The sequence below is a fragment of the Triticum urartu genome, chromosome 5A (assembly GCF_056163025.1).
Source record: "Triticum urartu cultivar PI428250 chromosome 5A, HENAU_Tu73, whole genome shotgun sequence".
NCBI classification, from domain to species: Eukaryota; Viridiplantae; Streptophyta; class Magnoliopsida; order Poales; family Poaceae; genus Triticum; species Triticum urartu.
The window spans coordinates 104,679,429-104,751,517 of record NC_141877.1 but is presented as its reverse complement, the minus strand read 5'-3'; the positions used below and the strand labels follow the sequence as shown (position 1 = coordinate 104,751,517).

At 45.1% G+C, this 72,089-nt stretch overlaps 1 pseudogene; it reads left to right on the top strand.

The window, feature by feature from the left end:
- Window positions 1-36,969: 36,969 nt before the first annotated feature.
- On the top strand, window positions 36,970-37,609 carry LOC125555735 (small polypeptide DEVIL 6 pseudogene; annotated as a pseudogene).
- The last annotated feature ends 34,480 nt before the right edge of the window (window positions 37,610-72,089 follow it).

Here is a 72,089-nt window from a genome sequence, read left to right as displayed (position 1 = left end):
TACTTAACACAACAGAATTACCCCAACCATGTATGTTAAATTAAGAGATGCATTGCAAATGTCTGAAGCAATGTTATGCGCTATATCCATCTCATTATCTCAAGGCAGGCAAACTAAGATTTCACCCGAGCTACAACAGTTGCGTCTACAACCAAACTACAACAGTAGTAGCCACATATGGAGGCAATTGGATCACCTACAGTAGCTGTCCATGAGCAAAGTTGAGGACGCACGGGGCAGGGGCAGCAGGATGCAGCTTGGGGACATGGTCAGGGAAAACAACCAGCAACAGCAACTTGGGGACTCGGTCGGGGAACACAACCAGCAGCAACAGCAGGTCTATGGAACACAACCTGAAATCACATGGGAAGTTATTTATGCTGTAATTTTACTAACAAGAGATCATACAAACCTACTTCAGTACTGATTTGTGTATATATAAGTCCCAAAGCCGGTCCAGTTTGAGAACTTAAGATTTGAATTTGAACATTCTAAATTTCACAGTTAGTTGAGGCTAACTGTTTTAGATGTAATGTAACAATTGAGACATCAATGGGGCACAACTTAGTTAGCTACTAATGTTCAGGAAATTCAAAGAGTGTATGTTCTAGCTAACAAAAATATAATACCATGCTTAGGAACTCGGAGCGAGAAAAAGTATGTGTCGCTTAAGAGCTACCACAATTGATACTGGTCAAGGATAAAAACAGGTAGATATCATATAATTCTCATCAGGATCATACATTGAATTCATTAAAGTCTATAGATTCATTTCTTAGATATTGAATTGGGAAATCATAAGAGAAGTAGATTAACCAATGTGTCCAGATAACACAAGAAGGCAAGCACTAGTAAATATTGACTCTCGTGCCACTACATGTACATAACAAGTATTTGACACATTCCTGCAAGCATGCAAATATAGGCAGTATTATTTTTCTAATGAAATACATGACATATTCTCCTCGCGTATTCTCCAATCAACCACTTGATGGTGGCCAGAGCAAAACGAACAAAGGGAGAGACAAGTCGTCACCTTGCAACAAGGGGACTCATACCCAGCCAAATTGAAACAAATTGAACCCGTGGTGGCAACTTCTATATAAAACATTTGCTCAAAATGATGCTCAAGAGGAAGACACACTTTCTCAACATTGCATTCAATCATATAGACCAAATTGCAAAAATAAGAACACTGGATAATCATAGTCTAGATCACACTGCAAAAAAACATCAAAATCATAGAACATATAGGTTGCATCATGATTCTAAGAAACAATGTGCTAGAGAAGTAGGCTTGCAATGCAAACTTTCTGCAAAGGGTTGCAAAACAAACTACCAACAGCCGCAAAAGCATGTGAACTAAATAAATCCTAATAACAAACAGAGGGCACCAAGAAAGAAATACAATAAACGTGTGAAGTAAATCCTACTAGCAACTTCATTTTAGCACCAACAATCAGAAGAATGAGCATGTTAATTAGATTGTACACGCCTACACACACAAAATTCAAAACTATAACTAAGGCGAGAGGGGAAAGATATGGGGCGGTAAGTGTCGACGAAGGACTCGTCCATCTCCCTCCGCTCCTCCTTAGTCTTCCTCATCCATGGCTTATTCTCCTGAACCTGCATGCAGCACCGCCCCATTCCTGCAGACAACCAGACAAGATATGCACAAACTGCACAAATCAGATGCAGAGATAATAACAAAACAAATAAGAAGAAGGCAAGGGGAGGATGGTTTCAGGCGCTAGGAGAGATGGAGAGAGGCGGCATCCACACAGTTCACTGAATATCTCAGACACTGCATCTTCAGGTCTAACAAGGCAGGGAGTGGGAGGGGGTTACCTGCAGCTGCAGGGTGGGAGTTGGGCGAGGTCCATGGTGACCTTCCTTGCTTCCTCCCTCCCTGCTCGGGTTTTTTCTTCTTCTCCTGCAGCAATGGAAAGGGAGGACCATGGCATCACCAACAGTACAGAACTGAGCAACAAACAAAAGCAGAAGAAAATCGAAATCAAAATGAATCAGGCACCTTAATGATGGAGCTCCATGGATGGCTTGGAGAAGGTCGGAGCAGAGGAGGCGCAGCGAGCACGGGGTCTTCGAGCGCCCCGAGGGAGGAAGGAAGGAGGCGGTAGCGGGGCAACGCAGCCGATCTCTGTCGCTTCGCGTGGGTCCTGGCCGCCGGGTCGATCTGGGACTGGGAGAGAAGGTGCACGCGACGGATGTAGGGGCTCGCCAGTGGGGAGGTCGCCGGGGTGGGGGTGCTGGGCGGCGGCGGCGCCGTGGGATGGGCATGAATCGGGAGGGGAATGGAAGAGACAGAGAGCTGCGCGGGCACGACACGGTCGAAGGGCGAGAAGAAGAAGTCGGCGAGCAGTGGGTTGCTGCTACTATCGGTGTCCGCCATGGCTTCGGGGGCAGTGTTGGATTAGGTGGAGGGGCGGGGGTGGCGGAAGGGGGGTGGTCGGGGCTGGGGGAGGAAGGGGCGGCGACGGCGGGGGTGACGGAAGCGGCGTGTCGATCTGGATCGGAGGAGGCAACCAGTCCGGCGGTGGCGACCAGTCCACGACGGCCAGTGGAGGGGTGGGCGGAGGCGAGGGGAGGGATCTGAGGTGGGGAGGGGAGAGGTGGGTGGCGGCAGCGAGGATCTGTGGTGGGGAGGGGAGGGGTGGGTGGCGGCGAGGGGAGGGATCTGGATCGGGAGCGCTAGGGTTCGCTGCGTGGGGAGAGAGAGGAGTGAGAGGGTGAGGTGCGGGCCGTTGGATCCAGGAGCTGCCCACTTACTAATGGCGCACCAACCCTAAATGCGCCATTAGTAATCCAGGTTACTAATGGCGCACCTTCTGGTGGTGCGCCATTAGTAGTTTTGCAAAAAAACATACTAATGGCGCACTGTTCAATAGTGCGCCATTACTAGTTTAAACTAGTAATGGCGCACGGTGGAACAGTGCGCCATTAGTAGTTTTTCAAAAAAAGGAATAAAAATATAATAAAAAAAACATTAGTGGCGCACTTTCCGACAGGTGCGCCATTACTAGTTACAACTAGTAATGGTGCACTGTGTCTGGATGCGCCATTAGTATGTTTGGACAGGCGCACTAGTTCAAAAAAAATGATGCTAATGGCGCACCCTGGGCCAGGTGCGCCATTAGTAGTTTCAACTCTAATGGCGTATCATAAGGTGGTGCGCCATTAGTGTCTGGTGCGCCATTAGTGTCAATCCCATCTATAGCCCTTTTTCTAGTAGTGAGGCGATCGAGTCTTGTGGGGAAAAGTGCGCAAACCTCTGCAGAGTGTAATAAACTAATCATGGTTAGCCGTGTCCCCGGTTATGGACATCTTGAGTATCTAGTACTTGTATTTTCATGTAATCTCAACATGTTACTCTAAATTAATTTTGTTGGGTTATGTTTAATGATAATTTTTAATTGGGATTGAGAATGCTGTCAACCATTCTCAATGTTTAACAACCACCATGATAGTTAAATAAATCTATTCCTTTGAATTAGGGAAAAATTGGCTTTATGCAAAACTGTAACCATAGAGCTTTCCACCAGCCAAATATGCATGTAGTATAGCTGTTTCATTCCATTACTCTCTATGTGTTACCTTGCCAGTATATTCCATGTGCTGACCCGTTTCGGGCTGCAACGTTAATGTTGCAGACTTTTCAGACGACGATTAAGGAGTTTTTAGGTCATGGTTCTATACTCAGTGATGTCGTTGGAGTTGATGGACTCACTTATTTTCCAAGCCTTCCGTTGTTATCGTTATTAGATGGCCTTAAGCCATATTTATTGTAATAAGTTCTCTTATGAGACACTCGATGTAATAAGTGTGTGATTGCTACTCTGCTATAAATCCTCCGAGTACTGTGTGGTGTCGGCATTACTGATCCAGGGATGACACCGGAGCACAGAGATCAGACTGTTTGAGGTCTGGTCGCTACATTTTATGATTATGAAATATGGCAAATGGACGTCAAAACTGCATTCCTTAATGGATTTCTTAAAGAAGAGTTGTATATGATGCAACCAGAAGGTTTTGCCGATCCTAAAGGTGCTAACAAAGTGTCCAAGCTCCAGCAATTCAATTATGGACTGGTGCAAGCATCTCAGAGTTGGAATATACACTTTGATGAGGTGATCAAAGCATATGGTTTTATACAGACTTTTGGAGAAGCCTGTATTTACAAGAAAGTGAGTGGGAGCTCTATAAAATTTCTAATATTATATGTGGATGACATATTGTTGATTGGAAATGATGTAGAATTTCTGGATATCATAAAAGGATACTTGAATAAGAGTTTTTTCAATGAAAGACCTCGGTGAAGCTGCTTATATATTAGGCATCATGATCTATAGAGATAGATCAAGACGCTTAATTGGACTTTCACAAAGCACATACCTTGATAAAGTTTTGAAGAAGTTCAAAATGGATCAGTCAAAGAAAGGTTTCTTTCCTGTGTTACAAGGTGTGAAGTTGAGTAAGACTCAAAACCCGACCACAACAGAAGATAGAGAGAGAGTGAAAGTCATTCCCTATGCCTCAGCCATAGGTTCTATAAAGCATGCCACGCTGTATACCAGACCTATTGTGTACCTTGCCATAAGTTTGGCAAAGGGGTACAATAGTGATACAGGAGTAGATCACTGGACAGCGGTCAAAATTAAACTTAGAAGACTAAGGAGATATTTCTCAGTTATGAAGGTGATAAAGAGTTCGTCGTAAAGAGTTACGTCGATGCAAGCTTTGACACCGATCTGGATGACTCTGAGTCTCAATCTAGATACATATTGAAAGTGGGAGCAATTTTCTTGTGTAGGTCCATGCAGAGCATTGTAGACATAGATTCGCAAAATACTTACGGATCTGTATGTGACAGACCCGTTGACTAATATTATCTCACAAGCAAAACATGATCACACCTTAGTACTCTTTGGGTGTTAATCACATAGCGATGTGAACTAGATTATTGACTCTAGTAAACCCTTGGGGTGTTGGTCAGATGGTGATGTGAACTATGGGTGTTAATCACATAAAGATGTGGACTATTGGTGTTAAATCACGTGACGATGTGAACTAGATTATTCACTCTAGTGCAAGTGGGAGACTGAAAGAAATATGCCCTAGAGGCAATAATAAAGTTGTTATTTATATTTCCTTATATCATGATAAATGTTTATTATTCATGCTAGAATTGTATTAACCAGAAACTTGATACATGTGTGGATACATAGACAAAACACCGTGTCCCTAGTAAGCCTCTACTAGACTAGCTCGTTGATCAAAGATGGTTAAGTTTCCTAACCATAGACATGTGTTGTCATTTGATTAATGGGATCACATCATTAGGAGAATGATGTGATGGACAAGACCCATCCGTTAGCTTAGCATAATGATCGTTAAGTATTATTGCTATTGCTTTCTTCATGACTTATACATATTCCTCTAACTATGAGATTATGCAACTCCCGAATACCGGAGGAATACCTTGTGTTCTATCAAATGTCACAACGTAACTGGGTGATTATAAAGATGCTCTACAGGTGTCTCCGAAGGTGTTTGTTGGGTTGGCATAGATCAAGATTAGGATTTGTCACTCCGAGTATCGGAGAGGTATCTCTGGGCCCTCTCGGTAATGCACATCACTATAAGCCTTGCAAGCAATGTGACTAATGACTTAGTTGCGGGATGATGTATTATGGAACGAGTAAAGAGACTTTCCGGTAACGAGATTGAACTAGGTATGATGATACCGACAATCGAATCTCGGGCAAGTAACATACCAATGACAAAGGGAATAACGTATGTTGTTATTGCGGTTTGACCGATAAACATCTTCGTAGAATATGTAGGAACCAATATGAGCATCAAGGTTCTGCTATTGGTTATTGACCGGAGATGTGTCTCGATCATGTCTACATAGTTCTCGAACCCGTAGGGTCCGCACGCTTAACGTTTGATGGCGATTTGTATTATGAGTTATGTGTTTTTGGTGATTGAAGTTTGTTCGGAGTCTCGGATGAGATCACAGACATGAAGAGGATTCTCGAAATGGTCGAGAGGTAAAGATTGATATATTGGAAGGTAGTATTCGGACACCGGAAGGGTCCCGAAGTGTATCGGGTACATACCGGAGTACCGGAGGGGTTACCGGAACCCCCCGGTGGAAGATATGGGCCATGTGCCATAGGAGGGAGGCTAACCAGCCCATGAAGGAAATATGCCCTAGAGGCAACAATAAAGTTATTATTTATATCCTTATTTGATGATAAATGTTTATTATTCATGCTAGAATTGTATTAACCGGAAACATGATACATGTGTGAATACATAGACAAACAAAGTGTCACTAGTATGCCTCTACTTGACTAGCTCGTTAATCAAAGATGGTTATGTTTCCTAACCATAGACATGAGTTGTCATTTGATAAACGGGATCATATCATTAGGAGAATGATGTGATTGACTTGACCCATTCCGTTAGCTTAGCACTTGATCGTTTGGTATGTTGCTATTGCTATCTTCATGACTTATACATCTTCCTATGACTATGAGATTATGCAACTCCCATTTACCGGAGGAACACTTTGTGTGCTACCAAATGTCACAACGTAACTGGGTGATTATAAAGGTGTTCTACAGGTGTCTCCGAAGGTACTTGTTGAGTTGGCATATTTCGAGATTAGGATTTGTTACTTCGATTGTCGAAGAGGTATCTCTGGGCCCACTCGGTAATGCACATCACTATAAGCCTTGCAAGCATTGTAACTAATGAGTTAGTTGCGGGATGATGTATTATGGAATGAGTTAAGAGACTTGATGGTAACGAGATTGAACTAGGTATTGAGATACCGACGATCGAATCTTGGGCAAGTAACATACCGATGACAAAGGGAACAACGTATGTTGTTATGTGGTTCGACCGATAAAGATCTTCGTAGAATATGTAGGAGCCAATATGGGCATCCAGGTTCCACTATTGGTTATTGACCAGAGAAGTGTCTCGGTCATGTCTACATAGTTCTCTAACCCGTAGGGTCCGCACGCTTAACGTTCGTTGACGATATAGTATTTATGAGTTATGTATGTTGGTAACCAAATGTTGTTCGGAGTTCCGGATAAGATCACGGACATGACGAGGAACTCCGCAATGGTCCAGAGATAAAGTTTGATATATGGGATAATAGTGTTTGGTCTCCGGAAGGGTTTTGGAATTCATCGGAAGGGGTTCCAGATGTCTCCCGAAATGTTTGGGTATGAGAACACTTTATTTTGTCCAAAGGGGAAAGCCCACAAGGTTTTTGGAAAGCACAAAAGGAAGTTTTGCGGAGTCCAGGGGCCAGACGCCGGGTACCCTGGCGTCTAGCCCTGGAGTCTGAGAAGGACTCTTGCCTTTCGGGTGAAACGGACTTTGCGGAGGCGTTTACTCCAAGTTTCGACCCCAAGGCTCAACATATAAATAGAGGGGTAGGGCTAGCACCCAAGACACATCAAGAAACACCAAGCCGTGTGCCGGCAACCCCGTCCCCTCTAGTTTATCCTCCGTCATAGTTTTCGTAGTGCTTAGGCGAAGCCCTGCGAAGGTTGTTCTTCACCAACACCGTCACCATGCCGTCGGGCTGCCTGAACTCATCTACTACTTCGCCCCTCTTCCTGGATCAAGAAGGCGAGGACGTCATCGAGCTGAACGTGTGCAGAACTCGGAGGTGCCGTGCGTTCGGTACTTGGATCGGTCGGATCATGAAGACGTACGACTACATCAACTGTGTTGAGTTAACGCTTCCGCATTTGGTCTACGAGGGTACGTAGACACACTCTCCCCTCTCTTAGCTATACATCACCATGATCTTGGAAATTTTTGAAATTACTACGTTCCCCAACAGTGGCATCCGAGCCTGGTTTTATGCGTAGATGTTGTATGCACGAGTAGAACACAAGTGAGTTGTGAGCGATACAAGTCATACTGCTTACCAGCATGTCATACTTTGGTTCGGCGGTATTGTTGGATGAAGCGGCCCGGACCGACATTACGTGTACGCTTACGCAAGACTGGTTCTACCGACGTGCTTTGCACACATGTGGTTGGCGGGTGTCAGTTTCTCCAACTTTAGTTGAACCGAGTATGGCTACGCCCGGTCCTTGTGAAGGTTAAAACAACACTAACTTGACGAACTATCGTTGTGGTTTTGATGCGTAGGTAAGAATGGTTCTTGCTCAGCCCGTAGCAGCCACGTAAAACTTGCAACAACAAAGTAGAGGACGTCTAACTTGTTTTTGCAGGGCATGTTGTGATGTGATATGGTCAAGACATGATGAGATATAAATTGTTGTATGAGATGGTCATGTTTTGTTAAAGTTATCGGCAACTGGTAGAAGCCTTATGGTTGTCTCTTTATTGCATAAGATGCAAGCGCCAAACAATTGCTTTACTTTATCGCTATGAGATAGCAATAGTTGCAAGAGCAATAGTTGGCGAGACGACCATGTGACGACACATTGATAGAGATCAAGATGATGGAGATCATGGTGTCATGTCGGTGACGATACAGATCATGACGGTACTTTGGAGATAGAGATCAAAGGCGCAAGATGATCATGGCCATATCATGTCACATATTTCGATTGCATGTGATGTTTATCCTTTATGCATCTTATTCTGCTTTGTTTGATGGTAGCATTATAAGATGATCTCTCACTTAATTTCAAGGTAAAAGTGTTCTCCCTGAGTATGCACCGTTGCCAAAGTTCGTCGTGCCGAGACACCACGTGATGATCGGGTGTGATAAGCTCTACATTCATCTACAACGGGTGCAAGCCAGTTTTGCACACGCAGAATACTCGGGTTAAACTTGACAAGCCTAGCATATGCAGATATGGCCTCGGAACACTGGAGACCGAAAGGTCGAGCATGAATCATATAGCAGATATGATCAACATAGTGATGTTCACCATTGAAAACTACTCCATCTCACGTGATGATCGAACATGGTTTAGTTGATTTGGATCACGTGATCACTTAGCTGATTAGAGGGATGTCTATCTAAGTGGGAGTTCTTAAGTAATATGATTAATTGAACTTTAATTTATCATGAACTTAGTCCTGATAGTATTTTGCAAATAATGTTGTAGATAAATAGCTCGCGTTATTGCTTCCCTATGTTTTATATGTGTTCCTAGAGAAAACTAAGTTGAAAGATGATAGTAGCAATGATGCGGACTGGGTCCGTGATATGAGGTTTATCCTCATTGCTTCACAGAAGAATTATGTCCTTGATGCACCGCTATGTGACAGACCTATTGCAGGACTAGATGTAGACGTTATGAACGTTTGGATAGCTCAATATGATGACTACTTGATAGTTTAGTGCACCATGCTTAACGGCTTAGAATTGGGACTTCAAAGACGTTTTGAACGTCATGGGCCATATGAGATGTTCCAGGAGTTGAAGTTAATATTTCAAGAAAATACCCGAGTTGAGGGATATGAAGTCTCCAACAAGTTCTATAGCTAAAAGATGGAGGAGAATAGCTCAAGCAGTGAGCATGTGCTCAGATTGTCTGGGTACTACAATCACTTGAATCAAGTGGGAGTTAATCTTCCAGATAAGATAGTGATTGACAGAATTCTCTAGTCACCATCACCAAGGTAGTAGAACTTTGTGATGAACTATAGTATGCAAGGAATGACGAAAATGATTCCCGAGCTTTTCATGATGATGAAATCGATGAAGGTAGAAATCAAGAAAGAGCATCAAGTGTTGATGATTAACAAGACCACTAGTTTCAAGGAAAAGGGCAAAGGGAAAGAAAGGGAACTTCATGTAGAATGGCAAGCAAGTTGTCACTTCCATGAAAAAGCCCAAAGCTAGACTAAAGCCTGAAATTGAGTGCTTCTACTGCAAAGGAAATGGTCATTGGAAGCGGAAATGCCCTGAATATTTGGTGGATAAGAAGGATGGCAAAGTGAACAAGGGTATATTTGATATACAGGCTATTGATGTGTACCTTACTAGTGTTTATAGTAGCCCCTGGGTATTTGATACTTGTTCGGTTGCTAAAAATTAGTAACTCGAAATAGGAGTTACAGAATAAACATAGACTAGTTGAGGGTGAAGTGACAATGTGTGTTGGAAGTGGTTCCAAGATTGATATGATCATCATCGCACACTCCCTATACTTTCGGGATTAGTGTTAAACATAAATAAATGTTATTTGACGTTTGCGTTTAGCATGAATATGATTTGATCATGTTTATTGCAATACGGTTATTCATTTAAAATCAGAGAATAATTGTTGTTCTGTTTACATGAATAAAACCTTCGATGGTCATACACCCAATGAAAATAGTTTGTTGGATCTCGATCGTAGTGATACACATATTCATAATATTGATGCCAAAAGATGCAAAGTTGATAATGATAGTGCAACTTATTTGTGGCACTGTCGTTTAGGTCATATCGGTGTAAAGCGCATGAAGAAAATCCTTGCTGATGGGCTTTTGGAATCACTTGATTATGAATCAGTTGATGCTTGCGAACCATGCCTCATGGGCAAGATGACTAAGACTCTGTTCTCCGGAACAATGGAGCGAGCAACAGACTTGTTAGAAATAATACATACTGATGTATGCAGTCCGATGAGTGTTGAGGCTCGCGGTGGGTATCGTTATTTTCTGACCTTCACAGATGATTTGAGCAGATATGGGTATATCTACTTGAAGAAACATAAGTCTGAAACATTTGAAAAGTTCAAAGAATTTCAGAGTGAAGTGGAAAATCATCGTAACAAGAAAATAAAGTTTCTACGAACTGATCGCAGAGGCGAATATTTGAGTTACGAGTTTGGTCTTCAATTAAAACAATGTGGAATAGTTTCACAAACTCATGCCACCTGGAACACCACAGCGTAATGGTGTGTCCGAACGTCATAACCGTACTTTATTTGATATAGTGCAATCTATGATGTCTCTTACCGATTTACCACTATCATTTTGGGGTTATGCTTTAGAGATGGCTGCATTCACGTTAAATAGGGCACCATCAAAATCCGTTGAGACGACACCTTATGAACTACGGTTTGGCAAGAAACCAAAGTTGTCGTTTCTCAAAGTTTGGGGCTGCGATGTTTATGTGAAATAGCTTCAACCTGATAAGCTCAAACCCAAATCGGAGAAATGTGTCTTCATAGGATACCCAAAGGAAACTGTTGGGTACTCCTTATATCACAGACCCGAAGGCAAGATATTTGTTGCTGAGAATGGATCCTTTCTAGGGAAGGAGTTTCTCTCGAAAGAAGTGAGTGGGAGGAAAGTAGAACTTGATGAGGTAACTGTACCTGCTCCCTTATTGGAAAGTAGTTCATCACAGAAATCTGTTTCTGTGACTCCTACACCAATTAGTGAGGAAGCTAATGATGATGATCATGTAACTTCAGATCAAGTTACTACCGAACCTCGTAGGTCAACCAGAGTGAGATCCGCACCAGAGTGGTACGGTAATCCTGTTCTGGAGGTCATGTTAATTGACCATGACGAACCTACGAATTATGAGGAAGCGATGATGAGCCCAGATTCCGTGAAATGGCTTGAGGCCATGAAATCTGAGATGGGATCCATGTATGAGAACAAAGTGTGGACTTTGGTTGACTTGCCCGATGATCGGCAAGCCATAGAAAATAAATGGATCTTCAAGATGAAGATGGACGCTAATAGTAGTGTTACTATCTACAAAGCTAGACTTATCGAAAAAGGTTTTGACAAAGTTCAAGGTGTTGACTACGATGAAATTTTATCACTCGTAGCGATGCTTAAGTCTGTCCGAATCATGTTAGCAAATTGGCACATTTTATGAAATTTGGCAAATGGATGTCAATACTACATTCCTTAATGGATTTCTTAATGAAGAGTTGTATATGATGCAACCAGAAGGTTTTGTCGATCCTAAAGGTGCTAACAAAATGTGCAAGCTCCAGCGATCCATCTATGGACTGGTCCAAGCATCTTAGAGTTGGAATATACGCTTTGATGAGTTGATCAAAGCATATAGTTTTATACAGACTTGTGGTGAATCCTGTATTTACAAGAAAGTGAGTGGCAGCACTACAACATTTCTGATAAATATATGTGAATCAGAAATAATGTAGAATTTTCTGGAAAGCATAAAGGAGTTTTTGAAAGGAGTTTTTCAAATAAATACCTCGGTGAAGCTACTTACATATTGAGCATCAAGATCTATAGAGATAGATCAAGACGCTTGATAAGTTTTTTCAATGAATACATACCTTGACGAGATTTTGAAGTAGTTTAAAATGGAATAGTCAAAGAAAGAGTTCTTACCTGTGTTACAAGGTGTGAAATTGAGTAAGACTCAAAGCCCGACCATGGCAGAAGATAGAAAGAGAATGAAAGTCATTCCCTATGCCTCAGCTATAGTTTCTATAAAGTATGCCATGCTGTGTACCATATCTATTGTATACCCTACACTAAGTTTAACAAGGGAGTACAATAGTGATCTAGGAGTAGATCAGTGGACAGCGGTCAAAATTATCCTTAGTAGAATAAGGAAATGTTTCTCGATTATGGAGGTGACAAAAGGTTCATCATAAAGGGTTACGTCGATGCAAATTTTGACACTGATCCAGATGACTCTAAGTCTCAATCTGGATACATTTTGAAAGTGGGAGCAATTAGCTAGAGTAGCTCCCCGCAGAGCATTGTTGACATAGAAATTTCCAAAATGCATACGGATCTGAATGTGGCAGACCCGTAGACTAAACTTCTCTCACAAGCGAAACATGATCACACCTTAGTACTCTTTGGGTGTTAATCACATAGCGACGTGAACTAGATTGTTGACTCTAGTAAACCCTTTGGGTGTTGGTCACAGACGATGTGAACTATGAGTGTTAATCACATGGTGATGTGAACTATTGGTGTTAAATCACATGGCGATGTGAACTAGATTATTGACTCTAGTGCAAGTGGGAGACTGAAGGAAATATGCCCTAGAGGCAATAATAAAGTTTTTATTTATTTCCTTGTTTCATGATAAATGTTTATTATTCATGCTAGAATTGTATTAACCGGAAACATGATACATGTGTGAATACATAGACAAACAATGTGTCACTAGTATGCCTCTACTTGACTAGCTCGTTAATCAAAGATGGTTATGTTTCCTAACTGTTGGGGATATAACTACCAGGTATCACCCGCCCAGGAGGGGCCGGGTGAATCTTAATGGTGGGTTACTCAAAGAAGCCTGACGAGTATACAAGGTGATAGTTCATTATAAGACTTGTAGCAAGCCCTAGCCCAGAGGCGGCTTAAGGCCCATAATTGTAAACAGCCATGTATGAGTAAGACTTGTAAAGTAAGGCATGTAAAAGAAGTTACCGAGCTAGACACAATGTATAAACCAGCCGGGACTCTGTAGGCCGCCAAGCATCAACCCGTGTATATAAGGGGACGACCTGATGGTGGCTTAGGGCAAGAAACAACAGATCGGGAGCCAAGCTAGCGTATTTCGCTCCTTGGTCATCGAAACCTAGCAATACCACCACAACTAGACTAGGCTTTACCTTCACCGCAAGGGGCCAAACCAGTATAAACCTCTCGTGTCCTTTATCCCGATTAACCCCTTTAAGCTTCCTAGTTGCGATGGCTCCATGACTAAGTCCTTTCACTAGGACATCTGCCATGACAATTCCACGACACTAACCATAGACATGAGTTGTCATTTGATAAACGGGATCACATCATTAGGAGAATGATGTGATTGACTTGACCCATTCCGTTAGCTTAGCACTTGATCGTTTGGTATGTTGCTATTGCTTTCTTCATGACTTATACATGTTCCTATGACTATGAGATTACGCAACTCCCGTTTATCGGAGGAACACTTTGTGTGCTACCAAACTTCACAACGTAACTGGGTGGTTATAAAGGTGCTCTATAGGTGTCTCCGAAGGTACTTGCTGAGTTGGCGTATTTCGAGATTAGGATTTGTCACTCCGATTGTCGGAGAGGTATATCTGGGCCCACTCGGTAATGCACATCACTATAAGCCTTGAAAGCATTGTAACTAATGAGTTAGTTGCGGGATGATGTATTACGGAACGAGTTAAGAGACTTGCCGGTAATGAGATTGAACTAGGTATTGAGATACCGACAATCGAATCTTGGGCAAGTAACATACTGATGACAAAGGGAACAACGTATGTTGTTATGCGGTTCGACCGATAAAGATCTTCGTAGAATATGTAGGAGCCAATATGGGCATCCAGGTTCCGCTATTAGTTATTGACAAGAGAAGTGTCTCGGTCGTGTCTACATAGTTCTCTAACTTGTAGGGTCCGCACGCTTAACGTTCGTTGACGATATAGTATTTATGAGTTATGTATGTTGGTAACCGGATGTTGTTCGGAGTTCCGGATAAGATCACAGACATGACGAGGAACTCCGCAATGGTCCGGAGATAAAGTTTGAAATATGGGATAATAGTGTTTGGTCTCCGGAAGGGTTCTAGAATTCACCGGAAGGGGTTCCGGATGTCTCCCGAAATGTTTGGGTACGAGAACGCTTTATTTGGGCCAAAGGGGAAAGCCCACAAGGTTTTTGGAAAGCGCAAAAGGAAGTTTTGCGGAGTCCAGCGGCCAGACGCCAGGGTCCCTAGCGTCTGGGTCCAGACGCCGGGTACCCTTGCATCTGGCCCTGGAGTCCGAGAAGGACTCTTGCCTTTCGGGTGAAACCGACTATGTGGAGGCTTTTACTCCAAGTTTCGACCCCAAGGCTCAACATATAAATAGAGGGGTAGGGCTAGCACCCAAGACACATCAAGAAACACCAAGCCGTGTATCGGCAACCACGTCCCCTCTAGTTTATCCTCCGTCATAGTTTTCGTAGTGCTTAGGCGAAGCCCTGCGAAGATTGTTCTTCACCAACACCGTCACCACGCCGTCGTGCTGCCTGAACTCATCTACTACTTCGCCCCTCTTGCTGGATCAAGAAGGCGAGGACATCATCGAGCTGAACGTGTGCAGAACTCGGAGGTGCCGTGCGTTCGGTACTTGGATCGGTCGGATCGTGAAGACGTACGACTACATCAACCGCGTTGTGCAAATGCTTCCGCATTCGGTCTACGAGGGTACGTAGACACACTCTCCCCTCTTGTTTCTATACATCACCATGATCGTGCGTGTGCGTAGGATTTTTTTGAAATTACTACGTTCCCCAACAGCCCACAAGGGGCTGGTGCACCCACCCCCCCCCCCACTAGGGAGGAGGCCGAATTGGTTTAGGTTAGGGGCGCCACCCCCCTTTCCCTCTCCTACTCCCTCTCCTTCCTTTTCCCTCTGGTGAAGAGAGGAAGGGGACGAATCCTAATAGGACTAGGAGTCCTAGTAGGACTCTCCCATGGCGCGCCCCTCTTGGTCGGCCACCCCCTCCTTCCCTCCTTTATATACGGGGGCGGGGGCACCCCAAAGACACATCAATTGTTCTCTTAGCCATGTGCGGTGCCCCCCTCCACAGTTTACTCCTCCGATCATAGCGTCGTAGTGCTTAGGTGCAGTCCTGCACGGATCACATCACCATCACCGTCACCACGCCGTCGTGCTGACGGAACTCTCCCTCGACCCTCTGCTGGATCAAGAGTTCGAGGGACGTCATCGAGCTGAACGTGTGCTGAACTCGGAGGTGCCGTATGTTCGGTACTTGATCAGTTGGATCGTGAAGACGTTCGACTACATCAACCATGTTAACCTAACACTTCCAGTCTACGAGGGTACATGGACACACTCTCCCCCTCTCGTTGCTATGCATCTCCTAGATAGATCTTGCATGATCATAGGAATTTTTTTGATATTGCATGCTACATTCCCCAATAGTTTGTTGTCCATGTCTGATGCTATTGTTGATGCTATTTAATGCACCTAATATGTTTGACATACACATGCTAATTGTTGCTTCAATCATACTTAACATCATGGAATAAACCATGAAAATCTCTACCATTCCAACATTGTTGTTAGACAAAATCCACGTTTATCATAATCAAGTAGGAATACTTGATATTGGTATGCAATGATGTTTTTAAATAATATTAGGGCATCTAGCCAGGCGCCTCAGACCGGCTTCAAACTCCAGGGCAGTCTGCCCGGTAAAAAAACTCAACCCACCCGAGTGCCTCAAACCGGCTTCAAACGCTCGGGCTATCCGGCGCCACTCATATCCAGCCCAAATGTAGGGAGGATATTGTTGGGGAACACAGTAATTTCAAAATTTTCCTACGCACATGCAAGATCATGGTGATGCATAGCAATGAGACGGGAGAGTGTTGTCCACGTACCCTCTAGACCGTAAGCGGAAGCGTTATGACAACGCGGTTGATGTAGTCGTACGTCTTCATGATCAACTGATCCTAGTACCAAAAGTACGGCTCGGTGATGTCCCACGAACTCACGATCCAGCAGAGTGTCGAGGGAGAGCTTCGTCAGCATGACGGCGTGATGACGGTGATGATGAAGCTACCGGAACAGGGCTTCTCCTAAGCACCGCTACGATATATGACCGAGGTAGATTATGGTGGAGGGGGCATCGCACATGGCTAAGAGATCAATGATCAACTTGTGTGTCTATGGGGTGCCCCCTGACCACGTATATAAAGGATGGAGGGAGGAGGAGGCCGTCCCTCATAGGGCGCGTGATACGTCTCCGTCGTATCTACTTTTCCAAACACTTTTGCCCTTGTTTTGGACTCTAACTTGCATGATGTGAATGGAACTAACCCGGACTGACGCTGTTTTCAGCAGAATTACCATGGTGTTATTTATGTGCAGAAACAAACGTTCTCGGAATGACCTAAAACTTCACAGAGCAACTTTTTGGAAAATATAAAAAATACCTGCAAAAGATGAAGGCCAGCGGGCCCACAACCTGTCCACGAGGGTGGGGGCGTGCCCCCTACCTCGTGGGCCCCCTGGTGCCTCTCCGACTCCAACTCCAACTCTATATATTGTGTTTCGGGGAGAAAAAAATCAGAGAGAAGAATTCGTCGCGTTTTATGATACGGAGCCGCCGCCAAGCCCTAAAACCTCTCGGGAGGGCTGATCTGGAGTCCATTCGGGGCTCCGAAGAGGGGAATCCGTCGTCATCGTCATCATCAACCATCCTCCATCACCAATTTCATGATGCTCACCGCCGTGCGTGAGTGATTCCATCATAGGCTTGCTGGACGGTGATGGGTTGGATGGGATCTATCATGTAATCGAGTTAGTTTTGTTAGGGTTTGATCCCTAGTATCCACTATGTTCTAGATTGATGTTGCTATGACTTTGCTATGCTTAATGATTGTCACTAGGGCCCGAGTGCCATGATTTCAGATCTGAACCTGTTATGTTTTCATCAATATATGAGTGTTCTTGATCCTATCTTGCAAGTCTATAGTCACCTATTATGTGTTATGATCCGTTAACCCCGAAGTGATAATAATCGGGATACTTACTGGTGCTGACCGTAGTTTGAGGAGTTCATGTATTCACTATGTGTTAATGCTTTGTTCCAGTACTCTATTAAAAGGAGGCCTTAATATCCCTTAGTTTCCATAAGGACCCCGCTGCCACGGGAGGGTAGGACAAAAGATGTCATGCAAGTTCTTTTCCGTAAGAACGTATGACTATATTCAGAATACATGCCTACATTATATCAATGAACGGGAGCTAGTTCTGTGTCACCCTAGGTTATGACTGTTACATGATGAACCGCATCCGGCATAATTTTCCATCACCGATCCATTGCGTACGAGCTTTCCATACATTGTTTTTCGCTTATTTACTTTCCCGTTGCTATTGCTATCATCACTACAAAATACCAAAAACATTACTTTACTACCATTACCTTTTGCTACCGTTACCACTACTATCATATTACTTTGCTACTAAATACTTTGCTGCAGATACTAAGTTTCCAGGTGTGGTTGAATTAACAACTCAGCTACTAATACTTGAGAGTATTCTTTGGCTCCCCTTGTGTCGAATCAATAAATTTTGGTTGAATACTCTACCCTCGAAAACGGTTGCGATCCCCTATACTTGTGGGTTATCAAGACTATTTTCTGGCGCCATTGCCGGGGAACATAGCTCTATTCTTTGAGTCACTTGGGATTTATATCTGCTTATCATTATGAAGAACTTGAAAGATCCAAGAACCAAGATTTATCCCTCAACTACGAGGGGAGGTAAGGAACTGCCATCTAGCTCTGCACTTGATTAACCTTCTGTTTTGAGTAAGCTTGTGACACCTAAAACTACTTCTGCTATTCGTTCTGATATGTCGCATGTTATTGTTGACGCTACTTCTGCTATACATGATACTTATGATGAAACTACTTCTATGCTTGATACTACCGTGCCACTTGGTGAATTTCTTGATGAACAACTTGCTAGGGTTAGAGAGATTGAAAATATTGAATCTGATAATACTGATGAAAGTGATGATGAAGAATCACTTGTTATTCCTGAGGGTTATGTTTTTTTATCAAGAAGCCTCTTTAGCTATTTTAGCTTGCAAAGATAGATACAAACTCAAGAGGCTATTAGCTAAATGGAACAAGCAATCTCTAAATGCTAGAATGAAACCTGACCCTGCTTTTGCTACTTCACCTATTTGTGTTACCGATAAGGATTATGAATTCTCTGTTGATCCTGATATAATTACTTTGGTTGAATCTGATCCTTTTCATGGTCATGAATCTGAAACTGTTGTGGCACATCTTACTAAATTAAATGATATAGCCACCCTGTTCACGACTGATGAGAGAACTTGTTACTTTTATATCCTTAAAATATTTCTGTTCTCATTAAAGGGTGATGCTAAGATATGGTTTAATTCTCTTGATCCTGGTTGTGTGCGTGGTCCCCAGGATATGATTTATTACTTCTCTGCTAAATATTTCCCTGCTCATAAGAAACAGGCTGCGTTAAGGGATATATATAATTTTGTGCAAATTAAAGAAGAGAGTCTCCCACAAGCTTGGGGGAGGCTTGTCCAATTACTTAATGCCTTGCCTGATCATCCTCTTAAGAAAAATGAAATACTTGATATCTTTTATAATGGACTAACCGATGCTTCCAAAGATTACCTGGATAGTTGTGCTGGTTCTGTTTTCAGGGAAAGAACACCAGATGAAGCTGAAATTCTATTGAATAATATGTTGACAAATGAAAATAATTGGACACCTCCGGAGCCAATTCCTGAGCCTATTCCTAAACCAACTCCGAAGAAGAGGGGTATTCTATTTCTCAGTCCTGAAGATATGCAAGAGGCAAAGAAATATATGAAAGAAAAAGGTATTAAAGTTGAAGATGTTAAGAATTTACCTCCTATTGAAGAAATACACGGTCTTAATTTACCGCCTGTTGAAGAAACATATGATCTTGATCCATCACCTATTGAAGAAACTCATGGTCTTGATAACCCAACACAGGTAGTAAAGGTAAATTCTCTCTATAGATATGATAAAGCTGAAATCCCATTTACTAAGTTTGCTAGCCCATGCTTAGATGAGTTTGATAAATTTATGGCTAAGCAAGAAGACTTTAATGCTTATTTTGGTAGACAATTGAAATACAATTCAAACATGCTTGAACACTTGGGTGATTATATGGCTAATGTCAAAGGTGAACTTAAACTTATTAGTAAACATGCTTCTATGGTTACCACTCAAGTAGAACAAGTACTTAAAGCTCAAAATGATTTGCTCAATGAATTGAATAGTAAGGATAATGATAATGTTGTTAGAGTTATGACTAGAGGTGGTAAAATGACTCAGGAACCTTTGTATCCTGAAGGCCACCCTAAGAGAATTGAGCAACATTCTCAGAGAAATAATGTAGATGCACCTAGTCCTTCTAAAAGGAAGAAAAAGAAAAATGATAGGACTTGGCATGCTTCTAGTGAACCTATTACTGAAACACCTGAGAATCCAAATGATATTTCTATTTCTGATGCTGAAACTCAATCTGGTAATGAACCTGAAACTAGTAATAATGCTAATGATAATGTTCATGATGATGCTCAACCTAGTAATGATAATGATGTAGAAATTGAACCTGTTGTTGATCTTGATAATCCACAATCAAAGAATCAACGCTATGATAAGGAAGACTTTGTTGCTAGGAAACACGGTAAGGAAAGAGATCCTTGGGTTCAGAAACCCATGCCTTTTCCTTCCAAACCATCCAAGAAAAAGGATGATGAGGATTTTGAGCGCTTTGCTGAAATGATTAGACCTATCTTTTTGCGTATGCGATTAACTGATATGCTTAAAATGAATCCTTATGCTAAGTATATGAAAGAAATTGTTACAAATAAAAGAAAGATACCGGAAGCTGAAATTTCCACCATGCTTGCTAATTATACTTTTAAGGGTGGAATACCAAAGAAACTAGGAGATCCCGGTGTACCCACTATACCATGCTCCATTAAAAGAAACTATGTTAAAACTGCTTTATGTGATCTTGGAGCCGGTGTTAGTGTTATGCCTCTCTCTTTATATCATAGACTAGATTTGAATAAGTTGACACCTACTGAAATATCTTTGCAAATGGTTGATAAATCAACTGCTATACCTGTCGGTATTTGTGAGGATGTGCCTGTTGTAGTTGCGAACGTTACTATTTTAACAGACTTTTTTATTCTTGATATTCCCGAGGACGATAGTATGTCTATTATTCTTGGAAGACCCTTTTTGAATACTGCAGGGGCTTTCATTGATTGCACTAAAGGCAATGTCACTTTTCATGTTAATGGTAATGAGCATACGGTACATTTTCCGAGGAAACAACCTCAAGTCCACAGTATCAACTCTATTGGAAAGATTCCATCGATTATATTTGGAGGTTTTGAATTTCCTCTTCCTACTATCAAGAAGAAATATGATATTCTTATTATTGGGGATGTGCATATCCCCGTTGAGGTAACATAGTGTTATTCGAAATTTCTCCGGTTCCATGTTATTCGGAATGAGTTTGTTAACAAGACTTGACCAACCTTGTTAGTGGATTCCTTTTGATGAGCATGGGATGGATGAAACTAGAAAGCATAACCTTCTGTACCCCACTTTTACTTTCTATTATTTATATTAAATAAAATAAAAATAAATATTTTTCTGTCTGTTATCTGATTATCCGTGCAATATAAAAATAACCCGAAAATAAATGTTCTCCAAATGCCCTGAAATTTAAATATGATTTTTTTCTAGAATATTTGAGAATACTTGGCACTGAGAACACAGCAGGGGGCTCAACCACCTGCCCACGAGGGTGGAGGGCGCACCCTACCCCCTGGGCGCGCCCCCTGCCTCGTGGGCCCACGGTGGCCCTCCTCCACTTATCCTTTCACCCACACACTCCTTCTTCCTCCCCCAAACATGAATATCCAGCTCAAACCCGAGTCCAAGCTCATTTTGCTACCATTTTCGATCTCCTTGCTCAAAGCACCTCTCACAAAACTGCTTGGGGAGATTGTTCTTTGGTATGTGACTCCTGCATTGGTCCAATTAGTTTTTGTTCTAGTGCTTTATTCATTGCAAATTTTTGCTGCTTAGGTGACCCTGTTCCTGAGCTTGCATGCCAAATTTATATGGTCAAAAGTAGTTTTGATGCATGATATAGGCCTTAGGCACTTGTAGGAGTAGTTGCTATCAATATTATTAAGTTTGGTTCACTTTTATTTTGAAGTTACTAAAAAAATTCAGAATTTTTAAGAGGAAGAAAAATGCTTAGGAAAATGTTCCAAGGTGGTTCCTCAAGGAAGCAAGGACCCAGGCTTGCAATGCGTGATGCTGATGAAGAGCCACCAAGAGACGCTCCAGTGCATCCTTGTGAGTGGCCTTCTGAAAATTTTATGGATCGAGCAGGAATTAAGGAAGAATTCAACGCATATTTGCGTAACGCCGATCTTGTGAGCTTCGAGGAAGAGAAGTGCAGTCAGTATCACAATCTCACTAGTACCTTTGTGAGGAGGTTTGAATTTTCATCTTCACGTAATTCTCCAACTGTTCTGTTTGATCTTTATGAAAATTCTTATACAATGGACTTAGAGGATTTTACCACTGCTTGCAAACTTCCACAATGGGGTAGTATAAGGGATCCTCGCAAATCTGAATTTAGAGATTTTCTTGCTAGCATAACTGCGGGAGAATCTAGAGATATAACACAAGCCACCATAGGGAGCATTCACTTTCCTGCTATACATTATTTTGCTCTCTTCATAGGTAGATGCATTAATGGTAAATATGAGGCATGTCACATGTGTGTACCTGACCTCAGTATTCTTAGGAGTGCTGTGTTAGGAGATAAATCTTATAATTTGGGAGCCATTGTTGCACGTAGGTTGCATCTTAATAGATTTAATGGAGATTTCTTTGGAGGAATTTATGCAACCTGCATAGCTAATTTTCTTGGTATAGCCATACGCGAAGATGATATTGAATTACCTCCTGCTTACCTAGACTTTAATGATATGGTTCACCACCAGTTTGTCGAGAGGAATGAATCACCTCTCCAGTATCGACTAATCTTTGACAGACGCCGTGCTGTCCATATTACTCTCCCTGATCCTGCCTTCTTTGATCATCAGGCAAAAAGAAGATATACTATTACTAGAGAGGAGGCAGATGAGTACGAGAGGATAGCGGAGGCCGCTCGTCGCCACGCTGCAGCTCAGCAGGCGATAGCCGCTGCATCGCAGTACGACCCCAACTATTATTATGGATATCCGCCAGGCCAGCCGTGGCCATATACCAACTTAGGCCAAAAGCCTAAGCTTGGGGGAGTACGTATTTATCACCGACATTACATTTATGTTCACACACTCATTGTTAGATGTCGGTGCTCATACTTTTTCATTGTATCATCCATGCTAGTTTATTTTCCTTTTTATGCTTTCTTCTTGTGTGTTTAATAAACCTTAAGAAAAACAAAAAAAATAGTTGTAGCTTTTAGCTAGTTTTAATTTCCATGCTTGTAGTAGTAATTAAAAATAAAACCCAAAAATATTTCTTGTTCTTCTTTTACTTGTTGGGAGCTCTCCCGTGTAAATAGTATTATTTCTTTTCTTTTCTTTGGGGGTCGATAGGAGAAGACCATGATTAAATTGTTGAAGTGGCTCTTATATGCATTATTGTTGATCTAACAAAAGAGCCCATATTGCCTTGTCTTCTCCTATTTATTGAATGCTTGCAGATTCCAGCTTAGTCCAATGCACGCGAACTATTATTATTATTCACATCATTCGATCGTGCATGTGAAAGGAAATTATGACGATATATGATGGACTGACTGAGATGAGAAAGGCTCGTATGAACTCGACCTCTTTTGTTTTTTGTAAATATGATTAGTTCATCGTTCCTGATTCAGCCTATTATGAATAAACATGTTTGCAATGACAACTAGAGATCATAGTTCTTGTGCCATGCTTGATTAGCTATGAGTTATAATGGTTTACCTTGCGTGCCAACATGCTATTGAAATGGTTATGATGTGGTATGATAGGGTGGTATCCTCCTATGAATGATTTAAGTAACTTGACTTGGCGCATGTTCACGCATGTAGTTGAAACAAAATCAACATAGCCTTCACGATATTTATGTTCATGGTGGATTATATCCTACTCATGCTTGCATTCGGTGTTGATTAATTTTAATGCATGTTCATGACTGTTGTCGCTCTCTAGCTAGTCGCTTCCCAGTCTTTTGCTAGCCTTCACCTGTACTAAGTGGGAATACTGCTTGTGCATCCAATCCTTTAAACCCCAAAGTTATTCCACATGAGTCCACTATACCTACCTATATATGATATCTACCTACCGTTACAAGTAAATTTGTATGTGCCAAACTCTAAACCTTCAAATAAATATCTTGTTTTGTATGCTCGAATAGCTCATGTATCAACTAGGGCTGTCTGTATCTTCCATGTTAGGCGGGTTATTCTCAAGAGGAGTGGACTCCGCTCCTCACTCATGAGATAAATGGTTGGTCACCGGGATGCCCAGTCACATGCTTTATGCAAACTAAATCAAAATAATTGCAAACAAAACTTCCCCTGGGACTCTTGTTAGTTGGAGGCACTCGTTGTTTCGAGCAAGCCATGGATTGATGCTTGTTGGTGGAAGGGGGAGTATAAACTTTACCATTCTGTTTGGGAACTGCCTATAATGTGTGTAGCATGGAAGATATTGCCATCTCTTGGTTGTTATGTTGACAATGAAAGTATACCGCTCAAAATATTATTCACCTCTGTTTCAAAACCGAGCTCTGGCACCTCTACAAATCCCTGCTTCCCTCTGCGAAGGGCCTATCTATTTACTTTTATGCTGAGTCATCATCCTCTTATTAAAAAGCACCAGTTGGAGAGCACCACTGTCATTTGCATTCATTACTGTTAGTTTACATTGAGTATGACTTGACTGGATCTCTTTTACCTTGAATTACAATGATCCTTGGTCTTTAAAGGTGCTCTGCATTTATGTTTTGCGGTCTCATAAAAGGCTAGCGAGATGCCATCTTGTTATATCATATTATGATTGTTTTGAGAAAGTGTTGTCATCCGAGATTTATTATTATTGCTCGCTAGTTGATTATGCCATTGATATGAGTAAACTTGAGACCTAGGCGTTATTGCGGATGTGGTTAGTTATAATCTTTGCTGAAAACTTTAATGCTGGCTTTACATATTTACAACAACAAGAGCAAACAGAGTTTGTAAACGTTTTTCTTTATCACTTTCAGTTTGTCAACTGAATTGCTTAAGGACAAGCAAAGGTTTAAGCTTGGGGGAGTTGATACGTCTCCGTTGTATCTACTTTTCCAAACACTTTTGCCCTTGTTTTGGACTCTAACTTGCATGATTTGAATGGAACTAACCCGGACTGACGCTGTTTTCAGCAGAATTACCATGTTATTTATGTGCAGAAACAAACGTTCTTGGAATGACCTGAAACTTCACGGAGAAACTTTTTGGAAAATATAAAAAATACCTGCAAAAGATGAAGGCCAGGGGGCCCACCACCTGTCCACGAGGGTGGGGGCGCGCCCCCTACCTCATGGGCCCTCTGGTGCCTCTCCGACTCCAACTCCAACTCTATATATTGTGTTTCGGGGAGAAAAAACAGAGAGAATAATTCATCGCGTTTTACGATACGGAGCCACCGCCAAGCCCTAAAACCTCTCGGGAGGGCTAATCTGGAGTCCGTTCAGGGCTCCGGAGAGGGGAATCCGTCGCCATCGTCATCATCAACCATCCTCCATCACCAATTTCATGATGCTCACCGTCGTGCGTGAGTAATTCCATCATAGGCTTGCTGGACGGTGATGGGTTTGATGGGATCTATCATGTAATCGAGTTAGTTTTGTTAGGGTTTGATCCCTAGTATCCACTATGTTCTGAGATTGATGTTGCTATGAGTTTGCTATGCTTAATGCTTGTCACTAGGGCCCGAGTGCCATGATTTCAGATCTGAACCTATTATGTTTTCATCAATATATGAGTCTTCTTGATCCTATCTTGCAAGTCTACAGTCACCTATTATGTGTTATGATCCGTTAACCCCGAAGGGACAATAATCGGGATACTTACCGGTGATGACCGTAGTTTGAGGAGTTCATGTATTCATTATGTGTTAATGCTTTGTTCCGGTACTCTATTAAAAGGAGGCCTTAATATCCCTTAGTTTCCGTAAGGACCCCGCTGCCATGGGAGGGTAGGACAAAAGATGTCATGCAAGTTCTTTTCCATACGCACGTATGACTATATTCGGAATACATGCCTACATTATATCAATGAACTGGAGCTAGTTCTGTGTCACCCTTGGTTATGACTGTTACATGATGAACCGCATCCGGCATAATTCCCCATCAACGATCCATTGCCTACGAGCTTTCCATAAATTGTTTTTCGCTTATTTACTTTCCCGTTTCTATTGCTATCATCACTACAAAATACCAAAAACATTACTTTTACTACCGTTACCTTTTGCTACCGTTACCACTACTATCATATTACCTTGCTACTAAATACTTTGCTGCAGATACTAAGTTTCCTGGTGTGGTTGAATTGACAACTCATCAGCTAATACTTGATAGTATTCTTTGTCTCCCCTTGTGTCGAATCAATAAATTTGGGTTGAATACTTTACCCTCGAAAACTGTTGTGATCCCCTATACTTATGGGTTATCAGCGCGCCCAAAGTGTGGAGTCCTACTAGGACTCCCTAGTCCTAGTAGGATTCCACCTCCCACATGGAATAGGAAAAACGAAAGGGAGAAGGAGAAGGAAGGAAGGGGGCGTCCCCTTTCCCTAGTCCAATTCGGACCAGTTCATGGGGAAGGGGCGCGGCCACCCTTGAGGCCTTTCTCTCCTTTTCCGTATGGCCCATTAAGGCCCAATACGAATTCCCGTAACTCCCCGGTACTCCGAAAAATACCCGAATCACTCGGAACCTTTCCGATGTCCGAATATAGCCTTCCAATACATCGATCTTTACGTCTTGACCATTTTGAGACTCCTCGTCATGTCCCCGATCTCATACGGGACTCCAAAAAAACTTCGGTCATCAAATCACATAACTCATAATACAAATCGTCACAGAACGTTAAGCGTGCGGACCCTACGGGTTCGAGAACTATGTAGACATGACCGAGACTCATCTCCAGTCAATAACCAATAGAGGAACCTGGATGCTCATATTGGTTCCTACATATTCTACGAAGATCTTTATCGGTCAAACCGCATAACGATGTACATTGTTCCCTTTGTCATCGGTATGTTACTTGCCCGACATTCGACTGTCGGTATCTCAATACCTAGTTCAATCTCGTTACCGGCAAGTCTCTTTACTTGTTCCATAATGCAAGTCTCAATATGCTGTAAAATACCTAGTTCCGTAATACAAATCCGTAATGCAAGTCTTAATACCTATGAAGACGCATTTCTTCGATTTGGGTTCGAGCTTATCAGTTTGAAACTTTTTCAAATAAGCATCGCAACCCCAAACTTAAAGAAACGACAGCTTTGGTTTCTTGCCAAACCATAGTTCATACGCTGTCATCTCAACGGATTTAGATGGCGCCCTATTTAACGTGAATGCAGCTGTCTCTAATGCATAACCCCAAAACGATAGTGGTAAATCGGTAAGAGACATCATAGATCACACCATATCCAATAAAGTACGTTTACAATGTTCAGACACACCATTATGCTGTGGTGTTCCAGGTGGCGTGAGTTGCGAAACTATTCCACATTGTTTCAAATGAAGACCAAACTCATAACTCAAATATTCACTTCCACGGTCAGATCGTAGAAACTTTATTTTCTTGTTACGATGATTTTCTACTTCACTATAAAATTCTTTGAACTTTTCAAATGTTTCAGACTTATGTTTCATCAATTAGATATACCTATATCTACTCAAATCATCTGTGAAGGTCGAAAAATAATGATACCCGCCACGAGCCTCAACTCTCATCGGACTGCATACATCAGTATGTATTTTTTCCAATAAGGCAGTTGCTCGCTCCATTGTTTCGGAGAACGGAGTCTTAGTCATCTTGCCCATGAGGCATGGTTCGCAAGCATCAAATGATTCATAATCAAGTGATTCCAAAAGTCCATTCGCATGGAGTTTCTTCATGCGCTTTACACCAATATGACCAAACGGCAGTTCCACATATAAGTTGCACTATCATTATTAACTTTGCATCTTTTAGCTTCAATATTAGGAATATGTGTATCACTACGATCGAGATTCAATAAACCATTTATATTGAGTGTATGACCATGGAAGGTTTTATTCATGTAAATAGAACAACAATTATTCTTTGACTTAAATAAATAATCGTATTGCAATAAACATGATCCAACTATATTCATGCTCAATGCAAACACCAAATAACATTTATTTTAGGTTCAACACTAATCCCGAAGGTAAAGAGAGTGTGCGATGGTGATCTTATCAACATTGGAATCACTTCCAACACACATCATCACCTCGCCCTTAACTAGTCTCTGTTTATTTTGCAACTCCCGGTAACTACTCTTAGTAATTGAACTAGTATCAAATACTGAGGTGTTGTTATAAACACTAGTAAAGTACACATCAATAACATGTATAACAAATATATACTTATGTTCACCTTGCCATCCTTCTTATCCGCCAAGTATCTAGGGCAGTTCCACTTCCAGTGACCATTTCCTTTGCAGTAGAAGCACTCGGTTCCAGGCTTGGGTCTAGCTTTGAGCTTCTTCATGGGAGCAGCAACTTGCTTGCTATTCTTCTTTGAAGTTCCTCTTTCTTTCCATTTGCCCTTTTTCTTGAAATTAGTGGTCTTTTTAACCATCAACACTTGATGTTATTTCTTGATTTCTACCTTCGCCGATTTCAGCATCGCGAAGAGCTTGGGAATTATTTTCGTTATCCCTTGCATATTATAGTTCATCACTAAGTTCTAATAACTTGGTGATAGTGACTAGAGAACTTTTCCAATTACTATCTTATATGCAAGATTAACTCCCACTTGATTCAAGCAATTTTAGTACCCAGACAATCTGAGCACATGCTCACTGGTTGAGCTATTCTCCTCCATTTTGTAGGCAAAGTACAGTCAGAGGTCTCCTACCTCTCGACACGGGTATGGGTATGAAATATCAATTTCAAATCTTAGAACATCTTATATGCTCTATGGCATTCAAAAACATTTTTGAAGTCCTGGTTCTAAGTCGTAAAGCATGGTGCACTAAACTATCAAGTAGTCATCATACCGAGCTTTGCCAAACGTTCATAACGTCTGCATCTGCTCCTGCAATAGGTCTGTCACCTAGCGGTGCATCAAGGACGCAATTTTTCTGTGCAACAATGAGGATAATCATTAGATCACAGAGCTAGCCCGCATCATTGCTACTAACATCTTTCAACATCTTTTTCTCTAGGAACATATCAAAAATTAAAACGGGGAAGCTATACGCGAGCAATTGATCTACAACATAGATATGCAAATACTATTGATACGTCTCCAACGTATCTATAATTTTTGATTGTTCCATGCTATTATACTATCAACCTTGGATGTTTTATATGCATTTATATGCTATTTTATATGATTTTTGGGACTAACCTATTAACCTAGAGCCCAGTGCCAGTTTCTGTTTTTCCTTGTTTTTGAGTTTTACAGAAAAGGAATATCAAACGGAGTCCAATTGACGTGCCAATTTTTGACGATTTTTTATGGACCAAAAGAAGACCCCGGAGTAAAAGAGTTGGGCCAGAAGAGTCCTGGGGCATCCACGAGGGTGCGGGGCGACCCCCCCCCCCCCAGGCGTGTGGGCCTGCCTCGTGGACGAGTCGGGAACCTTCTTGACGTGAGTCCGACGCCAAAAATTCCTATAAATACAGAAACCTCCAGAAAATAACCTAGATTGGGAGTTCCACCTCCAGAAGCCTCCATAGCCACCAAAAACCAATCTAGACCCGTTCCGGCACCCTGCCAAAGGGGGGAATCCCTCTCCGGTGGCCATCTTCATCATCCCGGCACTCTCCATGACAAGGAGGGAGTAGTTCACCCTCGGGGCTGAGGGTATGTACCAGTAGCTATGTGTTTGATCTCTCTCTCTCTCATGTTCTTGAGTCGGCACGATCTTGATGTATCGCGAGCTTTGCTATTATATTTGGATCTTATGATGTTTCTCCCCCTCTACTCTCTTCTGATGAATTGAGTTTTCCCTTTGAAGTTATCTTATAGGATTGAGTCCTTAAGGATTTGAGAACACTTGATGTATGTCTTGCATGTGCTTATCTATGGTGACAATGGGATATCACGTGATCCACTTGATGTATGTTTTGGTGATCAACTTGCGAGTTCCGTGACCTTGTGAACTTATGCATAGGGGTTGGCACATGTTTTCGTCTTGACTCTCCGGTAGAAACTTTGGGGCACTCTTTGAAGTTCTTTGTGTTGGTTGAATAGATGAATCTGAGATTGTGTGATTAGATTGTGTGATGCATATCGTATAATCATACCCACGGATACTAGAGGTGACATTGGAGTATCTAGGTGACATTAGGGTTTTGGTTGATTTGTGTCTTAAGGTGTTATTCTAGTACGGACTCTAGGATAGATTGAACGGAAAGAATAGCTTCATGTTATTTTACTACGGACTCTTGTATAGATCAATCAGAAAGGATAACTTTGAGGTGGTTTCGTACCCTACAATTATCTCTTCGTTTGTTCTCCGCTATTAGTGACTTTGGAGTGACTCTTTGTTGCATGTTGAGGGATAGTTATATGATCCAATTATGTTATTATTGTTGAGAGGACTTACACTAGTGAAATTATGAACCCTAGGCCTTGTTTCCTAGCATTGCAATACCGTTTACGCTCACTTTTACCACTTACTACCTTGCTGTTTTTATATTTTCAGATTACAAAAACCATTATATACTATCCATATTGCACTTGTATCACCATCTCTTCGCCGAACTAGTGCACCTATACAATTTACCATTGTATTGGGTGTGTTGGGGACACAAGAGACTCTTTGTTATTTGGTTGCAGGGTTTCTTGAGAGAGACCATCTTCATCCTACGCCTCCCATGGATTGATAAACCTTAGGTCATCAACTTGAGGAAAATTTGCTACTGTCCTACAAACCTCTGAACTTGGAAGCCCAACAACGTCTACAAGAAGAAGGTTGTGTAGTAGACATCAACTATCAGGACTAAGTTCATGATAAATTAAAGTTCAATTAATCATATTACTTAAGAACTCCCACTTAGATAGACATCCCTCTAGTCATCTAAATGATCACGTGATCCAAATCAACTAAACCATGTTCGATCATCACGTGAGATGGAGTAGTTTTCAATGGTGAACATCACTATGTTGATCATATCTACTATATGATTCATGCTTGACCTTTTGGTCTCCAGTGTTCCGAGGCCATATCTGGATATGCTAGGCTTGTCAAGTTTAACCCGAGTATTCCGCGTGTGCAAAACTGGTTTGCACCCATTGTATGCGAACGTAGAGCTTATCACACCCGATCATCACGTGGTGTCTTGGCACGATGAACTGTCACAACGGTGCATACTCAGGGAGAACACTTATACCTTGAAATTTAGTGAGAGATCATCTTATAATGATACCGCCGAACTAAGCAAAATAAGATACATAAAGGATAAACATCACATGCAATCAAAATATGTGACATGATATGGTCATCATCATCTTGTGCCTTTGATCTCCATCTCCAAAACACCGTCATGATCTCTATCTTCACTGGCATGACACCATGATCTCCATCATCTTGATCTCTATCAACATGTCATCACATGGTAGTCTCACCAACTATTGCTTTTGCAACTATTGCTATAGCATAGCGATAAAGTAAAGCAATTATATGACGCTTGCATCTGATGCAATAAAAAGACAACCATAAGGCTCCTGTCAATTGCCGATAACTTTAACAAAACATGATCATCTCATACAACAATTTATATCTCATCATGTCTTGACCATATCACATCACAACATGCGCTGCAAAAACAAGTTAGACGTCCTCTACTTTGTTGTTGCAAGTTTTACGTGGCTGCTACGGGCTGAGCAAGAACCGTTCTTACCTACGCATCAAAAAACCACAACGTGGTATAGTGATTGATTTTTGATCTTCAGAAAGACCCTGTTCATTGAATCCGATTCAACTAAAGTTGGAGAAACTGACACCTACCAGCCACCTGTGTGTGAAGCATGTCGGTAGAACCAGTCTCGCGTAAGCGTACGCGTAATTTCGGTCTGGGCCGCTTCATCTAACAATACCGCCGAATCAAGAATCAACTAGTGATGGCAAGCAATATGTATATAACCGCGCCCACAACTCCTTTGTGTTCTACTCGTGCATATAACATCTACGCATAAACCTGACTCTGATACCACTGTTGGGGAACGCAGTAATTTCAAAATTTTCCTACGCACACGCAAGATCATGGTGATGCATAGCAACGAGAGGGGAGACTGTTGTCCATGTACCCTCATAGACCGTAAGAGGAAGCGTTATGACAACGCAGTTGATGTAGTCATACGTCTTCACGATCGACCGATCCTAGTACCAAAAGTACGGCACCTTCGCGATCTGCACACGTTCGGCTCAGTGACGTCCCACGAACTCACGATCTAGCAAAGTGTCGAGGGAGAGCTTCGTCAGCACGACGGCGTGATGACGGTGATGATGAAGCTACCGGAACAAGGCTTCCCCTAAGCACCGCTACGATATGACCGAGGTGGATTATGGTGGAGGGGGGGCACCGCACACGGCTAAGAGATCAATAATCAACTTGTGTGTCTATGGGGTTCCCCCTGGACATGTACATAAAGGATTGAGGGAGGAGGAGGGCGGCCCTCATAGGGCGCGTCCAAAGTGTGGAGTCCTACTAGGACTCCCTAGTCCTAGTAGGATTCACCTCCCACATGGAATAGGAAAAAGGAAAGGGAGAAGGAGAAGGAAGGAAGGGGGCGCCCCCTTTCCCTAGTCGAATTCGGACCAGTCCATGGGGAAGGGGTGCGGCCACCCTTGAGGCCTTTCTCTCCTTTCCCGTATGGCCCATTAAGGCCCAATACGAATTCCCGTAACTCTCCGGTACTTCAAAAAATACCCGAATCACTCGGAACCTTTTTTATGTCCGAATATAGCCTTCCAATATATCGATCTTTACGTATCGACCATTTCGAGACTCCTCGTCATGTCCCCGGTCTCATCAGGGACTCCGAACAAACTTTGGTCATGAAATCACATAACTCATAATACAAATCGTCATAGAACGTTAAGCGTGCGGACCCTACGGGTTCGAGAACTATGTAGACATGACCGAGAATCATCTCCAGTCAATAACCAATAGCGCAACCTGGATGCTCATATTGGTTCCTACATATTCTACGAAGATCTTTATCGGTCAGACCGCATAACGATATATGTTGTTCCCTTTGTCATCGGTATGTTATTTGCCCCAGATTCGATCGTCGGTATCTCAATACCTAGTTCAATCTCATTACCGGCAAGTCTCTTTACTCGTTCCGTAATGCAACATCCCGTAACTAACTCATTAGTCACATTGCTTGCAAGGCTTATAGTGATGTGCATTACCGAGAGGGCCCAGAGATACCTCTCCGATACAGGGAGTGACAAATCCTAATCTTGATCTATGCCAACTCAACAAACACCATCGGAGACACCTGTAGAGCATCTTTATAATCACCTAGTTACGTTGTGACGTTTGATAGCACACAAGGTGTTCCTTCGATATTCGGGAGTTGCATGATCTCATAGTCATAGGAACATGTATAAGTTATGGAGAAAGCAATAACAACAAACTAAACGATCATTATGCTAAGCTAACAAATGGGTCTTGTCCATCACATCATTCTCTAATTATGTGATCCCGTTCATCAAATGACAACGCATGTCCATGGCTAGGAAACTTAACCATCTTTGATTAACGAGCTAGTCAAGTAGAGGCATACTAGGGACACTCTGTTTGTCTATGTATTCAAACATGTACTAAGTTTCCGGTTCATACAATTCTAGTATGAATAATAAACATTTATCATGATATAAGGAAATATAAATAACAATTTTATTATTGCCGCTAGGGCATATTTCCTTCAGATATGGGGTGGCCCAGGCCCGTCCGCCACGTCAGCCCAGCCCTGACCACACTCCATCCCCATAAAATTCCCAATCTGAAACCCTAGCTCACTTCGCTCTTGTTCCATCTCTTCTTCTCCCCTCCTCCAATTTCTCCCCTCATTCGATCCAATCTGACGACTTCGGTGAGCATGTCGAGCACCGGCAGCTGCTCCGACTCCGACCTTGATGTCTACGAGGACCTGACCCTCCGCGTTGCACTGGAGTGGTCGAAGGTGGACACGGGAGGGGGGAGGGGCAGTTCTAAATCTACCTTGTCGCCGATCCCCCGCTGGCGTAGCGCGGACACCAGAGCTAGCCCCTCCAGGCCCACGGGCAGCTCCACGAGGGTTGTGCAGTTCGTACCGCCCCTCTGTCATCCACCTCCCCCACTGGCCTCTAGTGTCCGCTCCACCGGCCCCGCGGATGCGCAAGTTAGAATCGGAGGGGTGCACCGTCCACCATGAAAGGCAGCGGACAAGGGAGTGGGATGCGGCAGAGCAATTCTTCTTCCGCTGCCGTGGGTTGCCGGCGGTGCCCGATGAGGAGGGGAGGCTCATCGCTTGGGTCTACCGCCGTTCGCTTATGACGGCGGAGACGGACGTCCGCCGGCTCCGGGGGAAGAATGCCAAGGCGCTCCGGGTAGCCATTGAGCAGTTGGAGCGCGAGGCGGTGGACGCAGTGGCTTGGGTGGCCAAGCTCAAGCAGCAGCAGGACCAGGACGTTCGGTGGATGAAGGGGCTCATCGTCATCTCTGATTCCTCCTGGGACGATGAAGACCACCACGGCTCTGACTCCGAAGAATCCGAGATCCACCACCTGTCGCGGACGCCTACAACTGCGCCAGCGACCGGAAGGGCAAAGGGCTGGTGAGGAAGTGGTGAAGACCCTCCTCCTCTGTTTACTATTATCTTTTTTAATTGTTTTAGTTTAGAACCAGTCCGGTGAAGAACTGTGGTGATCTTTTGGACGATGTAAAGTAGATTTGGGTGTCCATTTGCTGCCCATTTTTGGTGTTCGTTTAGAGCAACTTCAATGGGGCGACCCATTTCGTCCGCGACCGTCCGTTTGGGTTGACGCAGACAAAAAAGCCGGCCCAACGCGTCGACCCAAACGGACGCGCGTCCGCTTTTGTCCGCCTGCCGACCCATTTCCGGCCCATTTTTGAGCCTGATTTGCGTCGGCGCGGACACAAGACGGACGCGCGCGCGCGCTCGCCCTCTTTCCTCACCGGGCCCGCTGGTCGGTGGCACATTGGATTCACACACTCGCCCGCCTGCTACGTCGCCGACGCCGCCGGCCATTTTTTCAGATTAAAATGGATATATAGATAGTTCTAGCGTACACAAGATAAAAGAAAAAGACCACTACTCGTCGCTTTCTGACTCCGACTCGGTAATGTCCTCCTCCGACGTTTGAAGGTAGGCGTCAGCAAGCTGCTCGTCTTCAAAGTCCCAACCCGAAGTTTCTCGTAGCTTCAGTTTCAATTGAGCTGCCTGCTTCCGCGAACGCTTGTCCTCCCGATAGGCGGCTCGCTCCCTACTCCTTGCGTCCCTCTCCGATCTCAATTGCTTGTAGAACTAGCGCTCGTCGACGATGTCCTGCGGGTAGCCTCCGCGCCACACCACCAAGGCTTCCACGTCCTTCTCTGCGATGGCGAGGCGACGCTGCCGCCTCCGGTGGACACAACGATCCTCGTCGGTGAAAAGCCGCGGGAGAGGCGTCAGATCCTGCGCCCCCTGGCTCGACACGTTGGGAAAATTCATATCCTGACAAGGCATCAGGAGGCGCCACGCCGCCGCGTCGTGTGCGCGGGCCGCCTCCTCTGCGGTGTCGAAGGTGCCAAGGACGAGACGTTTCTCGCGAAATCAGATCTCGGGGGAGAAGGCACTGGAGCGGCGCTCGTGGACTCCGCGAAAATCCAAAGCGCCCAGGCGGCGGATCGACATGATGGCGCAGAGGCCGGGAGAGTGGGCGGCCGACAGAGTATGGAGGGAGCGCATTCTTTATAGCGAGCGCCGGCCGCGACGCGCGCGCGAACCTTTCCCGCGCGCTGGAGCGACAAAACCAGCGCGCGCTAGGCCGCTTTCCTCCGCGCGCGAACCTTTTTCGCGCGCTGGAGCGCCAAAACCAGGGCGACGGCACGATATTAAACACGCGCGGTCATAAAAATGGGTCGGCCCGTTGGGCACACTGCCGACCCAAAATTAAAAGAGGGCGGACGGTGGGCGGGCGGCTGACCCAAACGGATAAAAAACGGACAAAAACGCCGTCCGTTTGGGTCGACCCGTTGGAGTTGCTCTTACTACCGATTTCTATGTCGGTTTGATCTACGTAGATTAGATCATGTTGTATATGAAGTATGTGATATAGGGTGTTGGATATGAGATACGTGGCTGTGTGGGTGAGAATTTAAGGTCTCACCGGTCACTGTCTTTGCAAACGTATAGGGCCGGATTTGGTAATCGTGGTTATAGATGCTATTAGTGTCTTGCTTTGAACGATGGATGAGGTTGGCTAAGTGCTGGATACCTATCAAACCTGAGTTTGTGCACGCCTTTTCTCGACTCGCGCGCGTTGTCAGTGTCCATTGTAGCTAGCTAGTGCGCGGTCGCTAGGAGCCATGTGGGCTTTGTGTGCCCATGAGGGCTCGAGCCTTTACTCGCTGCTGCTCCAACAGATAGCAGTGTGTTCCTTGTTAGTTGATTAACTACGTCGCGTCGTGATCCATCACACGGACGGTGACTTGTCGTGCTCCGTGGCGTGTGTTGGAGAGAGAGCGAGTTTGACTCGATCTGGTGGCCGGTCGTGCTCGGCGATTCAAGATGATACAGTCGCATGCTACGTGGATCCGTTAACTCCCACGAACGTCTCTGACGCGCCTACAAAGTTTACTGCTACATGTTCCCAACAAACAGAGCCGTAGCTAGTACTCCAGTTTTTATCATCATGGATGGACCCTGCCCAGCTCAGTTTATGCTAGTACAGTTTTGTAGGTTCAGCACGCTCCGGTTCAAATCAAAGGTCCTAAGAAAATTGCACCGCAACTACTTGAGCGTGGGCGCCGAAAGAGATGGCCATCGCCCCCAGGGGACACGGTCCCATAAATTATTTTGAAAGAGATGCGCTACCAAACAGACACACAAACAATAGTCTTAGTTAAGCTACTTACTTAATCAACCTCTATCTCCTCTCCTCTCCAATCAAATCCAACCCCCTCATCCACCTTGGATTGGCATTCGGCCACTATAAGTAGCACCCAAGTTACCCGGCTCTCACGCCAACAACCATCCTCAACGACCAAAAGCCAAAACAGAGAGAAGAGAGCACATTGCATATTGGGAGATCGGAAGAAACAGAGAAGAGATGGAGATGTGCATGGACGACAAGTGGAAGCTGTCCAAGAAGGGCAGCCGGAGGTCGGCCGCGGTGGCGCCGGCGGCGGCCACCGGCAGTCCGGTGGGCGTCAAGAAGGGCCGGGCGTCGAGGGGCTCGGGCCGGTCCGTGCCGGGGCGGCTGGCGAGCCTGGCCAAGCAGCAGAGGGCCAGGTTCTACATCATGCGCCGGTGCGTCACCATGCTCGTGTGCTGGCGGGACTAGCCTCGGTTTGATCTCTTCTCTGCTTCGAGAGACGGAGACAGAGGTTAACTAAGAGATGTGCCTTAATTCCCATGGCCATCCTTGGTTTGTAGACTAAGAAAGATTGTAGATAACACAGTGTGTCACGGCCAAACAGCTTCCATTAGTTTGCTGCTCCAGTCACTTCCATAGCACTGCGCTGCAGGAATGTATGTACCGCGGCAACCAATGTGTAAGGCTAGTCCTCTTCGTTGCAATTTTTTCGGTTTTTGGAGATCTATGATGTTTGTTGACTAGTGTGTTCAAATTCGTGAAAGAGCGAAAAATGAAAATGTCGACGAGATTCGGGTTCAGAAAAAGTGAACATGTTATTCTGGTTCAGAAAACGGTTTGCATCCCACAACATAAAATTGTTCGTGGTTCAATTAGGATTTTATATTAGGAGCACTTTTTAAGTTTCAATTTCTAGAACTTACGTTTTTGTCGGTCACAGGTTCTAAAACATACGATTTTATTGGTCGCTCGTACCGAGTTTCAGAAGTTGAAATATTTTGTCACACGCATGATTTGAAACTCATTATTTTGTTGGTCGCTCGTACCAAGTTCCAAAAGTTGAAACTTAAGGGAATTTTAAAAAACTCATCAAAACGTAATCAAAATGGGTCTCGTTTGAAAGCCCTTATCACCAGAAACACGAATATGTAAACGAAATTTAATTTTGACTTTTGATTCAAAAGATATGAAAGATTGAAAAATCCAAAGCCAAAAGTAAGAGAGGGATGCGTGCCCCGCATCTGCGTGCTATAAATCCTCTTCCATGGGAACGGCAGGGAATTTGCATCTGACATGCTAGTCCCCACATTTGCGAACCATTGTAAGCGAAGGGAGATTGTCTATGGCTATCCTCATTAGTGTTATTTTTTCGTTTGAAACAGAGCCACAAAAACATGCCTTGATTCATTACTCATTTAAAGGATATTGAACTATCCGCCTTCTTGGGGCATCCGCGTCCTCGTGCATCCTCCATGTCGTCCGATCCGTCTGCGCCCCGTGTCATTGCCTGCTTGACGCCTTTATTCCTTTTCGGTCGGTTTTTACCTTGCCTCACCTTCTCGGTAGCTTCGGTTCGAAGGTCCATGACCTGTGGACTGTGGGCTTCCGGGTCCACATTTATGTAGTGCATTTTTTGTTGCCCCTATGTGTGCATTTTTCCTGCGATTGGTCGCCATGGGCTTACTCGGTTGTTGGTTTGTGATGGGTCGGGTTATCTAGGCATCTCTTGTGTGTTGTTGCTAGGGTGGTGTATGATCGGCAATTTTCGGTGGGTGATGAGGAGATGAGAGAAGTGCATATTTTAACACTCAACTTAAATACCGTCTACATTACAACCTCGAACTCTTAAAATTGGACATGCTTCAACCCTCCCCTCCCCATCGACCGGTTTTGACCCGTTAACCATCCCATCAGCAAGCCACATCAACAAAAAGTTCAAAATTTTCAAAAACAAATCTATAAAATAAAAAATCTAGGGAAATAAAAATGTAAAATATTTAATATTTTCTGAAAAATAAAAAATAAATAAATAATCAATCACCAAATTAAAATAAAAAACAATTTTTTGTCAGAATTTTTTGCCCAGATTTTGTAAGATCAAGAAAACAATACTAATCATCTGGAAAAGATTGTGAATTTTATTTGATTTAAATAATTTCAAAATTTTGTGTTTTAGAAGTTTGAACATTTTTTCAGAATTTTTAGAAAAGATCACTAAACCTTTTTTTTCTTTTTGATTTTACAGATTTTTCAGGATTTTCAGACAACAACACCATTTTTTTAATTTCCAAATTTTCAACGTTTTTTATATTATACAGATATTTTATTTAATAGATATTTTATGTTTTCCTTGATTTTTAGTTTTTTTATACTTTTTCTGGAAAATTTGAATTTTTTTTGCTGACGTGGTTTGCTGACTAGACATGCAGGCTGGATGATCAACGGGTCTAAACTGGTCAACGGGAGGGGACGGTTGAATCTAGCCGGTTTTAAGAGTTAGCAGTTGTAATGTAGGCGGTATTGAAGTTTGGGATTGTAAATTAGACTAAGGCAAAAGTTAAGATTTGAAATATGCACTTCTCTTCGAGGAGATCCCTGTCATAGGAGGTTGGTTCTTAGTCTCTACTGCCCGTCGTCCTGGTACTCTATCCGGTTTAGTGTTGCCCCGCTCGATATAAGTCGGGTTTGGGATGTTGTGAGCTATTATGGCGGACGAACGTGCCATGGTGCTCGGTTTGACCCGTTTAGTGTTTCCCAGGTCGGCATACGCCAAATGGTTCTCCTAGAAGATTAAGTTTTTTTTTCACGAGGTACCTAGAAGATTAAAGGACAATTCTTTGGGTGGCTTATAAAATAAGTTGCCTCTCCTCAGTTTTAAAAAATAAGCCGCCTTTAATTTTTCTGAGACTTCTAAATTAGTTATCCCATAACTAATTTAGAAGCCTCAACGAATATAAGAGGCGGCTTATGGGAAAAGCTAGGGAGAGGCGGCTTATTTTTTAAGAGGCCCAAAAGAACTGGCTCTAAGTTGGCTTAGAAAAGCCGGTAACATATCTCAACACCAAAACATTGATTGATGGTTGAACTCAGCAAGTTATATGTGGCGATGAAAAATTAAATTGTGCTCATCCACATAAAAATTACAAATTAAATATGTTTGGTCTTAGCGACTAAATGGTCACCGTCGTTCTGCGTACAAAGAAGAGGTAATATCAATGGCAGTCATATAACTTGCATATGATGTTCAGTTTGGTGCTAAAAGTTGTAAAATACGTCATTGCGGTCACATAACACGCCTATGCGTGCAAATACGGTCACTTCTTTCGTGTCCAGCCGTATCTTGTGCTCACGTGCCGTGTCAGCATGAATACGGCCCACATGTCGGGGGCTGCGAGTGGTGAGGTGTTGGGTCAGCCATGCATTATCTTTCTTTTGCAAAAAGCATCCTTGATTTTTATTTAATTACGCACATCAAGGCACACGGTTTCTTTCAAGAAAGACGAATAAAATAGCGCCAGGGGAATAGAATCGACGTCCTCCAAACTAAGAGATAACTACACTAGCCACTCGACCAAGAATAAATTGACATCAAACTCACAAACAAAATTTTCTTTAATACTATGTTCGCTCAGCCCAACAAAAGAATAAACGAAAACTAAAAACATGTTCGTGTAATTCCCGCAGGAATAAAATGATGTAAGAAAACAACTTATATTTTGTTGTTTGTGACGTTTCAAAAATGTTCTACGTTGTAAAAAAAGTATGTGATATTTTAAAAAAATTAAAAATTAAAAATTATTTGTGTAATTGAAACAAGTATGTTGCATTTTAAAAATGTTCACGCATTTCAAAAAAATTAAATTTATTTGAATTCAAAAACAATTTCCGTCTATTTGTCCAAAAATACGTGCATTCATTCTCCACTAGATTGTTTAAGTTAAAAATTATTCGAATTTAAACAAAAAAGTAGTTTATTTGTCTAAAAAAATCATATACATTCATTCTGACATATATTTCTTCTATCTAGATTTTTCAAATTTAATATTATACGAATTCAAACAAAATTTTAATGATTTTTTTGCGGGGAAAAGTTGAATGATTTGTCTGAAAAGTTTATCTAGAATATAAGTTATTTTCTTACATAGAAAAAAGAAAAAAAATACAAAAGATAAATTGTGTATATCTCTATAATTGCACATGCGGCGAGCTAGCCAGGAGGTCATAGGTTTGAACCCGGGCTATCCCTTTTTTGCACAGCTTTTCCTGTTTAAATTTCTACTTTCTTTGTACTATCCATATAATATGGAGCTAACTGTGCGTACTAATCACCAAACATCAGGTTTGTCGAGTAGTTCGAAGCTCAGCATGTACCCGCCTTTTCAATTTCATTTGAGAATTGTTCGCGTAGATAAAATGCAAGGGATCAGAAAAGTTTGGTTTTAATTTTATGAGAATTTTCTGCATAAATAAATAAAATGCAAGGATTAAAAAAACAGTGAAAATGAGCCCCCACAATGTTGGCACGCCATATGTGCCTGGGATACAGCCGGATACGATAGAAAGCACCATATATGAATGAGAGGACAAGTTAGATGACCAAAAACACGTATTTTACGAATTTATGCATCAAACTGAACGTCCCGTGCAAGTTCTATGAATCCCGGTGTATTTAGATTATTAGATCCCGTCACTGAATCCTTGGGTAGAATCTACACCGTGCATCGACGATGGTGGGTGTGCACATGTTATCCAAACTTGCAGAGTGGACAAGTAGACAATTTGGTCACTTTGTCCCTCTTCTGACCAGACCTGATTATTCCGTGCCTTAATCATTAGGACTGATCCAAGTGAGAGTTTGAACCTTAATTGGCACTCACTCGCGGACCCTATCTTAGCTAGGTCAAATGTCAATTCACACAACAGAAAAGAGCTTTGGTCCATGCCCTATTGCCAAATGTGTACGGTAGTTTTATTTTAGTTTGGAATCGAGCGATCACCTGCGTGCACATGGCTTCACTGCCTGGTTGCCTGCGCTGAGCCGCTGAATATCACTCGCATGTTAAAAGTTTTTTTTTTCCGGGTGAACTCGCATGTTAAAAGTTACAGCGACTCCATTGCAAATACTCTCCCTCTCTCTGACATGCGTATCTTTCGGCCATATGTCGGCACATTTTTAACCGCCACCGCATGGGTACATGGCCGTCATGATAGTGCCGCGTCACAATCAGGACACGTGTCGAAATGTCATGCATTTGACCAGTCAAATCATTGCACGCATTTGTCGGCGTGCGATCCCTATGTTAATTCGCCCGTTCGTTCATGGGACACAAGTAAGTGGCAAGTGGTTTGAGAATAGAATAGTTAAAAGTGGCCGCCTAAATATATAGCTGCTCGGCCCAATCCAATCAAGTTTATTTGACAGACACAAACAGTGGATCCAGAGCAATGTATATAGTGTCATCGTAATTGGCATCTCTCTGCCGTTTGATTCCTTGTTTATTTGCAACTGCAGGTCATCCGCTTCTGAACGGGTGTATCATGCTAAAATGCCCCTTAGGCCTCGTTTGACAGGGGAGGTTTTGTAGCTTCGGGGTGAAGGGGATCTGAGAGGATTTGGTTAATCCCTCTCTTTCACCCAATCCTCTCAATTCCCCACTAATCCCTCCCCCTCATAAACCCCTCTATTTGGTTAAACCTCCTACAACAGCAGCAGCATAACAAGCGTCCAGTTCCCTGATGCCTTGGGGGGTTTTCTGTACCACATGGATTGAGGGGGATTCGCGGGGATTGGAGAGGATCAGTCTACTCAATCCCTACGTGTCAAATGGGCTGACAAGGATTTCTGTGGATTTTGAACCCTGCGAGGATATTTCCCTCCAAACCTCCCCAAACCTCCTCCACCAAACAAGGCCTAAAGAAATAGAAAAATCGATGCAAAACCAAAATATTCTCTGCTGGAAACGAGAGTTTTGGCAATGCTACTCGATGTATTGATCGGTGCATAGTGCACGTATATATGGAGTATAAAGTGGGCCACAACCTCAACTATACAATGACTAGGAGGTGGGCCGAGGTATAGAATATACATGCACAAACCATATGTTCAACACTCCCCCGCAGTCGAAGCGTAGCCGGAGACGCAAAGACTGGACCTGAACTCCTCAAAAACAGAAGTAGGCAGTCCTTTTGTCATGACATCGGCGAACTATTACGCCATCGGGACGTGGAGGACCCGGATGCGCCCAAGAGCCACCTGCTCACGAACAAAGTGTATGTCGAGCTCAATGTGCTTCGTTCGGTGATGGTGGACCGGGTTGGCGGAGAGGTATACGGCGGAGACGTTGTCGCAGTAGATGAGCGTGGCCTTGTGAACATCACAAAGCAACTCCTGGAGCAGTTGACGAAGCCACGAGCATTCAGAAACGGCGTTAGCCACTGCCCGATACTCTGCCTCGACACTCGAGCGGGAGACAGTGGGCTGTCGCTTGGATGACCACGAGATCAGCGACGGCCCAAGGTAGACACAGTACCCCGAGGTGGAGCGGCGTGTGTTCGGGCAGCCAGCCCAGTCCGCATCAGAGTAGGCGACGAGGTCGGTGGAGGCGGAGGCCGTCAGCGTGAGTCCCATGGACGGGGTGCCGCGTATGTAATGGAGGATACGCTTCACCAGGGTCCAGTGAGAGTCGCGCGGAGCATGCATGTGAAGACAGGCATGCTGAACGACATACTGCAGGTCGGGGTGCGTCAGAGTCAAGTACTGCAGCGCACCCACAATGGAGCAATAGAAGGCCACATCGGATGCAGGAGAACCCTCCAGAGCGGACACGTTGGCCTTGGTGTCGACGGGTGTGGGAGCGGGCTTGCAGTTGAGCATGCCGGCGCGATCAAGGATCTCATGAGCATACCGCTGCTGATGCAGGAAGAACCCATCTGGCCGTCGGACGACCTCGATGCCAAGGAAGCAGTGCAGAGGCCCCAAGTCCTTGAGGGAAAACTCGTCGCGAAGGCGAGCAGTGAGGCGCTGAAGGAGATCAGCAGCGGATGCCGTCAGGATGATGTCGTCGACATAAAACACGAAGAAGGCTGTGTCAACTCTGTGATGATACACGAAGAGGGACGCATCGAAGCGAGTGGATATAAATCCGAGCGTCTGCAGGAACGCAACGATGCACTGGTACCAGGCCCGAGGCGTCTGCTTCAACCCGTAAAGAGAACGGGAGAGCAAGCACACATGGTTTGGATGCGTGGCGTCGACAAAGCCGGTGGGCTTCTCACAGAACACCTGCTCAGCGAGGTGGTCATGCAAGAAGGCGTTGGAAACGTCCAACTGATGCACAGGCCAAGCTCGGGAGACGGCTAACTGAAGCACGGTGCGGATCGTGCCCGGTTTAACAACCGGGGCAAAAGTGTCGGTGAAGTCTACGCCCCCACGTTGCCGAAAGCACAGAACCACCCAGTGAGCTTTGTATCACTCAAGAGTGCCATCCGGACGAGTCTTGTGCCGAAAGACCCACTTGCCCGTGATGATGTTGGCACAAGGCGGCCGAGGGACGAGCTGCTAGGTGTGGTTCCGCTAGAGAGCGTTGAACTCTTCCTGCATCGCAGCGAGCCAATGAGGATCCTGGAGGGCGGCTCGAGCTGACGATGGGAGAGGGGACGTCTCAGAGACGGAAGCAGCGAGAAGGTACTCATCGCTAGTATACCGCATACTCGGGCGAAGAGTGCCAGCCCGAGAGCGAGTCATCGGGCGGGGCAGCGGGTCCGGGGCGGCGGCGGGTGATGATGATGAAGAGCCAGCCGCCAATGAGGCCGCGGGGGACGCCGAGAGGGGGTCGGGGATGCCTGAGACGTCGCGGGCACCAGGGACGCCGATGGCGTGGTGGGCGCCCGGGACGCCGAGGGCGTCGGGGGCACTAGGGACACCGAGGGCGTCGGGGGCGTCGGGGACGCCGGGGGGGGGGTGCGGCCCCTGAGGCAGCCAAACGGGGAGAAACTTGGCCCGTGGCGCGGGAGGCACCCTCAAATCCGGGAGGCGGCCCAAGAGAAGCATGCGGGCGGCCGTCACCGGGAGCGGGTAATGCCGCAACATCCGAAGGTACCTGCTGAAACGGAAAAACCATCTCATCAAAATAAACGTGTCGGGAAGTGATCACCCGATGTGAGATAGGATCATAGGAGCGGTATCCTTTGGTGTTGGGGGGGGGGTAGCCGAGAAAGATGCAGGACAAGGACCTTGATGCGAGCTTATGCGGAGTAGTGGAAGCGATGCTAGGGTAGCACAAGCAACCGAAGATGCGGAGCTAAGCATAGGAGGGTGGTGTGCCGAACAAAATATGGTGAGGTGCAAAATACCCGCGAGTGTGACATGGACGAATGTTGATAAGTAGTGATGCGGTGGCAAGCGCGTCGGGCCAAAAACGTGGTGGCACGTTGGCGTGGAAGAGAAGCGTGCGGACGTAGTCATTAAGAGTGCGAAGCACGCGCTCAGCGCGGCCATTCTGTTGCGAAGTGTACGGGCATGTGAGACGAAAAATCGTGCCGTGTGTGGCGAGAAGGTTGCGAATCACAAGATTATCGAACTCCTTCCCGTTGTCTGTTTGCAACACATGGATGGGACACCCAAACTGCGTGGATACATAAGAGTAGAAAGCGGTGAGAGTGGCAACAACATCTGAGTTTCGCCGCAACGGGAAGGTCCACACATAGTGGGAAAAATCATCAAGTATAACAAGATAATAGAGATAGCCCGTGTTACTTGCAACAGGAGAGGTCCAAACATCACTATGAATTAACTCAAACGGGTATGATGCAACATGCGATGAAGTACTAAAAGGAAGACGGACATGTTTGCTGAGACGACAAGCATGACAAGTGTGATCGTCGATCTTATTACACGTGAAGGAAAAACTCTGAAGAATATGACGAAGGGTGGCGGTTTTGGGATGACCGAGACGAGCATGCCAAAGGTCCACTCCGGCGGAAAGCGCCATGAGTGCAGCAACGGAGGAGGTGGATGAGTGGACCGGGTAGAGCTCGTCGGGGCTGTCACATCGGTGGAGCACCATCCAGGTATGGGCGTCCTTAACATAAAAGCCAAACATGTCAAATTCAACGGTAACAGGATTTTCACGTGTAAGAGAACGGACGGAAACAAGGTTTTTAATGATGTCAGGAGAGACAAGTACGTTAGAAAGATATAATGGCATGGAGTTAGATGGAAAAGCAGCATGACCGACATGAGTAATGGGCATGGAAGAACCGTCACCCACGGTAATGCAAGCAGCGGTGTGAACAGGGTGAGCGGCAAGAAGGTTACTGGGTTGGCGGCCATGTGAGCCGTGGCTCCGGTGTCCATGTACCAGTCGCCACCGCCAGTGTAGTGTTGCGGCGTGGGGGCTGTGTGGAGGGCCGCTAGAAGCACGGGGTCCCAAGGTGCTGGTGGGAGTGCTGGTGCCGACGACGGAGGCTGTGGAGGTGGCACTGCGAGGAGCTGTGGGTACCCACCGGCCGAAGGCAGCCCATAGGCCGCGGAAGAGCCGTAAGACAGCACGGACGCGTACGGCTGAGGAGCCACGTGGAGCGCCTGATAAGAGGCTGGGCAGGCACCGAAGAAACCGGGGACGGGAGCGCGTGGGACATGCATGGAGTATGCGTGAACGACCCCCGTCCATGGGTTCTGGCCGTCCTTCCAGGGTGCCGGCGGGAGCGGCTGCTGCAGGTGGCGCGGCGCCCTGCCTTGGGCGGCCGGCGGCTGCTGCTATTTCTTGTGGCCACCGCAGCCATGACGACCACCGCGGCGCTCGGCTTGGGGTGGCGGCGGAGCCTGCTGCTGCTGTGGGTAAGGAAACCCGAGCGGTGGCAGCGCCTGGAAGGGGCCCGGTCCAGGCCGCGGCTGATGGACCGGGGCGGTAGGCTGCGCGCCGTCGCGGGTACCGGTGGTGAGGGCCGTGTGAGTGGCCCGTGTACGCGACATCCGCATCCTCCTCTCCTCCAGCTTCAGGTACGCCACGATCTTCGGGAAGGTCGGGTTGGTGATGAGAGGGATGTTGGAGGCGGCATTCCCGAAGTCGTTGTTCAGGCCGGCGATGAGTATGCTGAGAAGGAGCTCATCAGAGACCTTCTCACTGAGGTCACGAAGCTCGTCAACAAGCTTCTTGAGGCACATGCAATAATCATCGACAGACGAATCGAGCTACCGGGACCCATAAAACTCGTAGTGCAAGAAAACCTTGCGCTGGAGCGCGTTGTCGGTGAAGAGGCCGTTGAGCTTGGTCCAGATGGCGTGAGCATCATTGTCGGCGGAGACCACCGTGTGGAAGATGTCCTTTGAGATGGTGGTGTAGAACCAATGGATGAGAGTGGCGTCGATGGACATCCACTCCTCATCGTCCTCCACGAACCGGGAATCCACGGAGCCATCAATGTGATCCCGGAGATTGTACCCACGGAAGACAAGGGAGAAGTACATCTGCCAGGCATAATAGGTGGAGGTGAGATAATCGAGGACGACGGGAACCCGACCGAGGATGTTGAGATCGCGGATGACGACGGGGTCGGGGTGCCGAACGGGTTGGTGCGTTTGGAGCGGGTCGTGCCGGAGGAATCGTGGGAGGCCATGAGTCCAAGAGAGGAGGTGGTGTGGCGGCACGCGGGGAGGGCGGTGTTGGGAACGTAGTAGTTTCAAAAAATTTCCTACGCACACGCAAGATCATGGTGATGCATAGCAACGAGAGGGGAGAGTGTTGTCTACGTACCCTCGTAGACCGACAGCGGAAGCATTATAACAACGCAGTTGATGTAGTCGTACGTCTTCACGGCCCGACCGATCAAGCACCGAAACTATGGCACCTCCGAGTTCTAGCACACGTTCAGCTCGATGACGATCCCCGGACTCCGATCCAGCAAAGTGTCGGGGAAGAGTTCCGTCAGCATGACGGCGTGGTGACGATCTTGATGTTCTACCGTCGCAGGGCTTCGCCTAAGCACCACTACAATATTATCAAGGATTATGGTGGAGGGGGGCACCGCACACAGCTAAGAAAACGATCACGAGGATCAACTTGTGTGTCTAGAGGTGCCCCCATGCCCCCGTATATAAAGGAGCAAGGGAGGAGGAGGCCAGCCCTAGGAGGGGGCGCGCCAAGTGTGGAGTCCTACTAGGACTCCCTAGTCCTAGTAGGATTCCACCTCCCATATGGAATAGGAAAAGAGGAAGGGAAAAGGAGAAGGAAGGAAGGGGCGCCCCCCTTCCCCAGTCCAATTCGGACCAGACCAAGGGGAGGGGTGCGGCCACCCTTGAGGCCCTTTTTCTTCTTTCCCGTATGGCCCAATAAGGCCCAATACGTATTCCCATAACTCTCCCGTATTCCAAAAAATACCCGAATCACTCGGAACCTTTCCGATGTCCAAATATAGTCGTCCAATATATCGATCTTTACGTCTCGACCATTTCGAGAGTCCTCGTCATGTCCCCGGTCTCATCCGGGACTCCGAACTCCTTCGGTACATCAAAACTCATAAACTCATAATATAACTGTCATCGAAACCTTAAGCGTGCGGACCCTACGGGTTCGAGAACAATGTAGACATGACAGAGACACGTCTCCAGTCAATAACTAATAGCGGAACCTGGATGCTCATATTGGCTCCCACATATTCTACGAAGATCTTTATCGGCCAGACCGCATAACAACATACGTTGTTCCCTTTGTCATCGGTATGTTACTTACCCGAGATTCGATTGTCGGTATCTTAATACCTAGTTCAATCTCGTTACCGGCAAGTCTCTTTACTCGTTCTGTAATACATCATCTCACAACTAACTCATTAGTTGCAATGCTTGCAAGGCTTATGTGATGTGCATTACCGAGAGGGCCCAGAGATACCTCTCCGACAATCGGAGTGACAAATCCTAATCTCGAAATACGCCAACCCAACATGTACCTTTGGAGACACCTGTAGAGCTCCTTTATAATCACCCAGTTACGTTGTGACGTTTGGTAGCACATAAAGTGTTCCTCCGGCAAACGAGAGTTGCATAATCTCATAGTCATAGGAACATGTATAAGTCATGAAGAAAGCAATAGCAACATACTAAACGATCGGGTGCTAAGCTAATGGAATGGGTCAAGTCAATCACATCATTCTTCTAATGATGTGATCCCGTTAATCAAATAACAACTCTTTTGTTCATGGTTAGGAAACATAACCATCTTCGTTTAACGAGCTAGTCAAGTAGAGGCATACTAGTGACACTCTGTTTGTCTATGTATTCACACATGTATTATGTTTCCGGCTAATACAATTCTAGCATGAATAATAAACATTTATCATGATATAAGGAAATAAATAATAACTTTATTATTGCCTCTAGGGCATATTTCCTTCAGTCTCCCACTTGCACTAGAGTCAATAATCTAGTTCACATCGCCATGTGATTCAACACTAATAGTTCACATCACCATGTGATTAACACCCATAGTTCACATCATCATTTGACCTATATCCAAAGGGTTTACTAGAGTCAATAATCTAGTTCACATCGTTTATGTGATTAGCACCCAAAGAGTACTAAGCTGTGATCATGTTTTGCTTGTGAGATAATATTAGTCAACGGGTCTGTCACATACAGATCCGTAAGTATTTTGCGAATCTATGTCTACAATGCTCTGCACGGAGCTACTCTAGCTAATTGCTCCCACTTTCAATATGTATCTAGATCGAGACTTAGAGTCATCCAGATCTGTGTCAAAACTTGCATCGATGTAACTTTTTACGACGAACCTTTTTGTCACCTCCATAATTGAGAAATATTTCCTTATTCCACTAAGGATAATTTTGACCGCTGTCCAGTCATCTACTCTTAGATCACTATTGTACTCCCTTGCTTAACACAGTGTCGGGTATACAATAGATCTGGTACACAGCATGGCATACTTTATAGAACCTATGGTTGAGGCATAGGGGATGACTTCCATTCTCTTTCTATCTTCTGCCATGGTCGGGCTTTGAGTCTTACTCAATTTCACACCTTGTAACACAGCCAAGAACTCTTTCTTTGACTGTTCCATTTTTGAACTACTTCAAAATATTGTCAAGGTATGTACTCATTGAAAAAACTTATCAAGCGTCTTGATCTATCTCTATAGATCTTGATGCTTAATATGTAAGCAGCTTCACCGAGGTCTTTCTTTGAAAAACTTCTTTCAAAACACTCCTTTATGCTTTGCAGAATAATTCTACATTATTTCCAATCAACAATATTTCATTCACATATACTTATCAGAAATGCTGTAGTGCTCCCACTCACTTTCTTGTAAATACAGGCTTCACCGCAAGTCTGTATAAAACTATATGCTTTGATCATACTATCAAAGCGTTTATTCCAACTCCGAGAGGCTTGCACCAGTTCATAAATGGATCGCTGGAGCTTGCACACTTTGTTAGCTCCTTTTGGATCGACAAAACCTTCCGGCTACATCATATACAACTCTTCTTCCAGAAATCCATTCAGGAATGCAGTTTTGACACCCATTTGCCGGATTTCATAAAATGCTAACATGATTCGGACAGACTTAAGCATAGATACGAGTGAGAAACTCTCATCGCAGTCAACACATTGAACTTGTCGAAAACCTTTTTGCGACAATTCTAGCTTTGTAGATAGTAACACTACTATCAGCGTCCGTCTTCCTCTTGAAGATCCATATAATCTCAATGGCTCGCCGATCATTGGGCAAGTCAATCAAAGTCCATACTTTGTTCTCATACATGGATCTCATCTCAGATTTCATGGCCTCAAGCCATTTCGCGGAATCTGGGCTCATCATCGCTTCCTCATAATTCGTAGGCTCATCATGGTCAAGTAACATGACCTCCAGAACTGGATTACCGTACCACTCTGGTGCGGATCTCACTCTGGTTTACCTACGAGGTTTGGTAGTAACTTGATCTGAAGTTACATGATCATCATCATTAGCTTCCTCACTAATCGGTCTAGTAGTCACAGGAACAGATTTCTGTGATGAACTACTTTCCAATAAGGGAGCAGGTATAGTTACCTCATCAAGTTCTACTTTCCTCCCACTCACTTCTTTCAAGAGAAACTCCTTCTCTAGAAAGGATCCATTCTCAGCAAAGAATATCTTGCCTTCGGATCTGTGATAGAAGGTGTACCCAACAATTTCTTTTGGGTATCCTATGAAGACACACTTCTCCGATTTGGGTTTGAGCTTATCAGGTTGAAACATTTTCACATAAGCATTGCAACCTCAAACTTTAAGAAACGACAACTTTGGTTTCTTGCCAAACCACAGTTCAGATTGTGTCGTCTCAACGGACTTAGATGGTGCCCTTTTAAACGTGAATGCAGTTGTCTTTAATGCATAACCCCAAAATGATATTGGTAGATCGGTAAGAGACGTCATAGATTGCACCATATCTAATAAAGCACGGTTATGACGTTCGGACACACCATTATGCTGTGATGTTCCAGGTGGCGTGAGTAGTGAAACTATTTCACATTGTTTTTAACTGAAGGCCAAACTCGTAACTCAAATATTTTACTTCTGCGATCATATCGTAGAAACTTTCATTTTTGTTACGATGATTCTCCACTTCACTCTGAAATTCTTTGAACTTTTTAAATGTTTCAGACTTGTGTTTCATCAAGTAGATATACTCATATCTGCTCAAATCATCTGTGAAGATCAGAAAATAATGATACCTGCCACGAGCCTCAATATTCATCGGACCACATACATCAGTATGTATGATTTCCAACAAATCTGTTGCTCGCTCCATTGTACTGGAGGACGGAGTCTTAGTCATCTTGCCCATGAGGCATGGTTTGCAAGCATCAACTGATTCATAATCAAGTGATTCCAAAAGCCCATCAGTATGGATTTTCTTCATGCGCTTTACACAAATATGACCTAAACGGCAGTGCCACAAATAAATTGCACCATCATTATTAACTTTGCATCTTTTGGTTTCAATATTATGAATATGTGTATCACTATGACCGAGATCGAACGAACCATTTTCATTGGGTGCGTAACCATATAAGGTTTTATTCATGTAAACAGAACAACAATTTATTCTCTTACTTAAATGAATAACCGTATTGCAATAAACATGATCAAATCATATTCATGCTCAACGCAAACACCAAATAATACTTATTTAGGTTCAACACCAATCCCAAAAGTATAGGGAGTGTGCGATTATGTGATCATATCAATCTTGGAACCACTTCCAACACACATCGTCACTTCACCCTTAACTAGTCTCTATTTATTCTGCAACTCCCGTTTTGAGTTACTAATCTTAGCAACTGAACTAGTATCAAATACTGAGGGGTTGCTATAAACACTTGTAAAGTACACATCAATAACATGTATATCAAATATACTTATGTTCACTTTGCCATCCTTCTTATCCGCCAATCACTTGGGATAGTTCCGCTTCCAGTGACCAGTCCCTTTGCAGTAGAAGCACTCAGTTTCAGGCTTAGGTCCAGACTTGGGTTTTCACTTGAGCATCAACTTGCTTGCCGTTCTTCTTGAAGTTCCCCTTTCTTCCCTTTGCCCTTTTCTTGAAACTAGTGATCTTGTCAACCATCAACACTTGATGTTTTTCTCGATTTCTACCTTCGTCAATTTCAGCATTATGAAGAGCTTGGGAATCGTTTCCGTTATCCCTTGCATATCATAGTTCATCACGGAGTTCTACTAACTTGGTGATGGTGACTAGAGAATTCTGTCAATCACTATTTTATCTGGAAGATTAACTCCCACTTGATTCAAGCAATTGTAGTACCCAGACAATCTGAGCACATGCTCACTAGTTGAGCGATTCTCCTCCATCTTTTAGCTATAGAACTTGTTGGAGACTTTATATCTCTCAACTCGGGTATTTGCTTTAAATATTAACTTCAACTCCTGGAACATCTCATATGGTCCATGACGTTCAAAACGTCTTTGAAGTCCTGATTCTAAGCCGTTAAGCATGGTGCACTAAACTATCAAGTAGTCATCATATTGAGCTAGCCAAACGTTCATAACGTCTACATCTGCTCCTGCAATAGGTCTGTCACCTAGCGGTGCATCAAGGACATAATTCTTCTGTGCAGCAATGAGGATAAACCTCAGATCACGGATCCAATCCGCATCATTGCTACTAACATCTTTCAACACAATTTTCTCTAGGAACATATCAAAATAAACATATGAAAGCAACAACGCGAGCTATTGATCTACAACAAAGATATGCTAATACTACCATGACTAAGTTCATGATAAATTAAAGTTCAATTAATCATATTACTTAAGAACTCCCACTTAGATAGACATCCCTCTAATCCTCTAAGTGATCACGTGATCCAAATCAACTAAACCATGTCCGATCATCACGTGAGATGGAGTAGTTTTCAATGGTGAACATCACTATGTTGATCATATCTACTATATGATTCACGTTCGACCTTTCGGTCTCCATGTTCCGAGGCCATATCTGTATATGCTAGGCTCGTCAAGTTTAACCTGAGTATTCCGCGTGTGCAACTGTTTTGCACCCGTTGTATTTGAACGTAGAGCCTATCACACCCGATCATCACGTGGTGTCTCAGCACGAAGAACTTTCGCAACGGTGCATACTTAGGGAGAACACTTCTTGATAATTATTGAGAGATCATCTTAAAATGCTACCGTCAAACTAAGAAAAATAAGATGTATAAAAGATAAACATCATATGCAATCAAAATATGTGACATGATATGGCCATCATCATCGTGCGCCTTTGATCTCCATCTCCAAAGTACTGTCATGATCTCTATCGTTACTGGCATGACACCATGATCTCCATCATCTTGATCTATATCAATGTGTCGTCACGTGGTCGTCTCGCCAACAATTGCTCTTGCAACTATTGCTATCGCATAGCGATAAAGTAAAGCAATTATTGGGCGCTTGCATCTTATGCAATAGAGAGAAAACCATAAGGCTTTTGCCAGTTGCCGATAACTTCAACAAAACATGATTATCTCATACAACAACTTATATCTCATCACGTCTTAACCATATCACATCACAACATGCCCTGCAAAAACAAGTTAGACGTCTTCTACTTTGTTGTTGCAAGTTTTACGTGGCTGCTACTGGGCTTAGTAAGAACCGTACTTACCTACGCATCAAAACCACAACGATAGTTTGTCAAGTTGGTGCTGTTTTAACCTTCGCAAGGACCGGGCGTAGCCACACTCGGTTCAACTAAAGTTGGAGAAACTGACACCCGCCAGCCACCTGTGTGCAAAGCACGTCGGTAGAACCAGTCTCGCGTAAGCGTACACGTAATGTCGGTCCGGGCCGCTTCATCCAACAATACCGCTGAACCAAAGTATGACATGCTGGTAAGCAGTATGACTTATATCGCCCACAACTCACTTGTGTTCTACTCGTGCACAACATCAACGCATAAAACCTAGGCTCGGATGCCACTGTTGGGAACGTAGTAGTTTCAAAAATTTTCCTACGCACACGCAAGATCATGGTGATGCATAGCAACGAGAGGGGAGAGTGTTGTCTATGTACCCTCGTAGACCGACAACGGAAGCGTTATAACAACGCGGTTGATGTAGTCGTACGTCTTCACGGCCCGACCGATCAAGCACCGAAACTACGACACCTCCGAGTTCTAGCACATGTTCAGCTCGATGACGATCCCCGGACTCCGATCCAGCAAAGTGTCGGGGAAGAGTTCCGTCAGCACGACGGTGTGGTGACGATCTTGATGTTCTACCGTCGCAGGGCTTCGCCTAAGCACCGCTACAATATTATCGAGGATTATGGTGGAGGGGGGAACCGCACACGGCTAAGAAAACGATCACGAGGATCAACTTGTGTGTCTAGAGGTGCCCCCCTGCCCCCGTATATAAAGGAGCAAGGGAGGAGGAGGCCGGCCCTAGGAGGGGGTGCGCCAAGTGTGGAGTCCTACTAGGACTCCCTAGTCCTAGTAGGATTCCACCTCCCATATGGAATAGGAAAAGAGGAAGGGAAAAGGAGAAGGAAGGAAGGGGGCGCCCCCCTTCCCTAGTCCAATTCGGACCAGACCAAGGGGAGGGGTGCGGCCACCCTTGAGGCCCTTTTTTTTCTTTCCCGTATGGCCCAATAAGGCCCAATACGTATTCCCGTAACTCTTCGGTACAAAAAATACCCGAATCACTCGGAACCTTTCCGATGTCCAAATATAGTCGTCCAATATATCGATCTTTACGTCTCGACCATTAGTCTCCCACTTGCACTAGAGTCAATAATCTAGTTACATTGTGATGAATCAAACACCCATAGAGTTCTGGTGCTGATCATGTTTTGCTCGTGGAAAAGGTTTAGTCAACGGATCTGCGACATTCCGATCCATATGTACTTTACAAATATCTATATGTAGATGCCACCGCGATGCTTTGCTTGCAACTGCACCAGCTGACTACCCCACCATTCAAATTATACACGTATCCGGTTTGTGACTTGGAGTCATCCGGATCTGTGTCAAAGCTAGCATCGACGTAACCCTTTACGACGAGCTCTTTGGCACCTCAATAAACGAGAAACATATCCTTAGTCCTTCTCAGGCACTTCAGGATATTCTTGACCGCTATCCAGTGTTCCATTCCAAGATCACTTTGGTACCTCCCTACCAAACTTATGGCAAGGTTCACATCAGGTCTGGTACACAACATGGCATACATAATAGAGCCTATGGCTGAGGCATAGGGGATGACACTCATCTTTTCTCTTTCTTCTGCCGAGGTCGGGCATTGAGCTACGCCCAATCTCACACCTTGCAATACAGGCAAGAACCCCTTCTTGTACTGATCCATATTGAACTTCTTCAATATCTTGTTAAGGTATGTGCTTTGTGAAAGACCAATGAGGCGTCTCGATCTATCTCTATAGATCTTGATGCCTAATATGTAAGCAACTTCTCCAAGGTCCTTCATTTAAAAACACTTATTCAAGTAGGCTTTTATGCTTTCCAAAAGTTCTATATAATTTCCCATCAAGAGTATGTCATCCACATATAATATGAGAAATGCTACAGAGCTCCCACTCACTTTCTTGTAAATACATGCTTCTCGATAAGTCTATATAAACCCAAACGCTTTGATCATTTCATCAAAGCGAATGTTCCAACTCCGAGATGCTTGCACCAGCCCATAGATGGAGCGCTGGAGCTTGCATACCTTGTCAGCATTCTTAGGATCGACAAAACCTTCTAGCTGCATCATATACAATTCTTCCTTAAGGAAACCGTTAAGGAATGCTGTTTTGACGTCCATTTGCCAGTTCTCATAATCATAGAATGCGGCAATTGCTAACATGATTCGGATAGACTTCCGCTTCGCTAGGGGTGATAAATTATCATTGTAGTCAACTCCTTGAACTTGTCGATAATCGTTAGCGATAAACCGAGCCTTATAGACGGTCACGTTATCATCCGCGTCAGTCTTCTTCTTAAAGATCCACTTATTCTCTATGGCTTGCCGATCATCAGGCAAGTCCACCAAAGTCTATACTTTGTTTTCATACATGGATCCTATCTCGGATTTCATGGCTTCAAGCCATTTGTTGGAATCCGGGCCCACCATCACTTATTCATAGTTCGAAGGTTCACTGTCGGTGTAAAAACCGGCGGATCTCGGGTAGGGGGTCCCAAACTATGCGTCTAAGGCGGATGGTAATAGGAGGCAGGGGACACGATGTTTTACCTAGGTTCGGGCCCTCTTGATGGAGGTAATACCATACGTCCTGCTTGATTGTTCTTGATGAGATGAGTATTACAAGAGTTGATCTACCATGAGATCAAAGAGGCTAAACCCTAGAAGCGAGCCTATGGTTTGGTTGTATGTTGTCCTACGGACTAAAACCCTTCAGTTTATATAGACACCGGAGGGGGCTAGGGTTACACCAGGTCGGTTACAAAGGAGGAGATATACATATCCGTATTGCCTAGCTTGCGTTCCACGCCAAGTAGAGTCCCATCCGGACACGAGATGAAGTCTTCAATCTTTTATCTTCATAGTCCAATAGTCCGGCCAAAGGATATAATCCGGCTGTCCGGAGACCCCCTAATCCAGGACTCCCTCAGTAGCCCCTGAACCAGGCTTCAATGACGATGAGCCCGGCGCGCAGTATTGTCTTCGGCATTGCAAGGCGGCTTCTTCTCCAAATCTTGAATATCTGTAAAGTAGTGTCCGGCTCCGATAAATGTTGGACTTCTTGGCTTCTGTGCCCAATAAGGGCCATCTTCCACGCGTCGAGCGAATGCGAGGAGCTAGGGCGTTTTTACATTCGCCGCCCTAGGCAGGTAAATAAATGGTCTAATAAAGGGATGGGGATTCTTAGATCCAATCCATACCATCCTCCCACGACGAGAATCCATCGGAGCGCGCTCGGAAAAAATCCATTCCAACATGGCCGACCACCGCAGCTCCTCCTCCCACCCCCGTAGCCCTAAGCCCATTGATTGGGAGAGGTGTTCCATCCCGCACAGTCGATTAGTAGAGCTGCAGACTCAAGGATTTCTCCCTCTAGCGTATATGGTCCCCATCCGAGCCGGGCTCGCCACTTATAATGGTGGGGAGCAAGCGGAGAGCTTCCCCAGCCCCTCTAAGGCGGAGCGGGTATGCCTCGTCCCTTACTTACTAAGGGGACTCGGATTTCCCATCCATCCATTCCTCTGCGGGCTCCTGGAGTTCTACGGCCTCCAACTGCATAATTTCACCCCGGCTTCCATACTACACATCGCCGGTTATGTTGCCCTATGTGAGCTGTTTCTGGGCTGCGAGGCTCATTTCGAGCTGTGGAAGAGGTTATTTTGCCTTGTGCCCTGCACACAGAAGGGGTCACTTTATCAGGTGGGCGGAGCTGAAATATGGCGCATCGCCGAGACCGGATACCTATCCGGCACTCTGAAGAAGACGTCCGAAGACTGGCCTTCGGAGTGGTTTTATATGTTGGACGTTCCCCTTCCAGACCCTATTCGGCGGGGTCTTCCTGAGTTCAACAATGCTCCTATGAAGAAATGCCGAAGCTGGCGCCCACGGAGCCCCCAGGCGGAAGAGAATGGAGAAGTCCTTTACCTAATGAACCGGATTACAGCGCTGGCTCAATCAGGATTGACAATAGTCGAGGTTATGTCAATATGCATAATGCGGGGAGTGCAGCCACTTCAATATCGAGGGCACCCCCTGTGGTGTTTTAACGGGGAAGATGATGCCACCCGTTGCGGGCGTAAGGGACCGGACTCTGCTGCTGCTTTAGCAAAAATTCTGTCTGAGTTGTTCAAGGGAGAGGAAGAGGAGTTCATCCGTATCAAGCCACGGGATGGATTCTCCATGTACAACCCTCCATGCTGGGTGAGTTGTACCTCTTTACTCCCATTCTTTCTGCATTCTTCGTCGTAGGTACTCACCTTGCCATTTTACGGCAGGAACTGCGAAAAGCTATAAGGGAGGTCAACAGCCCATCTCCACAACCAGAGGACCCTGGCCGGGCCCTCAGTCCCGGACTCGAAGAGGATCCGAACATATTCGTGGAGCTGATAGACAGGCAATTCTATCAATTGAGCTGCGATGACGCCATGGTGGCCATAACGGCCGACTATCTCAGACTGCTCCCTGCGTCGCATGTAAGAAAAACCAATATCCCAGCTCCAAAAATAGGATCCCCTTTTAGACACTTCACCTACCGTACACATATGGTGTTTCACAGGGAAGGCATTCGGTACGCCGTGCCGAACCCATAGCAACTCGCCAACAAGAGGCACCGAAGCCGGGTAGGCCAAAAAGGAAGGCGGGCAGGACGGAGACGCCGGCGCAGAGGTATGACACAAAACCTTGCTCCGTGGTTGTCGTATTTCTCAAAATGTAATGACGTCCATGTTTCTTTAATAGGAAAAACGCTCACCGGACTATATCTGGAGAGGCTGCCGAACACGCCTCCACCAGTCGGGATCCAGGGCCGGACATAGAGGTGGAAGCCAACATGGGGCGGACGCCGGCTGCTCCTCCTACAGAGGATGCAGATAGACTATCCACTACAAATTCAGAAGTGGAGAGCGCCATGAATCACAGGCGTCGTCGGGCCGTACTCCGTGACACTTGTTTCTCACCAGAGGCATTTGATGCCTTCAATTCTGGAGACGCGTACATCCGTGCTGCTCAAAATGGTCTAGCCAGAGCCATAGACTAGTATGTAAGGGATATACGGGAAAGAAAATCTGACAATCATATGTATCAGTAGCCCCTGAGACTTGAAACAGTTGACGCAACTGATTTAAGGATCATTATTTGTGCAGGTTCTTATGGAGAAGAATTCCCAATTGTCTCAAGAGCTGGATGAGTGCAAGGCCCAGCTGGAAGCTACTGTTGCCGCCTTGAAGGAGTCCAAAAAGGGTCCCCCTGGTAACTCTTTTGTCTATTGCATTGAATATGGGTACCAGATAGTATGCGGCATGTATGCACACCTAACAATAGATGTTGCAGGTGGCCCCGGAGTGAATCCGGAGGCCGTGGAGGCGGATACGACACGTAATGGTCGACAGCGAAATGCTGGAGAGCGCGTGCTGACACGAGTCAGGCAGGAGAAAAATGATCTCCAAGACGCCAATATCCGGCTGGGCGTGGAACTGAAGGATCTCCGAGCCCAGCTTGCGGACTCCGTGAAGGAGAATAAACGGCTTCGGCGTGGCATTTTTAGTAAGTGCTTGAACGAACTTGTTAAAGGAGTTCAACGAGGAAGCGTGCTAACAACGTTATGTCTGCAGGTATGCTGACGGGTCGTCCCGCAGAGGAGATGCCCGGGTCTTCGGGTGATCTTCTACCAGAGCTCTCACAACTGCACGAACAAGTTCGGCAGGTGATGCAGGTTATTGCTCAAGCCTTGTGGCCATCCGCGTCCCCGCTAGGAGGCATGGGAGAGCTTATAGAGAAGCTCAAAGGAGCGCGACGACGCTTCCGATTATGGAAGATATCGGCCTGCCGACAAGGTGCAAGGGAAGGCTGGGCTATGGTGAAGACATGATATACCAAGGCGGACCCAAACCACATGGCCAAAGTCGGACCTGTGGGGCCCGATGGGAAAGAGATCCCTGTCAGTTTAGTGTATGATCAAGTAAAATTAGCCCCAAAGTATTCCCAACAGGATTGTAGGCTAGACAGTCTGTTGGATGGTATAGAAGAAGAATTTAATCAGTCTTAGTGACTGTGTACTTCAAGTGACATATGCAATGTCCCTAGCCGGATTGTAAATCATTTGTCATGGCAGACCTTTTCGCTTTGACCTCTGGACCCGATAGTCCGGAGTGTATCCGAGTACCCACTCGGTTACGTAAAAACCGGGGTATGCGTGGAAACCAGGCATAGGGGTCATAAGTGCTTGAACAAACAAGTACCCAACTAGCTATGTTATATTACATGGATAGTAAGAAACATCTTTCAGGGAGAATAGTTCCGTTAAGGGTTCCTTTCCCTGGGCACGCATGCCCTAATGTGCATGTCCGAACTGTGAGACGCAGACTAAAAACATCTGGGGGCGTGTAGTAATTTAAATGAAAATCATCTTTTATTCACCAACCAAATATTCCCTTAAGAACGCTAGCTTTCGGCTTCACCCAGTCTGAGGTACACATCCGGCTGACCCAACAGTAACAATCGCAGAGGTGCTCCCCTTATGCCCTAGCCGAATTAACGGGAACGTAGGGCATAAATACAAGAGCCAGGCAACCCAGCGTGGCCAAAACTTAAGTCATATCGATACATATAATGGCGAAAAAAGGTACATGCGGAAGAATAACACATGTGCAGGGCATAAAGCGTGGAAGGGTAATTAGATTGAGCTTCCGTATAAGAAGCCCACAGGTATATTGAGCGTGGTTAGCGCGTCAAGATTGTGTAACCAAGACACAAGTGTAGCCCTTTAGGGCCTTGAAGAGAAAAAAGATAAAGAAAGAGAAAAAAACATATGTGTAAAAAATTGATGGAGGTAAGGAGACGAACATAGAGTCCGGCGCTAGGCGTAGAATCTTCGGAGTCTGGCTGCGTTCCATGGGTTTGGCTCGGGTCGATTATCCGATGCATCCCGCAGATGGTACGCTCCACCGGTCAGAACCTGGTCGATAATGAAGGGACCTTTCCATTTGGGCTTGAGCTTGTTCTTTTTCTTTTTCGGCAGGCGTAGAACTAGTTCGCCAACGTTATAGGTTTTGGCCCACACTTCTCTGCTTTGATACCTTCGAGCCTGTTGCTGATAGAATGCGGAACGGGCTTTTGCCACGTCGCGCTCCTCCTCCAGGGCATCCAAACTGTCCCGCTGATCGAGCTCGGCCTCTCTTTCTTCATACATGCGCACTCGAGGTGAGTCATGAATTATGTCGCAAGGTAGCACCGCCTTAGCGCCGTACACCATAAAAATGGTGTGTATCCGGTAGTGTGATTCGGCGTGGTCCGCAGGCCCCATAGTACGGAGTCGAGCTCCTCTACCCAATGAGTGTGTGATTCCTTTAAGGATCGGACTAATCTGGGTTTAATGCCGCTCATGATAAGACCATTTGCTCGTTCGACTTGACCGTTAGTTTGAGGTTGATAGACAGAAGCATAATCGAGCTTGATGCCCATGTTGCTACACCAAAGTTTCACCTCGTCGGTTGTAAAGTTCGTGCCGTTGTCAGTGATGATGCTGTGGGGGACGCCATAACGGTGTACAACCCCGGATATGAAGTCTATCACCGGTTCGGATTCAGCCGTTTTGACAGGTTTGGCTTCTATCCATTTGGTGAATTTATCCACCATGAACAGTAAGTATTTTTTCTTATGGGTTCCCCATTTAAGGGGTCCGACCATATCAAGCCCCCAGACCGCAAAGGGCCAAGTAATGGGGATTGTTTGGAGGGCGGTAGGTGGCATGTGGCTTTGGTTTGCAAAAAGCTGGCAACCGACACAATGTTGTACCAGATGCTGTGCATCTGCCCTGGCCATCGGCCAATAAAAACCTGTACAGAAGGCCTTGCTTACAAGGGCCCGGGCTGCGGCGTGGTGGCCGCCGAGTCTGGCATGGATTTCCGCCAACAACTTCCGCCCTTCCTCTTCGGAGATGCACCTTTGAAGGACTCCGGTTGTGCTTTTATTATAAAGCTCTCCCTCGTGGACCTTGTAGGCTTTAGATCGCCGCACTATGCAACGTGCCTCATTTAGGTCCTCGGGTAGTTCCTGCCTAGTTAGGTAGGCCAGGAATGGTTCTGTCCACAGGGCGATGACGGCCATTATCACGTGGGATGAAGGTGTTATTTCGGTGGTAGAGCCTCCGATTGTGTCGGAGTGTTCGGTATCTGGGGTTGTGGCCGGGTCCGGACTATTTTTGCCGATGTCCCCTTCCCATACCATGGATGGTTTAAATAGTTTTTCCAGGAAGATGTTCATTGGGATAGGGTCGCGTTTAGCGCCGATACGGGCAAGGATGTCCGCCGCCTGGTTGTTTTCTTGAGCCACATGGTGGAATTCAAGCCCCTTGAACCGAGCTGACATTTTGAGAACGGCGTTGTGATATGCCGCCATTTTCGGATCCTTGGCATCGAAGCCTCCATTTATTTGGGATATTGCGAGGTTCGAGTCCCCACGCACCTCTAGGCATTGGATGCCCATGGAGACTGCCATCCGGAGACCGTGTAATAGGGCCTCATATTCGGCTGCGTTATTGGAGTCCGTGTATAGTATTTGGAGTATGTATTGCACTGTATCTCCGGTGGGGGACGTCAGGATGATGCCAGCCCCCAGACCAGCCAGCATTTTAGAGCCGTCGAAGTGCATGATCCAATTGGAGTATGCGCCGACTCTTTAGGGAGATTGGCTTCCGTCCATTCGGCGACGAAATCGGCCAATACTTGCGACTTAATGGCTCTCCGTGGTTTGTATGTTATGTCGAACGGGAGGAGCTCGATGGCCCATTTGGCAATCCGGCCCATGGCATCGCGGTTGTTTATTATGTCATTGAGTGGTACTTCGGAGGCCACCGTGATTGAACACTCTTGAAAGTAGTGTCATAATTTCTGGGATGCCATGAATACCGCGTATGCTATCTTTTGATAATGTGGATACCGTGATTTGCATGGAGTGAGGACGGTGGATACATAATATACCGGCTTTTTAAGTGGGAATTTATGTTCGTCTATCTCTCGTTCGACGATGAGCACTGCGCTTACAACTTGGTGAGTTGCCGCTATATATAATAGCATTGGTTCGCCAACAGTTGGCACGACCAAGATTGGGTTGGTGGCCAGGGTGCCTTTTATTTCTTCCAGTCCGGCCATGGATGCGTCCGTCCACTCGAAGTGTTTGGTACGTCGAAGAAGGCGATAGAGGGGAAGTGTCTTTTCTCCTAATCGGGAGATAAAGTGGCTTAAAGTCGCCACACATCCAGTTAATTTCTGGATTTGCTTGAGGTCAGTTGGGATAGCTAACTGCGACAGGGCTCGGATTTTAGCCGGATTTGCTTCAATTCCTCTACTGGAGACGATGAAGCCCAGGAGCTTTCTGGCGGGAACGCCGAAAACGCATTTTTCCGGATTGAGCTTAATGTCGTATGTTCGGAGATTGGTGAACATGAGCCTCAAGTCGTCTATTAAAGAGTCAACGTGTCTGGTTTTAATGACGACATCGTCTACATATGCCTCCACAGTCTTACTGATCTGCTTTTCTAGACATGTCTGGATTATGCGCTGATATGTTGCGCTGGCGTTTTTGAGCCCGAGGGCATTGTGTTAAAATAGAAGGGACCGTATGGCGTGATAAATGCCGTTGCGGCTTGATCAGACTTCGCCATCTTAATCTGGTGGTAACCAGAGTATGCGTCGAGGAAGCACAATGATTCGTGTCCTTCGGTAGCGTCGATGATTTGATCGATGCGAGGGAGTGGGAAGGGATCCTTTGGGCAAGCCTTATTAAGGTCTTTGAAGTCGACACATAGGCGCCAGGATTTGTCCTTCTTTGGTACCTTCACCAGGTTTGCTAGCCAGTCCGGATGTTTTATTTCTTTAATAAATCCGACCTCCAGTAGCTTGGCCAGCTCCTCTCCCATGGCTTGACGCTTAGGTTCGGAGAAACGCCGAAGAGTCTGCTTGACCGGCTTGAATCCTTTTAGAATATTAAGGCTATGCTCGGCCAATCTGCGTGGGATTCCTGGCATGTCTGAAGGATGCCAGGCGAATATATCCCAATTCTCGCGCAGAAACTCCCATAGTGCGGCGTCTACAGTGGGGTCTAACTGTGCCCCAACGGATGCTGTTTTTGTAGGGTCCGTTGGATGGACTTGGAATTTAACTATTTCGTCCGCCGGTTTAAAGGAGGTGGACTTGGATCTTTTGTCTAGTATCACGTCGTCCCTGTCCACCGTGGAGCGCAGCGCGGTTAACTCCTCCGCCACAAGGGCTTCGGATAATGCCTCAAGGGCTAATGCGGCTGTTTTGTCTTCGGCGCGGAGTGCTATGTCTAGATCACTAACTAGAGTGATGATTCCATTGGGTCCGGGCATTTTGAGCTTCATGTACCCGTAATGGGGTATGGCTTGAAAAAACGTGAATGCCTCCCGCCCTAGAAGGGCATGGTATCCGCTACTGAACGGGGCCACTTGGAATGTAATTTCTTCGGACCTGTAATTCTTTGGAGTGCCGAATACCACATCAAGTGTGATTTTCCCAGTGCAACGTGCCTCCTAGCTAGGGATGATTCCTCGGAAGGTCGTACTTCTTTGCTCAACACGGTTGCTGTCTATTTCCATTTTTTGGAGAGTTTCCTCATAAATGAGGTTTAATCCGCTGCCGCCGTCCATGAGCACCTTAGTGAGCCGAAAGACGTACACAATTGGATCGAGGACCAAAGCGGCTGGTGTTCGGGCTGTTCAGAATTTAGGTTCGTCACTGGCATTGAAGGTGATAGCCTTGTCACTCCATGGATTTATTGCTGCCACATGGCGGACTTCGGGAAGGCTGCGGAGTGCTCGCTTGCGCCTATTATTTGAGGCAAAGGTCTCAAAGACCATCAATACTGTATTGTTATCTGTGGGAAGGTGCTCTGATGTATTTTGGGTGAGGAGATCCTCACCGCTTTTGGCCACCTGCCGGAGTACCCAACATGCTCTAAGGCTGTCTGTTGATATGGTATCCGCTGTACTACGGATTTTGCAGGGCGCGTTAAGACATCCCTCCAATATGGTTCCACACCCTGTAGTGGGCTTTTGCTTCTTTGTAATTGAGTCAGGCGACTTATGAGAGTGCACCCTTTTAGTCCGGACTGGGGGTTTCGTCAGAGCCGGATTATCCCAAAATTGCGTTTGGGTTTTCCAGGCACTTTCCATCACATAGTATTTCCGTACTATGGCCGCCAAGTCAGTGAAGTGTGTTATGTCACGGCGAATTATGGCATTGAGGACTCCCATGTCCGTGCAATTGTTGCAAAAGAACGAAATTGCGTCTTCCTCGCGACAGTCCTTGACCTTGTTCATTACAAGGAGGAATCTGGCCCAATAGTGATGTACTGTCTCTTGGGGCGCTTGCCTAATGTGGGAAAGATCGTTTGTAACTGGGTGGGTGGGTGGATTTAAGTCCAGACCTTGACCCAATCTGTGATCCTAAGGCAAGGGAGTTTCCGATCTTGGAAATTCGGGCTCCGGGATGTTGCCCTGTGGGTTCGGTATGTGGCCTGATTCTGGATTCAAGGTTAGGGCAGTGTCCTCCCGTGAGTGAGTATCCGGCTCGGGGAGCTCGGGAATCCGGACATAGTTCGTCCTCAGGACAGAGGGAGAATCACCAGATTGCTCCTCCACCACCGCTATCTGATGGGTGACAGGCGGAGAGTTAATCTCCCTTTGGTCGGGTTTAAGCCCGATCCGATCGTAGTCCGTAGTGACTCCCAGAGCGGCGATGCGATCCAAGAGCTCGTTCAAAGAGGAGAGCTCCATCGGATCCATCTGCTCAGCAAATTTCGAGCCGATGTGGAGGCTATTTTTGATGACCCGAGAAGTCATCGTCGGCGCCGCGGCCGAGCGGGCGGTCATGACGAAGCCGCCTAGTCGAAGAGTTTGGCCTACAGCCAGGGCTCCCCCAGAGGTGATGTTGTCCTTGACAACAAGGCGAGCCATCATACTTATGATGACAACACAGTGGAACTCTCAATGAAAGCACCAATGTCGGTGTCAAAACCGGCGGATCTCGGGTAGGGGGTCCCGAACTGTGCGTCTAAGGCGGATGGTAACAGGAGGCAGGGGACACGATGTTTTACCCAGGTTCGGGCCCTCTTGATTGAGGTAATACCCTACGTCCTGGTTGATTGTTCTTGATGATATGAGTATTACAAGAGTTGATCTACCACGAGATCAAAGTGGCTAAACCCTAGAAGCTAGCCTATGGTATGATTGTATGTTGTCCTACGGACTAAAACCCTCCGGTTTATATAGACACCGGAGGGGGCTAGGGTTACACCAGGTCGGTTACAAAGGAGGAGATATACATATCCGTATTGCCTAGCTTGCCTTCCACGCCAAGTAGAGTCCCATCCGGACATGAGACGAAGTCTTCAATCTTGTATCTTCATAGTCCAACAGTCCGGCCAAAGGATATAATCCGGCTGTCCGGAGACCCCCTAATCCAGGACTCCCTCATTCACCGTTGTCTAACAACATGATTTCCAGGAAAGGGTTGCCCTACCACTCTGGTGTCGAATGTGTCCTCGTGGACCTATGAAGTTCAGTAGCAACTTGATCTGAAGTTTCATGATCATCATCATTAACTTCCTCCCTAGTTAGTGCAGGCACCACAGAAACATCTTCCTAAGCCGCGCTACACTCCGGTTGAAGAGGGGGTACCTCATCAAGTTCTACTTTCCTCCCACTTACTTGTTTTGAGAGAAACTCCTTCTCCAGAAAGGATCCATTGTTGGCAACAAAGACCTTGCCTTCGGATCCTAGGTAGAAGGTATACGCAATAGTTTCCTTAGGGTATCCTATGAAGACACACTTTTCCGATTTGGGTTCGAACTTTTCAGGTTGAAGTTTCTTGACATAAGCATCACATCTCCAAACTTTCAGAAACGACAGCTTAGGTTTCTTCCCAAACCATAATTCATACAGTGTCATCTCAACGGATTCATACGGTGCCCTATTTAAAGTGAATGCGGCAGTCTCTAAAGCATAACCCCAAAATGATAGCGGTAGATCGGTAAGAGACATCATAGATTGCACCATGTCCAATAGAGTGCGATTATGATGTTCAGACACACCATTACGCTGAGGTGTTCCAGGCGGCGTGAGTTGTGAAACAATTCCACATTTCCTTAAGTGCGTGCCAAACTCGTGACTCAAATATTCTCCTCCACGATCTGATCGTAAGAACTTTATTTTCCTGTCACATTGATTCTCTATCTCGCTTTGAAATTCTTTGAACTTTTCAAAGGTCTTAGACTTGTGTTTCATTAAGTAGACATACCCATATGTACTTAAGTCATCAGTGAGGGTGAGAACATAATGATAGCCACCGCGAGCCTCAATGCTCATTGGACCGGATACATCACTATGTTTTATTTCCAACAAGTTGGTTGCTCGATCCATTGTTCCGCAGAACGGAGTCTTGGTCATTTTTCCCATGAGGCATGGTTCGAACGTGTCAAATGATTCATAATCAAGACACTCCAAAAGTCTATATGCATGGAGCTTCTTCATGCGTTTCACACCAATACGACCAAGGCGTCAGTGCCACAAGTATGTGGGACTATCGTTATCAACCTTACATCTTTTGGCATTCACACTATGAATAAGTGTAACATCACATTCGAGATTCAATAAATAAACCATTGACCAGTGGGGCATGACCATAAAACATATCTCTCATATAAATAGAAAAACCATTATTATCGGATTTAAATGAGTAGTCATCTTGAATCAAACGAGATCCAGATACAATGTTCATGCTCAAAGGTGGTACTAAATAACAATTATTGAGGTTTAAAACTAATCCCGAAGGTAGATGTAGAGGTAGAGTGCCGATGGCGATCACATCGACCTTGGAACTATTCCTGACGCGCATCGTCACCTCGTACACATCAATAACATGCGCTGGTAAGGTACACATCAATAACATGTATACCTTTGACATTGTCGGCCTTCTTATCCGCTAAGTACTTGGGGCAGTTCCGCTTCTAGTGACCATTTCCCTTGCAATGAAAGCACTCAGTCTCAGGCTTGGGCCCATTCTTTGGCTTCTTATTCCCGGCAACTGACTTACCGGGCGCGGCAACTCCATTTCCGTCCTTCTTGAAGTTCTTATTACCCTTGCCTTTCTTGAAACTAGTGGTCTTATTCACCATCAACACTTGATGTTCCTTTTTGATCTCCACCTCCGCTAATTTCAGCATTGAATATAACTCAGGAATGGACTTCTCCATCCCTTGCATATTGTAGTTCATCACAAAGCTCTTGTAGCTAGGTGAAAGTGACTGGAGGATTCTGTCAATGATCGAGTCATCTGGAAGATTAACTCCCAGCTGAGACAAGCAGTTGTGCAACCCAGAGATTTTGAGTATATGCTTGCTGACAGAACTGTTTTCCTCCATTTTACAACTCTAGAACTTGTCGGATACTTCATATCTCTCGACCCAGGCATGATCTTGGAAAACCATTTTCAGCTGTTGGAACATCTCATATGCTCCGTGTTGCTCAAAACGCTTTTGGAGCCCCAATTCTAAGCTTTAAAGCATGTCGCACTGAACCAGGGAGTAATCATCACTACGCGACTGCCAGGCGTTCATAACGTCTTGAGTTGCTGGGAAAATGGGTGCATCACCTAGCGGTGCTTCAAGGACATATGCTTTCTTGGAAGCTATCATGATGATCCTCAAGTTAAGGACCTAGTCCGTATAGTTGCTTCCATCGGCTTTCAGCTTGGTTTTCTCTAGGAACGCGTTGAAGTTGAGGGCAACATTAGCTTGGGCCATTAGATGTTCAGGATAGATTGTAAACACAATTTTAGACTAAGTTCATGATAATTAAGTTCATCTAATCAAATTATTTAATGAACTCCCATTCAGATAGATATCCCTCTAGTCATCTAAGTGATACATGATCCGAATCGACTAGGCCGTGTCCGATCATCACGTGAGACAGACTAGTCATCAACGGTGAACATCTCCATGTTGATCGCATAGACTATACGACTTGTGTTCGACCTTTTTGTCTCTCATGTTCCGAGGCCATGTTTGTACATGGTAAGCTCGTCAAGTCAACCTAAGTGTTTCGCATGTGTAAATCTAGCTTACACCCATTGTATGCGAACGTTAGAATCTATCACACCCGATCATCACATGGTGCTTCGAAACAACGAACCTTCGCAACATGCACACTTAGGAGGAACACATTTCTTGAAATTTTAGTGAGGTATCATCTTATTTATGCTACCGTCGTTCTAAGCAAATAAGATATAAACATGATAAACATCACATGCAAATCATAAAGTGACATGATATGGCCAATATCATCTTGCGCTTTTGATCTCCATCTTCGAGGCGTGGCATGATCACCATCGTCACCGGCATGACACCATGATCTCCACCATCATGATCTCCATCATCGAGTATTCATGAAGTTGTCTCGCCAACTATTACTTCTACTACTATGGCTAACGGTTAGCAATAAAGTAAAGTAATTACATGGCGTTTATATTGACTCGCAGGTCATACAATAAATTAAGACAACTCCGATGGCTCGTGCCGGTTGTCATAATCATCGACATGCAAGTCGTGATTCCTATTACAAGAACATGATCAATCTCATACATCACATATATAATTCATCACATCCTTTTGGCCATATCACATCACCTAGCATACCCTGCAAAACAAGTTAGACATCCTCTAATTGTTGTTGCATGTTTTACATGGCTGTTATGGGTTTCTAGAAAGAACGTTTCTTACCTACGCAAAAGCCACAATGGTGATATGCCAATTTCTATTTACCATTCATAAGGACCCTCTTCATAGAATCCGACCTGACTAAAGTGGGAGAGACAGACACCCGATAGGCACCTTATGCAACAAGTGCATGTCAGTTGGTGGAACCTGTCTCACGTAAGCGTACGTGTAAGGTCGGTCCGGGCCACTTCATCCCACAATGCTGCCAAATCAAGATAGGACTAGTAAGAGCAAGCAAATTATCCAAATCATCACCCACAACTACTTGTGTTTTACTCGCGTATAGAATCTACGCATAGACCTAGCTCATAATGCCACTGTTGGGGAACGTAGTAATAATTCAAAAAATTTCCTACATGCCACCAAGATCAATCTAGGAGATTCTAGCAATGAGAGAGAGGGAGTGCATATTCATACCCATGAAGATCGCTAAGCGGAAGCGTTACAAGAACGTGGTTGATGGAGTCGTATTCGTGGAGATTCAAATCGCAGAAGATCCGATCCAAGCGCCGAACGGACGACGTCTCCGCGTTCAACACACATACAGCCAGGGAATGTCTCCTCCTTCTTGATCTAGCAAGGGGAGAGGAGAAGTTGAGAGCTCCGGCAGCACGACGGCATGGTGGTGGAGCTTGCGGTTCTCCGACAGAGCTTCACTAAGCTCAATGAAGGAGGAGGAGTTGGAAGGGGGAGGGCTGCGCCAGGGGAAGGGTTGTGGCAGCCCTCTCTATCCCTCACTATATATAGTGGGAAGGGGGGAGGAGGAGGCACCCTAGGGTTTCCCTAGGGGAGGGGCGGCGGCCACATGGGAAACCCTAGATGGGTTTGGGCGCCCCCACCCCTAGGAAACTTGGCCCCCAAGCCGGGAGGGGCGGCTGCGCTATGGGAGGCGCCCAGGTTACGTGAGATGGGGTGGGAGGGGCGCACGGCCCCTTAGTGGGCTGGTGTGACCCCTCCCCTTGGCCCATAAGGCCCCCCAACGCTTGTCGGGGCCTCCGAAACTCCTTTCGGTCACGCTGGTCATCACTCAGTACTCCCAGAAAAATTCTGGACTCCAATACCCTTCGTCCAATATATCGGTCTTAACCTCCGGACCATTCTGGAGTTACTCGTCATGTCCGGGATCTCATCCGGGACTCCGAACAACCTTCGGTAACCACAAACTATTCCCATTACAACTCTAGCGTCACCAAACCTTAAGTGTGTAGACCCTACGGGTTCGGGAACTATGTAGACATGATCGAGACACCTCTCGGGCCAATAACCAATAGCGGGATCTGGATACCCATATTGGCTCCCACAGGTTCCACGATGATTTCATCAGATGAACCATGATGTCGGGGATTCAATCAATCCTGTATACAATTCCCTTTGTCCATCGGTATGTTACTTCCCCGAGATTCGATCGTCGGTATCCCTATACCTTGTTCAATATCGTTACCGGCAAGTTTCTTTACTCGTTCTGTAACACAAGATCCCGTGACTAACTCCTTAGTCACATTGAGCTCATTATGATGATGCATTACTGAGTGGGCCCAGAGATACCTCTCCGTTATACGGAGTGACAAATCCCAGTCTCGATTCGTGCCAACCCAACAGACACTTTCGGAGATACCTGTAGTGCACCTTTATAGTCACCCAGTTACGTTGTGACGTTTGATACACACAAAGCATTCCTACGGTATCCGGGAGTTGCACAATCTCATGGTCTAAGGAAAGACACTCAACATTAGAAAAGCTCTAGCAAACGAACTGCATGATCTTGTGTTATGCTTAGGATTGGGTGTTGTCCATCACATCATTCTCCTAATGATGTGATCCCTTTATCAACGACATCCAATGTCCATGGTCAGTAAACCACAACCATCTATCGATCAACAAGCTAGTCAACTAGAGGCTCACTAAGGACATGCTGTGGTCTATGTATTCACACATGTATAATGGTTTCCGGTTAATACAATTATAGCATGAACAATAGAAAATTATCATGAACAAGGAAATATAATAATAACCATTTTATTATTGCCTCTAGGGAATATTTCCAACAGATAGTTGTCCGAATCATATCTCCCACTAGCACAGATTTCAGCTTCCCAGAGAGGGTAGTCCGAAATGAAGTGTCCAGGCTTTTTGCACTTGAAACAGGTGTATTCTCCAGCAGGTTATGACGAGGATTTTGAACCCCCAGAGTTGCTTGAACTTATTTTCTGAAACTGGCTCTT